We start from the raw sequence: 72,089 nt of genomic DNA, 5'->3' as shown, positions 1-72,089 counted from the left end.
TAAGCTGTTACAAGTTGCTTGTGGTGAAAAGCGTAGCAATATAAGACGTTACAAGTTGCTTCTGCGAAAAAGGGCATTAAGAAAAGTTAAACATGTGAGGGAAAAAACTCATTACCGTATCATCGTGTTTCAGAATTCATTGACATTCCAAGCAAAACAACCATTTCAAGCCATGCAACCATTACAAGTAAACTTTACTGCAATAATATCGTCGAAAAATAGTTTATCGCCAATTAAAATTTTGACCTGTTTTTGGCTAAATAAAATGTTTAAAACCAGAACTAGAGCACTATGCATGATGGCAATGTAAGTTTCAGCCATTCCTTGAACAGAAACTACAAACAGAATTAATGCAGGTGATTCTGCATTAATGAAAAATTTGATATTCCGTACTGATATTCTAATTTTGTTTTGAACAAATCAAAATATCCCTTGCACATTTTTATTGCACTATTGCTCTTAATTTTTGCTATACCAAGGTCTTTAACCTTTATACCAAGAGTTTTTACCTTTTTTAGTCCTGAAGTAACTTTTTTAATGAAATGCCATCCAAGCTCCATTTGTGCATTCTAGTAAATTTATCCAAAAATCAATGATTTATTTCGTTTCCTGTATCTTTCAATTTCTAAATATGAATGTTTATAGAACATTAACAACAAAAAATTAAAATCATATAATAATTTTAATACACATTTTTTTTTTCCTTTTTAATATTTTTTAACACATCGGAAGTGGTACGGGACGAAATGTAGAATTTTGTTACAGTCCAGTTGCTAGTCCTAGCATTTTTAACTAGCGGACAGTTTTTTAAAAATTTAAAATTCTGAACTAATAAAAAAACTATTCGTATTATTAATAAAAAGCATTTCTTTTAAAGTATTTTTCAAATTATAGTAAAAACACAACAGGTTTTTTTTCTTCTAAAATCAGGAAATATTTTTTCTGACCTTAGGAGGCTTATGTCATATTTAAGCATTGTTTATGACGCTTTCAACAAAGCTTTGAGTTTTGAATCAATTATGCAACATAAATCATATGCTTACTAGCAAAAACTAAAATTTATTCATTGCAAAATATTACTGAAATAATTGTAATCATAACGAAGAAATTATTTTAATTGGATAACTTTCAAATATATTCAGCCATAAATTCTTAAAAAAAGTATAGGAAATTAACTTAAACTCGAAAGCAGTTTAAATGCAGTCCCCTTGAAACTTTAAAACAGCGTAAAATGACCATAATATTCCAGGGATGATTGCAACTATCCCGTGAAATAAATATCGTTACACAGCCTAGTTTTTAAGTTTACTGCTTCCAACGAAGCCTTGTAATTTTGAACCCACTCCAGAAGACAATGGAACTCCTGGATCAAATAATGGGAAAATTTTGCCTTCGTGGAGGACTTTTTGATGGAACTAACTCACATTTGAGTTACATGGTGGGGAAAACCACGAAGATTCTCCCATCGATAAGCCTTCGGTTCACCTCATTGGGAGGCTCATCTCTTGAGCCACTACCATTCAATACGAGAAGTTGGAAGAGAAGTTTTGAAGTACATGAGGTGTACTTTCGTCAAAAAAATAAGGAGATTGGGTGGTGATTGGCAAAAAAAAATTTTTTAATCGCTATTTTTTATATTTAGTCACTTTGAGGCCACTGGTGACCGTAAATTGTAGCCCATGAGAAAATTTACCCCTAATGTTTTTTCTTCCACTTGGCGAAAAAGTCTGGTAAAATTACCATCCTGTATAGTAATGATATTTCTGGTAAATAAAAAAAACATAAGTCTTGTTAAAAAAAACTAAAACAAACGGTATTTAAGCTACTCTTTCGGTATTTTTTCCTTTCAGTAACGGTTTACCGGAATTTTGGTTTTTAAAACTCTAGTTCTGACGACCAGCTTGTGTAGGGGTCTGGGAACTGGCCTTGCATCCGAAAGGTTCTGGGCTCGAATCCCAAGCAAAGGCATAGATGTTTTTACATTCTCTGTACTATCTGTCCTTACTGTGAGAGCAACGTTGGTCCACCTAATATGATATCCCTGAAAGAGTTGCCAACAAATCTGCCCTTCAGACGGCTGCATGACGAAGGGTCATTCTCCACGTGGGCATTGGAGAAAAGAAAATTTACTTATTATTGCCCCACATTTAGTAAAAAATACAAAACTGAAAAGCAAATTTAACCAATTAAATGGTCTTTATTCCACGCTCTGAGGGTTCATGATAAAATTATCAAATTTTGCAATATCTAATATATATAATTCTCTTACGTGGCTCCCAAATTTTGGCTGTATTTCTTTTCCGCCGGTGGCAACGTTTGCTTTGTTTTGTTTACATTACTACTTCTCTTAAACGGCGAATCGACCCATGATTGCCGCTAAAAATGTCACATGCCAAATCTAGCTGAGGTGGCTCAACATACAGCGCTTTTAAAAACGGAAACTGAAATAACCAGCGAGCATCAGCTGCGGCAATCTCATACTATTAAGCTAGGCAGAAGTGAGTAGTCTTTGTCGATAGATCTCTATTTTAGTATTTTGTCGAAAGCGCTTTTTTCACGAATTTATGTATTACGAATTTATTTGACGATTTTTGATTTATATCACGAATTTATTTGTTTTATTATTGTTATTAGTTATTCATTGAAAAATGAGTCTCACTCGTGCTGTTACGCTTTAAAATTTCATACTATAGCACATTTCTAATAGGTTTACCGAATTACATGTCATTTATTTGAATTCAAATTTATTTTAATGACTTAGTATTTACTAAAAAGATGTAATTTAAAAAAAAAAAGTTTTTACATGGATTTGAATGATTGTTTTGGATTCTTAGAATTTTGTGCATTTGCAATGTACCTAAGTTAGTAGCGAGCGAAGCGAGCTTGGTTTGCGAAGCAAACCATATAAGATTGCGTAGCAATTTTCGGGGGTTGGCGAGAGTTAGCGAGCAGGGGGCGCAGCCCACAAGTTTACCTAATTTTATCATATATTATACAAGTATATTTTATTGTTCATCACATATTATAAAATCATATTTTATGCATCGATCATTTTGGTGTTCTGATATAGCCAAAATCACTGCAAATTTCACCATAGTCTGGTAATTTTGGCCTTTTTTCTCAACGCAAATTTGACACTTTTCCCAAAACAGTTGGCAGTTTCTGGGTTTTCTCCTCACAGTATCAAGTATGACTCCTTTCTCCACAGAGACTTTTACGCCTGACCAATTAAAAATTAATAATTATCAAGGAACTAATTTAATTTGGATGGTCACTTACCCTCAATGATATCTATGCAATTCGATTTTTCTCTCGTCTTCCATTTATTTAAACAAATACCCGTAAACGAAAAAGATCGCTCAAGCTTGATTTTTCCGCTTCACCTCTTCCCACTACATCAGCTGTTTTCGATTTAATGAAAAATAACAGACTCTCTATTAATCAAAGCGAAAAAAAAAATAATTGTTTTTATAGCAAAAAAAAGAAGATGAAACAAAATGATGCAGTACCTGGTCTCTTAAGGTAAAAAAAGAAGCTACAAAAGATTACACATTTATTGTTCTTGTACCATTTCATTTCGGAAGTTAGTCTCTGCCGGTTTCTTTTTTTAAAGGTAAAGAAAACACTCTTACTACTTTTCTATGAAATTATTATATCTTAATACATGATCTATTAGCTTGCATTTATTATATGTTGGGACTTAACTAATTATTAATTTTAAATTTGATGGACTATTTTGAAGTTCGAAGTATATGATGTATTAATAATAAGGTTTATAATAAGGTGAGATTTAATTTAAAATCATCAAGTTTTAATTTGAGGTACTATTTTGGAGTTCGAAATATATGATGTATTAGCTTGTATTTATTATATGTTGGGATTTAATTTAGTATTATCAATTTTAAATTTGAGGCACTATTTTCCAGCTCGAAATATATTATCTATTAGCTTGCATTTATTATTTGTTGGGATTTCATTTATTATTATCAATTTTAAATTCGAGGCACTATTTTCCAGCTCGAAATGTTTTATTTATTAGCTTGCATTCATTATTTGTTGGGATTTCATTTATTATTATCAATTTTAAATTTGAGGCACTATTTTCCAGTTCGAAATATATTATCTATTAGATTGCATTTATTATTTGCTGGGATTTCATTTATTATTATCAATTTTAAATTTGAGGCACCATTTTCCAGCTCGAAATATATTATCTATTAGCTTGCATTTATTATTTGTTGGGATTTCATTTATTATTATCAATTTTAAATTTGAGGCACTATTTTCCAGCTCGAAATATATTATCTATTAGCTTGCATTTATTAATTGTTGGGATTTCATTTATTATTATCAATTTTAAATTTGAGGCACTATTTTCCAGCTCGAAATATATTATCTATTAGCTTGCATTTATAATTTGTTGGGATTTCATTTATTATTATCAATTTTAAATTTGATGTACTATTTTATTACTATATTTATGATATTTTATTTATAATTTATAATTTTATTTATTTATAGTAATTGATATTATAATCTTATTTATTTTTAATAATTAATATTATAATTTTATTTGCTTGTAATAATTAATATTATAATTTTATTTACTTATAATAATTAATATTAAAATTTTATTTATGAATATTTCAAAGATGAATAATTTTATCAATAGACATAAGATGAAAATTTTACCTCTACAACTCGGAAGCCGTTATTGCGCACATTACCTAACTTAGTGAAAATTTTACCACTATAGCTCGGAAGCTGTTATCATGCATATAATGTAATTACTTTTAGTGACAATTTCAACGTTACAGCTCGGGAGCCGTTATTATGCAAATAATCTAATTGCTTTTAGTGAAAATTTTACCGCCGTAGCTCGGAAGTTGTTATCATGTATATAATGTAATTACTTTTAGTGAAAATTTTACTTCTATAGCTCGGAAGTCGTTATTATGAATATAATATGATTACTTTTAGTGAAAATTTTACTTCTATAGCTCGGAAGTCGTTATTATGAATATAATGTGATTACTTTTAGTGAAAATTTTACTTCTATAGCTCGGAAGTCGTTATTATGAATATAATATGATTACTTTTAGTGAAAATTTTACTTCTATAGCTCGGAAGTCGTTATTATGAATATAATGTGATTACTTTTAGTGAAAATTTTACTTCTATAGCTCGGAAGTCGTTATTATGAATATAATGTGATTACTTTTAGTGAAAATTTCACTGTTATAGCTCGGAAGCTGTTATCGTGCACATAATCTAATTACTTTTAGTGAAAATTTTACCGCCATAGCTCGGAAGCCGTTATTATGCATATAATCTAATTACTTTCAGGGAAAATGTTACTGCTATAGTTCGGAAGTCTTATGCACATTTCCTTTCTAATTACTCAAGTTTTACCGCCATTCTTTGGAAGAAGTTATTCTGCATAAAGAGTTTAAAGTTAAATTTCAAGGGTTTTTTAAATCGTTATCTTTAATAACATTCTTCACTCATTATTGTATTGACTTGATTCCTTAAGATACAGAAAAATAAACAAATGAAGCTAGATTAATTTCTATAATTGTAATAATAGTTTAAACCATTTCATTTTTTGTATTATTTTTTTAAGTGATTGATTCCATCAACTAATATATTGATTGTTTGATTGTAGTAACTTGATTATTTAGCTAGCGAAAAAAAAATATTATATTATATTAATTTTTTCTGTTGCATAATTGTTCAACAAAGATCTTTTTTACACTTTAACGAGTGTCTAGTGGGAAATGCATTGATTACCTAATTAATTTGGCACTTTAACGGATCATCCTAGTTAATCTGCACATTAGTTAAATAGTCTCTAGAATAGCTGATAAATACACTTTACTGGTAACAGATACTTAAAAGTAAAGGGAACTTTTGAACATTTTTCTTTGAAATTTCCGAATATTTTCTTTGAATTCCCAACGATTATATAAGCGAGAAATATGTTATACGTGTCGTAGTCGAATTCAAAAATACATCTCCTTGAAAAGGGCCGCCATCATTTGGCAATACGGCAGACTAATTGAAAATGTCCCCTGTAGTGCCCATGGTATACCAACTATCCGATATACAAACACACACATACTTTAATTCTTTGTTTTTACTATTACAATATGGACAGATTATTTTATCAATTTTAAATTTACCGTACAATTTTTTTATGAAATAGATTAGATATTATTTTATTTTAAAACCGTCGTTGAACAGCCAACCCGATTTTGAATTTACGACCACTAATGTTCAACTCCTTAGCCGCGTAATTTTGAACAAGGTAATTCCTGGATCAGAAGAAAATTGAGAAAATTGGGGGAAATCAGAATGGGGGAAATTTGTCTTTATGGAGGACTTTTTTGTTGGAACTAACCCGCAATAGCGTTACATGGAGAGGAAAACCACGAAAACCTTCCACGGTTAGCCTGATGGCAAGGGGACTCTAACCTATGATCCATCTACCATTAAGGATATTTTACGTCAAACGTCAACAATGTGGTGTGGGCGAACCGGGGATAGAATTATTGACCAGCCTTTTCTGGAATTCGAACCCGATTCACCTCATTGGAAGGTGAGGGCTCTCTATTTCCTGAGCCACCACGTCTCTATTGAACATAATTTAAAATAGATAGAATTACGATTTCTCTATAACAATAAAATGAAGATTTTTTGGACTTTTATCATTCATAACTCTAACTCCGTAACCGCTTGGGCTAAGGTTTTCAAACTTGCCCCTGCTTCTAAAACTCGTTTAAAAGTTTTAATTATTTCGTTCAGGAGTGGCATTTGAAAAAGAAATTGTTCTCTTAGGTTTATCATTAGTCATTGTTATAAAATGAAATTTTGACATTTTTTTCATAAATTAAAAGGAAAACATCAGTGATCTTTGCTAACTCACAGACATATTTATTTTTAAAAAAAATTTTTTTTTAACTATCCATAAAAGTCTAATGATGGTTTCATAGTTTTCCATTATTGCTGGCTAAATTTTTATTGACAGGAAAATCATCAGGTAGGTTCGAGTTTTCTCACACTAGTTTCCTCATTTTTTTGAATATCACCAACGCTTAATTAATAAAAGTCATAAAAGTATTATTTTATTGTAAAATATTTTTGTTTCCCGAATTTAAAATTATTTACCTGTCATATTAATTTTTCTTATCTTATATATTATTATTGATTGTAATTGTTTTCTAAATTAAGAGTTTAAAACTAAAAAGTTGCTTCGTTATTCTAACGTAATTCTGTGACTGTCTTATTACATTGTCAAACTTATTTGAGTCGGTGTCTACACATAAACTGCTGTTTGTAGAAAATGCAACACCATGAAAGAATCATCAGAATCAAATGAAATTTAATGCAGAAACGACTTGTACTGATACAAATAAATGATGAAATTTTCAAAACAAAAGAAACAAATTAAGCGTCCGAAATCAGTATTTGGTGCAGCCACCACGCGCTGCAATAAGTGCTGCTATACGACGTGGCATGGAGTCAAACAGATGTTGAATATCTTCTGGAGGAAGAGAATTCCATATCGCTTGTATGCGCAACCAAAGTTCGTCTTTGGAAACTGCAGGACGCGGATCACGAGTGAGACGCCGACCAACCATATCCCACACGTGCTCAATAGGCGACATATCCGGCGAATAAGCAGGCCAAGGAAGAAGTTGCATGCGTTGTGCTGAACAGAAGTCTCTAACAGTCCGCGCAACATGTGGGCGTGCATTATCCTGCTGAAAGATAGCTCCAGGGATGCCTTGAAGGAAAGGAACGACTTCGGGCTGTAGCACTTCACGGACGTATCTGTTGCTATTGAGATTACCCTCAATTCGTATCAAATTGGATCGTCCATGATACGAAATCGCACCCCAGACCATAACTCCGGGTGTTCGACCACTATGCCGTTCAATAATACACTCAGGAAGGCAGCGTTGACCGGCATAACGTCTAACACGAACACGGCCATCATGGGTCCACAAATTGAAGCGTGATTCATCTGAAAAGACAACTTGGTGCCAATCAGCTCGCCAGTCTCTGTGCTCAAGAGCCCACTGCCGACGCAGCCGTCGATGATCCGTCGTGAGGGGAATCCTGTATAATGGCACTCTTGCACGCAATCCACGGCGCAGCAGACGACGACGAATTGACGAAGTCGACAATTGTACACCTGTAGCAGTAGACCAATGTGCTGCCAGCTGCCTGGAGGAAGCTGTGCGATCATTCACCGCCATGCGGAGCAGGTGTCGATCATCGCGCTCTGACGTCACCTTCTGTCGTCCAGTGCCTGTTTTTCGAGTTGTTCGGTGCTCGTCGGTCCACTGCTTCCAAACTCGCATCACTGTGGAACTGTTCCGCTGCATACGAGCTGCTATTGCGCGATAGGAAAATCCTCCTTCTCGAAGGCCGATTATCCTCCCTCGTTCAAACTCCGTAAGTTGCTTCAATTTCTTATTCTTCCGTCGTGGAGGCATACTCAGGTCTCACTAAACGTTTGCCACTAACAAATAATCATAGACTATTTTCAACGTCCCGCTACAGCACTTTATTTATACGCTTTCAGCATCAATTCAGAGGGCGCTGCGCGCACCACGCACGCGCGATGGCTCTGAAACTTTATTAATTTGCATAATATCCTATAATTGACATTTGCTGCGAATTTCATTTGATTCTGATGATTCCTTCATGGTGTTGCATTTTCTACAAACAGCAGTTTATTAACCGTTTTAGAATAATTTTTTTCCGTGTAAATTACACAAATGTGCGATTATGAATTCGCAATAAAGAGATTCATTGTTATTGTTGACGTATACCTGTTAAGGCAGAGGGGTGCGATTGTTCTTTTCTTCCAATGGCGCCATCTATGGCCAAGAATTCGACTTCTGCCACACCCATACGTCACACCCGTTTATAGGGCGGACCCATTCATACATCCATTCATTCATCCCCAGATCGTAATTTTGATCTGAATCAGAGAACGATCCAATTCCAATTCAGTACCCCCAGAGGTACTGATTTGTCATGGAAACATGGAGAACTTTGCGACTCGACAGATTAAACGTGCATCAGTCACCATTTACTACACAGGGAGCCTTCGGCCGGAGGGGTTTGAACCCACGAACTCTCGGACATGGGCCCAGCGCCTTACCGACCAGGCTATCCCGGTCTAAGAGATTCAATAAATGGTTTAAGAGTTTCCGAGTTATTCATTTGACTTATGAAAATAAGAGGTCGTGGATCTTTTTATTTTGGGTATCGTTCAAATGAAAAATGACAACAACAAAAAAAATGAAAATACACATTTAGAAATTTCTCGGTAAAAATGGTTAAGTAGCAATTCATTTGATTGTATTTCACCATATTGAACCAAAATAACAAAATAACCACACAAAAAATGATATTCAAATGAGAGGAGACGTTTATTGATTGTTTCTTCTTAATACGGTTGAACAATCAGAATTGTAGGATAATCATGAGAGAATATGTAGAATAAATGTAGAATGATGTAGAAAAAATGTAGAATAATAGAATAATTATGAGATTAGCCCTTTCACCTACATACTGTAGGTGAAAGGACTAATCTCATAACCGGCTGAACAGGGAATTCGAATCCTAACGTTGATACTACATTATTTCTTCTATATGAGCGTAGTGGCTCCAAGAATAGAGAATTCGCCTTCCAATTATGTGAACCGGGTTCAAATCCCACCGATGTCTGGTCGATACGAATTCAGTACCCAGTTCGCACCTACCACAGTACTGACATAAAATATCCTCAGTGATAGAAGAACATGAGTTTAAAGTCACTCACCGTCAGACTAACCGTAAGAGGTTTTCGTGGTTTTCACCTCCTTGTAATGCAAATGCTGGTTAGTTCCATCAAAAAGTTCTCCATGAAGGCAAATTTCTCCCAATACTCGATAAAGGAGTTCCTTTGTCTTGGGTTCAAAATTATAAGGTTACGGAGGTCGAACATTAGCAGTCGTAAACCCAAAATTAGGTCGGCTGCTTAACGTCGGCTATAAAATAAAATATTTCTTCTATTATTAAAATACATGAAGAGTTTCTAGTGTATTGCACTCTTCAATCGGTGTCCCTGGACTATTAGAATACGAAACTATCATTCTCGCATAAATCGTGCAGCAACCACACAGCTCTAACGTCCGTTTAAGTTTCATTTTTATGGTTTAAAAACTATGCTAGTAATGAATAGCTGCAAAAGCGTATATTTTTGTATTCACAGTTTTTCCGCCTCAACAGTTGTAACCGGTTTCAAAACTTCAAAAGTAAAAAAATGTGCCTAACTATAATCTTTGTGGTGTATCGAATGGGCAGGCTGTTGTCGGTAATTTTATCGTATTTTTAGAATAAAAATTCTAACAGTGTGAATAAATACTTTTTAAAAACAGTGTAAATACCTTCTAAAAAATACTACGTTAAAAAATTTTAGAAGAGAATTTCTGCAAATTAAAAACACAACGCTAGAAATATATTTGGATTCATAAGTTAATTAAAGAAAATTAAACAATGCTCGTAAGAGTAGCTTGAAAAAGGAAATCAAGCGCTATGTTTATTCTCTAGAAACACTGAAGTTCATTATTCATAACTACGCATTTTGGAGCTTTGTCCTTTTTCTAAAATACGCATTTTGAGCTATGTCTTTTCTTTAAATACTATTGTGAACTATGTCAATTTTCTTAACCTCACATTTTGAGCTTAACCCATTTCCTGAAATACGCATTTTGAGCTATGTCCATTTCTTTAAATACGTATTATAAATTTGCAATTTTCGTAAACGCGCATTTTGAGCTTTGTTCATTTTCTAAAAAAACGCATTATAATTAATGTCCAAATTAAAAGGCTTTTCGACGAGGAAATTTCTTATCTCTAATATCCTAAGGAAAGACGAACACTTTTACTTTGATTCTTCAATTAAATTGATGTTTTATTTCATTAATTTCTCATATTGTTGACTTTGATAATAATTCGTCAAGTTTTTGAAAACAAATGCTTTCCTCTATCTATCTATCTCCTCCTCTCTCTTTATAATTTGCTGCTCTTAATGCAAAAGGTTCATGAGTTCAATTTTAGTGTAGCTGAAACTCAAAATTTTATAAGATGTTTCATATTCCCTGCCATTAATAAATATTTTTAAAATCCCTGACAAAATCAGCTAGTCACCACTTATCGGCGGATTAATTTTCGGGTCACCAGTAAATATTTGAGAGAGAAAAACTATGTCAAAATTTGACGAAAAGCGTAATTATAAAATATCAAAACCCCACTTGATTTCTAGAATTAGTTTGAAGAGGGTTTTAACAATCACCTTCCAACGCACCTCAATTTTCTCAAGCAATTAATCATGTTTTGATATTTAATTTATTCAAATTCGACTTCATTTTCATCGAGATTCAATGTTCGATTTTTTCCTCAACAGAAATTTTAATTCGATTGATTTGATTTGAAATTATATTTTAATTTGATTTTCGCTAAGGATCTAAAGTTATACTTAAATATTAAATCATTACGGAACAACATGTGGTTCAGGTTAAAAAATTCCACTAAGAATTATATTTATAAATATCGATATCACTTTACATTAAATTTCAAGTGGAAATTCCTAGAAAATAAGGTTATTTGAGTTCTAAGAGAAAATGTTAACAAAAGATAAATCAGATAATTTAGCAATCCAAAAAAGTTTTATTCCATTGTAAAAGTTGTTCTAGAATATTTTATATAGTATATGTAATATTGCATTGTCCCAGAAATATTCTTACTGTATATATTTTCAATTCAGAAACATTTGTATTGTTTTAGGTCGAAACAATGTGGCTGTTCAAAACAATGCACATCCTACCGGCAGTTTTATTAATTATAATGACGTCATTGCTGCCCCAAAGTAAAGGAAATTTCCCCCATACTGCCAATCCAGGGGGTGCAGGCCTTGGAGAAATGTTAGTGGCTGGACTCATCGCAAAAATGCTGAGTGAACATCATCAGCATCATGGACACTGTGGTCACCATCATCATCATGGACATCATCATCTTGGATAATTTGTGGAAAGCAAAACATTCCCTTTTGTACATACGAAGAATTCATTGTTTATTTTCTCATTAAAATAAAACACAGCTTTTTTTTACTTTCAGAGTAGTTAATAATTATCAACTAGAAACTTCTTACGTTATTTTAGGATCAATTATTGAATTATCTGAGAATGATAATTTGTAGAAAAAACTATTCACATTTATGCGTCAAAAGAAGCAATTGCTTATTTTTTCATAAAAATTAAGCATAACTTTTTTTACCAGTAGAGTTGTAAATAATTATCAGTCAAAAATCTCAAATGTTATTTTAGGATCAATTATTGAATTATCTGAGAATGATAATTTGTGGAAAAAACTATTCACATTTATGCGTCCAAAGAGGTAATTGCTTATTTTATCATAAAAATTAAGCATAACTTTTTTTTACCAGCAGAGTAGTAAATAATTATCAGTTAAAAATCTCAAATGTTATTTTCGGATCAGTTCTTGAATGCTATGTTTTGAAATTGATAATTTGTGAAAGAAAAAAAAAACATTCCCTTTTATTCGTGCAAGGAAGTAATTTCTTTAGTTTCTCATAAAAATAAAGCACAACTTATTTTTTAAATTTCAGAGTAGTAAATAAATATTAATTAAAAATCCCTAACGTTATTTCATGATCAATTATTGAATGCTACGTTTTGAGATTGATAATTTGTACTTACAAAGAAGTCATAGTTATGTTTTTCTCTTAAAAATAAAGAACAACAATTTTTACTTTCAGAGTAGTGAATAATTATCAATTAAAAAACTTATACGTTATTTTGGGATCAATTATTAAATTCTACGTTTCGAGAGTGTTGAAAATTAAGGATTGTTATGAGTGCTGAAGCTCACGTCAAAACAAAATATTTACCATTCTTTAACAAGAAAGCTGATAATTTTTGTAATATGTATGAATATTTATAAGGTTAACAAAAAGATTCACAATTTTTAATAATTTTATAGAGGTTTGAAACTTTCAAAAATGGTCGCTTTTTTATGTCTGAAAACCATTTCGAGCAAAGCTAAAGGCATAAAAATGGTAATAAATTTTGAAAATACAGACTACAGCTTAAGAAATTATATACTGCTGTGATTAAACTAAACTCATAGATATATTAAGAAAAAATATATTTTTTGCTCTTTCTAAACTAGATTTTTTTTTTTAAATATTATCTTTTTTAAATAAATTATGCTCCATTAGAAATTTCTCGGAAAAAATGGTTAAATAATAATTTACTTAATTGTTATTCATACATACACAAACAAAAAACCAAACAGCCATAAATAAGATGGTATTCAAACTGCTAACTGTTATAAAAACCGGTTATCAACTGTTTTTACCTAATATGGTTAAACAACCAGAATTGTATCGCACCAACTTAGAACATAAAGCAACTTAGTTCCTTACAGATGGGTGCATATTATAGCCGAAAGGGCTAATGTGTCAATCTCAGATCCGACAGAAGGAGATTAGAGTCCCAGCGTTGCCACTACAATATTTTCTCCATACCCTTCGACACATAAAGAGTCTCCCTAATTAATGACCCTGGGCTTTTAGAAAACAATACTCTAAATCATGCATCGATGGCAACACCATAAAGCATATATATATATATATATATATATATATATATATATATATATATATATATATATATATATATATATATATATATATATATATATATATATATATATATATATATATATATATATATATATATATATATATATATAGTTCAGTTTACCAAAGTATTTAGTATACCAAAGTTCTGTACATTTTTCAACTAACTGCAGTTCTAAAGCCTCTCTCTGTCCGTTGATACTGCTAGTTAAGATTGTTTCCTAAATTGTTCAAGCATGCTTTTTCGCCAATCAAATTTCGATCTATTGCTGAGACATTTAGAAATAGAAGACTAACAAAAAATATTAAAAAATGAAAATTAAAAAATTTTTGCAGTACTTTTAAAAACATGCGTCCTTATGGGTATCCATTTATTTTTCATTCTTTCTGTTTTGTGCCAGTTGAAAAATAAAATTTTAAAAGCTAGCCTTTTCTAGCGATAGCAATGTACTAAGCTAATACAAGGATATGCCAATATTAAAAATTGCACTAATATTTTTTTCCAATCTTTTTAATTCAAAATAAGACAATTAATGAATTCCAAAATTCAACAAAAATATGTTTCTGTAATAAAAATTGTCAACGTTGAATAACAGTTTTTTTTTCCCAACAAAAATCAAAATTTCTAATATTTTACTCATTTTATGTTTGTGCATACACTAAAATTAATTTAAGACTACACTCCCCTGGATTTACTGCTTGAACTGTTTGACAAAAAGCCAAATTTTAAGGGGAGTCTGTAAGTCATTTACCAATAATGCTTAAACTGACCTTTTTCGATGCACCGTTTTTCAGCATCTAAACAAGCTTCAGTTTTTTTCACACAATATTTGCAAATGCATGTTTACACTGTGATAGCTGTTAATTAATATCATTGAAAGAAGTTTTTTAGAAAAATTACGAACTGAGAACAATTATGAACTCTAAAATGTTTAAAAAAGTTTAATCAAAAATCTTTCACAACTATATATATCTATATACATATGTCCTACCGACTCCCCTTAAAACTAACATTGTTAAAAAGATACATTTTCTTTTATTCTTTCCATAAATTGTTATCAAAATAATTAATAATCTTTGTTCGTAAATAAAATAATTAGTAGTAAAGTTTATTTGTAAAGTCGGAGTTTCCGACTTAAAACATTTAAACTGAAAAGACTGGATTTATTTATAATAAAACTCTTTAATTTACAATACGTACAGGAAATAAAAAGACATTCAAGTACAATATATTTTATGAGAAATTTACAAAAGGTGTTAATGATTTACAAATAATGTTCAGAAGCAAAACGATAAAAGCCATGGAAGGAAGTAAAATACGTTATACAAATAACGCACACAGAAAATCATGCAATATACAGAAATATTGTAGTAATATACAAATATTACTTACAATATGTTAACAAACAATGTGCAGAAAATGAAATGCATACAATATTTTTTTTAAAAACATATGTAAAGCATATTAAATAAATAATACCTAGGAGCTGAAGCGGTTATTCTATATTTAATTGAAAACTACATTCGCTTCAAAAATATGCAAAATGAAAATAACAATCAACATATTTCAAGCGCCCAAAAATAGGTACCTATTTTCAAGACTTGTCATACGTGAATGCGAAGAAATAAAAGTGATTTAAATATAAACGTAAAGTAAAAAATAGAGAAATAAAGATGAGAAACAAAACTAGAAAAACCACATTAGTTGAAAGAAAGAAAAAAAAGAGGAAAAGCAGAACAAAAAAAAAATACAGTGCCGAGAGGGACAAATCAGACTAAAATGCATTTCCATGCGCTATTGAGAGGTGGAGAAGAACTAATGTCGTTAGCAAGGAAATTAGCAGTCATATAAATAAAACAAGATCAAGATGAGCAGATGTGACTGGGGTGGAAATGCTTTTGGCAATTTCGAAACTGAATTTGTGCAATGTGGAGCAAGTGATGAATTCTCGTATTCCTGATAACCGAGATATCTATCGTGCTCCTTAAGCCCTTTAAAATTCAGACTTAAGGAACACTATATATGTGTCAGTTATCAAGAATACGAAAAATCATGATCTGCTGCACATTGTTGGAATCTTGAACATAAATTCAATTATGGCAATAATGCCAAAAATATTTCCATCAAAGTCACATCAGCTCATCTTGATGTCCAGGAATCTTGTTTTATTCATATGACTGTTGATTCCTTTGTTAACGGCCTTAGCTCCCTGCAACCTGTCCATAGCGCGTGGAAATGAATTTTGCCCTTCGGCCACTGCGGATTTTCCTTTTCTACTTTTTTTATCTTTTTTCTATCTCGACTACCGTGGTTTTTCTAGTTTTGTTCCCCGCTCTATTTTTCCATTTTTCGTTGGCAACTTTACATTTTATATTTCAAACCACCGTTCTTTCTTCTCATTCACGTAGGACAAGTCTTGAAAATGGGAGCATAATTTTGAGCGCTTGAAACATGTCAACTGTTATTTCCATTTTGTATATTTTTGAAACGAAGTTTTAAGTCAAATAAGTAATAAATGTTTGAACTATGAATCCAAGAATTTTTTTACAATTTCCACAAAAATATCCATCTTTTCCAACATTAGCAAATGTGTCGTATCATCAATTGTTTCTAGTTTAGCGTTTGGATTCTGCTTCAATATGCCAACGAACTTCTCATCACTGTAAAAGAAACAACACACTTAAATTAACCCTAATTGACAAGCAATAGCCAAATCAAAATATCTTTATCTAGTTTGTAAACTGTAAAAAGTATGGTGGTATATTTCTCTGGATAAAGAGTTCAGGATCCCCAAAATTTGCGAAAATGAATATTTTTTTAAGATAACACCAAATCGAGCGTTCTTATATAATTTAACCCTTTATAGGGCCAATTTTTTCTAGTAATATCAAATTAAAATATGTATTTCGGGGATTGAGATTCATTTATAATAAGAAATTTATCTAGCTAAATATCTAAAATTAATTTTATTTTAAAATTAATTTTAGGTACTAGCTTTTCGTAGCAGTTTAGTCAATTCATTGCTGTGTGGTGTATGTAGTTTCTGTATGCAAATAGTGTAGAATTTAAGTATTATTTTTGACTGTGTGAAATACATCTGAATTTCATTAAGAAAAAGGTATATATATCGCAAAAAAATAAATAAAATCGTTTAGAAGAAATTGATTTATTATGTAAATCTTATTATATAGACATTGCCACATTCCAAAATAATAAAAGAAAGAAAAGAAAGTTCCTTAAAGAGATCAAGAGAATCATTCTCGTTCTCTTATCAACCAGAATTTCTGTACAGATATCAATTCAACGGTTGGAACTGAGAGGCCGAAACATCCCAGGCCGTTAGCCAAAAATTCTAAATTGAAAGTGAATGAATTGTTACCAACGGACAGTTAGGAGCATGGGAAAAGATCTCTGGCTGGCAATTTATTGGAAGATAACATAGTAAAAAGTAAAGCAAAACCCCTCGTAATCAATATTAAATTTGAAAATAATTTGGCGAAAGCGAATTGTCAAAAAGACTGTGAAAATTCGTATAACCATGTAACTGAAACATTTTTGCAATAAGGAATAAAGAACAAAGAGTTATAAATAGATTTTTTTTTCGATTTAGTCGCGACAGTGAATGAATGAGTTTTACATTTGTATTGACATAAAAAGTTAACCGTTGCATTGACTGTTAAGAAAATAATAAAATAGTTATATTAGCTTTGAATAAAATGAAATAAAAAATTAAATAATTGGTTTAGTTTAATTAAAATTCGATTAAGAGTGATTAAAAAAATAAATTTAAGAAATTAAAGAAATTTTAAAGCTAGGAAATATGTTGCATCACATAGCTCGAGTGTGAAAAATATTTTTCCTTCATGGGATGGTTGATGGGATTTTCAAAATTTTACCTACTGTATGGAATCAGTCCTTTACTTGAACTTCTGTGCTGATAAATAACTGAATTTAAAAATTCTGTGTTGCTAACCTTAAATGAACCCGATGAAAAAATGATCAAATATGCATAACGAGTAGGAGAAAAATTGCCCCCCAGTGTAGACTTTAACTGTTACTCATATTCATGCGAATAAAACTCTTCATTGGTGTTTTGCTTTTTTCAGTATTTTTTTTTATAAGTGACTGAAATAAGTGGATTATAAATAAGTGGTTTTCCTTATAAACTGGTCTTAAAAATCACTCAAATTTTTTACAATGTACAGTAAAGAAAATCATTGTATCTCAGCAATAAAAATGTGGGCAACTACTTTACAAAGTAAAAGTCATTCACTATCTTCCAATTAGAACTATAAAGAAAAAATTGCACTGCCTCTCACTCTTTCTGGTACTCCATCTCATTTCTTCTCCGTTGCACTGACCTAAATTCCAATCCATTCAAAATATATGCTCTCTGGTCAATTTCTGATAAGTCATAAAAATTATAAAACAATTATTCTTTCTTAAGTGTTTTACATGCATGCTTACACTTTCAAGCAATATCATTTGGTTTTCATGAATGGGATGTCCCTGAAGATGCTTTCCAGGCCTTTTCAGCTCACCAATATCTCTCTTTTTTTCTTGAAACTCCATATTCTCAGTTACTTTTACAGGTGTGAGCCTGCCATTATAGCGAGAAAAAGCACTGAAAATGACCATTGTGCAGTTCCATTGCGACGTCAATATATGTACTGTACCGTACCATTTATAGTTTCTCTTTTTTTTTCGTTGAAACGAATGAAACTAAGCAGGATTCAGTGAGGTTAATATTTTAAAAAATATGATAGTGTAGAGTTCACTAGATCAGACCTGCGGATTGGAATACCGAACCTGCGACCTCTCATCCTGATATTCTTTCTGCTGTCAGAAATTAACTGCAACTGACTGCAGGATACTGATGTCGTAATTATTCATCGCACATTTTCTCCAGTATATATGTGCATCTGTTAAACCACAAAACCACTACTACTCTGTTATACTCTATTTTGAATTTTAATTTGTTTTTAAGTTAGTCACGCAGCTTTTGTGACTCTATCATTTTCCAGGAAAATAAAAGTGTTTATTTTTATCTTGTGATTATTTTGATGTTGTCTTTGGTTCCGTAAAAATGTAGGAACGCTATTTCTCGTTCCCACAATAGCTTTGTTTTTGGACTTAATAAATACCATGACCCTAAATACCAATACTATGACCTTAATAATTTGACCATGTCTCTTACAAATTTATATACTAATGCACTTCATACTAATAAACCAATTTTATACACAAAACCCTTGTAACTTCGAAACTCTTAACCCAATCGATATGAATTCAGCCTGATTCGGAGCAGCCTTAAAAATTTCAGCGGAAACAATACCTCATTTGTTCAGATAGTAACGATATAGAAATGATACAAAATATGAAAAAGTATTAAACAAAAATAGTACTTTACATCAAAAGACTCTTGTTCATTTTCATTGTATACAGCGTAAAAAAATGCCATGAAATACTTCACTCGTAAAAAATATAGTGCAACATGAGATTATAGTTAGAAGCGAACTGGTCTATTATTTTGAATAATTATAATTCCTAAAATTTAATTATTTGGAATAATTATAACTCCTAAAATTTAAGTCTTGTTGTCTCGAATTTAGCTTCATTCTATTCACCATAAACAAAATAAAAGAAAATAATATGAAGAAAAAAATCGGAAACAATACCAAAATTTATGAAGAGAGCTGTAAGTAAATTTGTCCCTGTTTTATTCTCTCCCACCAAAAGTTCAAGGTTAGAAGGATACTGTACTTCTCTTGCCAGTTGTCTAGAGAACTGTCGGTGACGAGGTTGAATAGTTTGTAGTAAGAGTGTCGGGTAAACATTTAGTCAGACCATATTTTGAGTTGTGTCGGTGAGAGAAATATAAAAAGTTCTCTTCTTTGGAATGTGATTTTCTTGTCTCCGTAGCAGCGGACGATCTGGAGGGTCTACTGGAAAGACTTCGGTGAGCAGAGCTTTTTGTTATTTCAGATTTAAACCCTATTTTTACTGTACTATTAACTAATTAATCAAGAGTGGCATATTATATACGACAAATAAACAAGGATTAAGAAGCACCTAGATCAGAGGTCACCAAAGTGGTCTATATAGACCCCCAGGGGTCTATTTAACATAAGCGGGGGTCGATCTGAGCCAGGGAGTCGATCCGAACCGGAAGGGTCGATTGGTCGAAGGATTATCAGTATTTTTCAGATATGTGACAATTAGAAATAAAAGATGAAGATTTGGAAATATATAAGGTAATCTTCAAAAATTGAGCGACGATTTTAAACTGCGTTTTGTTGATTTGGAAAACATTGACATCCCTGATTGGATTATTGTGCCATTTTCTGCTCAAATTGAAAGCGTGGACATCAACCTGCAAGATGAGCTTGCTGAATTATTATGGGGATTTGAAGCAAACACGCTTTTTAAAAATTTAACAATAAGCAAATTTTGGACAAATATAAATATAATGCAAAAATATGTAAGACTTTACGAAATAGCTCAGCCATTTATGATAGCATTTCCAAGTTCCTATATGGTTGAAGCCGGCTTCAGTCACGTAAATTCAATCTTAACTAAGAACAGAAATAAATTAAATGCGGAGTTTCGAGGGGATTTAAGATTAAAATTGACCAATTTTGAACCCAATATAACGAACCCTGCAGAAAAAAAAACACCAGGCACACCCATGTCATTGATCAAGAAGCTATAAATCCGTAGTTACTTTGCTTATTAATTCTACTTACTTATAATTACTTATTATTTCATAAATATTAAGGTATTTATATTTCAACATTAATATATTTTTCATAAAACTATTGTTACACTATGTACTATTACTTTAATAAATGTTCAAAATCATAAAATAAATGTACAAACACAGTATCTAATAGAGTTTTATTTTAATTAACAGAAAATTTCTTTTATGGGAGTCGATGGAGATTTCGAAAAATTATGTAGGGGTCGATGATCAAAAAAGTTTGGCAACCCCTGACCTAGATAATGCAATGATTATTTCCTGATTAATACAGCAAGTTTATCAAAAACTAAACTTACCTAACTCGAACAGAATTTGAACATCTAACAATAAGAATTTCATGTTCGCAACGTCCTTTAGGCTTTACGACAAATGCCATGTCGGTGTATTTTTCCATCACAAAGTCTATGTCTGTTTTCCATTTGAACTTTTGGCCTTCTTTAAGGAGGTCATAAGCAACTTTCTTCAGAAACAATTCTTGCTACAAAAAAAATATTATGAGCTGATTTTTTCGTCGTTAAAAAACGTAGCATAAATTATAAAAAATATAAATAATGCACTGGAATATTATTTTTTATTCGGCAATTAGTTTTTTTAATGTAATTTGTAAATATGTAGTGAGAAAATTTAATAAGCTCCCTTTTAACAAAAATTCATCTTTTTTTGCCAGACTAATTGCGAAATTCTCTTAGCTTTTCCTAAATAGTCTTTCTTAGCTCATTTCAGGGAATCCACGTACTTTTTGGCTAATTATAAAATATATCATTCATTGTTCAGCTACGCTTATTTATTTCGGAATAAGCCAAGAAAGGAGTAGACTAACTGTCATTAGGATTCTTCAAGATTTATTCTAATAAGCATAAGCAAACTCAGTTTGATTGAGTCATTCTTCGCATATTTTCAAATTCATCTAAAGGTACGTAGGCTCATTTTAATAACCCTGAAAAACATAAACAGAAAATTCTGAAAACCTTTCCAACTGTCGATTCCATAGCATCTCAAACATTCTATATGGAATTAAGTTCTGGAGATCTGGCTGGCTCAACAATTGACCTCATACTTTTACTTTGAAAAAATTGTCGGCCTGGGACGACAATGCGCTATGAAACCATGCATTGTCGTCCGTTTCAAAGAAATCTGGGAAACATTTACAATGAAAAAAATGGAGCTCCCATGCCTATACCTTAAACCATATTAAGTGATTTTCTCAAAAACCTGTTGGGGCGGGTAGTCATTAAACTACCCGGACAATCAAATCTCCGCTATCATAATGATCAATTTCTAGATATTGGAGGAGAGAATTCCTGTTTCTCTCCGAAAGGAAGCGTGAATCATTTAAACCGGAAATGGAACCATTTCAGCAAGAAACTCGCTATCTGCACTGTAGTATCAGATTTAAAAAACATCTATATAAACATAGAAACTTAAATTATGAAAATAAAAAGCCAAGAAAAAAAAAATACAAAACATTAATGTAAAATTAGTGCCAATTTATTTAACACTTAGGGCGCCCCATGTTCGCGACAATTCTACATCTCCCCGATCACTTTAATAATTGTTTTTCTTGACGATATACAGATTTATAAATAAGTAAAAAATATTTAACATAAAGATCGCAAAATGTTTCAGTCTAAGGATAGATAATTGTATAAAGATAAGCATATAAAGCGCCATGGATTAAAATTCATCGTAAGAGTTCCGGGTTACTGCTTCCTATTCATTTTTTCGCTTAAGTTTTAAAAAGTGGCCCCTAATATTATTATACGTGTAGTATTTACAATAAAACACTTTCTTTCCATTTAAATGTTTGCTTAATCCATTTAATTTTAGCTGAAAATGAATTTAGACAGCTTCACAAGCATGCTATGATGCTACCCAAAAAACTTTACGCTTTATTTACACCGTGATATTATTTTAATTAAATTTATGTAAGGCTCACGGATTTCTTAGTATTTATAAATCCCTAAAAAATCTTATTAATGGTAAATTTACGCTTAAATTTAAGCATAAGTCATAAGAATAAAACCTTCTGGAATACCAAGACAGTTCAAACATTGCCTCATTGACATAACATAAGCGGAAGGATACACCGGAAGTTTTAAAAGTTTCTTTAAAAGTTTAGAATATTATTATTGTTTAAATTGAGTTCCCCATCCAATAACGCAGACTTGATTCAACAGAGAGTTAAAAATTAGAATTAAATAACTGCAAGTGACGTCATTGTAGGTAAATCGTGGCATTTAGCGAATCAGAAGACAATCACGTTCGATACACGTGGATGACGTTGCTTATAATTAAATTTGATTTAAATCACATGGTTAGACATAATCACTTCACTTCTCGAGTTGCGAGTACTCGATTAACAATTAGGCTGGTATTAAAAAAAAAGACTTGGAAGTAATTTCAAAATGTGCATACGTAATTAAAATAGAAAGGAATAAAATATACTGTTAAATGAGTGATAGATAAATTAAAATCTTAAAGAATAATAAAAAACAATTCTTGATTTTTACTAACTTAGGGAGCATTTCTACTAAAGATAATTTGATCGTTCCAGCTTAAATACACCAATCAAATTCCCAATCTCTAAATGAACATTTTAAATGAGCTTTTATTTTGATGATAAAGTGGCAGAAAATATTATCGTTGCAGGGTAGGAAAATATTTTGTATTAAAATGAAAAATTTGCTTTCAAAACATTTGAATTTTACACAAAATCCTTTATTTATAACAAAAATAGAAAGAAAGATTGTTTCCACTCTTCTCTTAAGAAGAAAACCTATTGTAGTTAGTTTTCGAACGGCATCATCAAAGCAATTAGCAGCAGACTTCATAAGCTCCGTTTGGAACTGATTCAATAACTATTCTTAACTCGATATAAATCTTTAAAGTTTTATTGATTTCAAGTTAAATACTTTACCGCTTTTGTGGCTGATGGCATGGCGGCTATGCTTAGAATTTTCTTTTTAGCATCCGCCAAGGTAAGTTTTGGATCAAGGGACCTCAGAAATCTATTCTGTGCATTATACTGCGACAAGACATTTTCCAGGCGATTTTTTTCACTCAACTCAACGTAAGGTCCGTGGTCTATCATAACCATTTTTTCTACCAATTGTGGCTGTAAATAAAAATGTAACATTCAATAATAAAGTATAGAACAAAAATAAAAAATAAAGGAGGATTTTTTTTAATATACAAAAGGCAATTTCCTCCATTTTTAAATCCAATTAAACTGCTATCACTTTTAACGTCACAAAATTATGGTGAGTGTTAGGTAATGATTATTCTTAATTTAAATCATTAAAATCCTAATCAAAGATGCTGTTAAATATTGGTTTAGTTATTATTTAATAGTTTAAGCTTCTATCATCACATGAGGATTGAAACATAAATTTTCAAAAAATAATTATAAATTTTCTTATGTAATATTTATTTTTTAATTTATATTTGATGAAACCAAAGAGTGCATTAAAGCATTTTCAAGATTTAGAATCAATTCAGTACATCCATCACCTTTAAAAATAGAAAGCTTTAACACGAGATCATAAAAGTAGATGCAACTGAATTTTGCTTTGAGATTATTCAGCATGAGGAATAAATTTTCATAAAAGTAACTATATCACTTTATAGAATAGGAAAGCCCTTCATTTCGCGTCATAACAGTAATCCACTGAGACTAATAAATTGTTCCTTGAGCTTATTTTTGATGTAGATAAAATATTTTACGGCAATAATTTTTTAAAGCCGGAAGCCTTCATACGATGCTATAAAAGTGGTCCTCTCAGACTACTGAATTATTCAACGAGTTTATTTTTTATGAAGAATTTGACAGCCATCATCTCTTAGAGCTGGAAGCCTTCATACGATATGCCATAAAAGTAGTCTTCCTAGTCTACACAATTGTACCATGAGCTTATTTTTGATGTAGATAAAAATATTTTACATCCATCACCTTCTAGAGCTAGAAATCATCCTACGACGGCATAAAAGTAGTTCGCTAAGATCATTAAATTGTACCTCCATCTTAGTTATACGATTAGGTAAATTTTTTAACCCATTTAAGTCTAGGGTCCTTTAAAAGGACAGTTTCATTCTTCGAAGAAGAAAAAAGTGATAGGACAGGAATGGAATTCTTAAGATAGGTAGAGGTAGTTCAAGTTTGGGGTAACAAGGTTGTTTCGTCTACCAACATTTTTCGGAATATAAATACTTATATTTGGGTCTTCAATCAATGCGCTGTGCCTCTGTTAAAAAAGCTAAAGTTTAAAGCTTTTAAAGTTTCAGCTTTTTGTGAACGCAAGAAAATGAAATAAGCTAAAGTGAACGCAAGAAAATGAAATATCCATTTGGCATAGACAAATATGTACTACCACTTTTGTTTTTGATAAATAGACCTTTTTTGTGTCTCGACATTAAGGGGTTAATAGCAACAGCTTCCTAAAACTTGAAACCACGGCATTATAAAAGTCGTCTGAGCATGTAACTAAATTGTGCTTTAAAAGAGTACCGAACCGAGAGAAAAGCTTCTCATCGTGAATTCTGTTTCAGCTCCATAAATAATTTAAAGTGTAGAAAAGTGAGTTCAGGCAAAAGTAGAGTCAGCCATGAAGTTTATATTGCTGGAAAAAAAATCAAAATATCAAAATGTGAGAGATTTATTGGAAGAGAACTTCCCAATTTCGTGATTCTAAATTATCCATCTCATAATTTATTTTTCTTTTCATTTTGATGCTTTGAAAATTTATTTTCAGTATTTGAAATTTATGATTCACTCTAATTTTTCCTAATCTGATTTATTCTATAATTTAAATTACTTTTTGAGGTGAAAGAGTTATGATGAAAAGTTTCCTCCGTGGTATAGTGTTCTCATAGGCTTATTCAAGATAAAAATTAAATTCTGCATAGCCATCACCTTCGAAAAATAAGAGCCTTTATCCTTTGCCATAAAAGTGTTTTGTGCTCAAACTACTCAAAGAAGGAATCATTTTGAATCTAAGCCTACTTTCATAAAAAAATTCGTGAAAGAAACTTACATAATCTCAATATTTATGTATTTAAGCTCAAATTAGCCTGTGATAGTAAGCAAGAGCTGGAGTTTACCCTTTACCAAGCCTTATCCTAATATAGGGGAGAGTGGGGTCAATTGTAACAGGGTACGATTGTAACATAGCAAAAATTTCGAATGTCGGGTTCTAGATTTGGTTCCTAGGTGGCGCACAAGGTGTATTTAATAAATCTACATGTACACTCCTGCTGGCAACCATTTTCATGTACTTTTGAAAGAGTTACAACACAAAAGATATTTTCACGCTACGTAAGTACTTTTTTTGGTATTAGAATATTATATTGTATCAAAGTAATTTTGTTCAAACAAATAAAAATTATTAACCGAATATGTAAGTGGACACCTTAATTAACATTTCTAGAAAAAAACTATTGGTTTTGTTAATTAACTAGCATTGTTTTTAACAAATGAAGCTGAAATGGCGTCTTGGGGACGATTGTAACAATAAGTAAAGGGACGATTGTAACAGCTGAAAATAAATAATCTTATGTTTACAAACCATTACTTAACTCTTTAAGAAACACCAATATTTTCCTATGTCATTTATAGTATGCTGCATGTGCATTATTTCATTTGTCACCTTTCACAGCATAAACTGAAATTTTTAACCCCATAAAGTTAAAAGTTTAACCCTTTGGATCTCTGCTCATTATTATTTTTACTCCTAAATTGTCACTACTGTTTTGATCAAAAAAAAATATATCACAACTATGATAATATGTATAATTAACTATGTTTTAGTTGAATTTATGAACTGTTACAATTGATCCCGTAAGTGGGGACAATTGTAACAAGTGCACGACTGTCAAAAATTGTTAATAACTAATATAATAACATTTAAAATAAGGTATTTAGTTTTTTTTTCTAGTAGAGGATAGTCTACTTTACTCGTCTGTCAATTAATACTAATAATATATTGGATTTTTTGTTAGTTAAAAATAGTTAAGTAAAAAATGTTACAATTGACCCCACTCTCCCCTACCTATAGACTGAACCTAATATGCCTAAGCCTAGTATAGTAAGTCTAATATACTAAGCCTAACATACTAAGCCTAATAAACAAGATGTTCTGTAGTATCCATTCTTTATGCTTATTTTAGAATTCTTGTAAGAGAATTAAGACTGAAAAGTATACATCTTGAGAATCACAGATTAATATTTAAGTGAAGGAAAAACGAAAATGTATTCGAAATTTGAAAAAAACATAAAAAATTAAAATTGGCGGATGAAACTTGGGTGTGTTTGGAACTTGTCTTCTTCTACTTTTTTTTTACTTATTTTCTACAACAAAATAATTTTTTTTAACCATTCCACAGTAGGAATTTGTCAGAATTCGAGAGCTTTTTCTTTCTTTGCTTGAAACTTTATTTGCGACCCCATAAACATATATTGCTTTACACAGATTATACTTATATGTACGTACTTGCTCGAGAGCTATTAGGTATGCAATGGGAGATGAAAAACTATGGCAAATAAATGTAGCTGTTTTAATGTTGTGATCTCTGAAGAATTTCTTTATGTCTTCTGTCATTAAAACCATATCACACTTTTTACAGGAAGGACTTTCATTGTGATTCCTCAGATCTAGTGTGTATACCTAAAGAAATAAAAACAATGAAAATACAAAAAAAAATATCATGTTTTCGATTTTTCTGAAGTAGAATATTTAACGAAAATCGACTTAAGTCATGAAATAATCAGTCAATAATTAACATAATTCATAAAATAATCAGTCTATAATTAACATGATACAGTCCATAAATTTCTGAACGTTATATTACGAATTAGCAGGTCGTCTGTTAGCTTTTCATTGTGGACATAGCTGAAATTAATCAAAAAGATACACGTAGTTCAAAATTGCGCACTTCCAAAAAAGGACGACGTAGTTCAAATAAACGTATTTAATAAAATAAGCGGTGGTAGCCCATTAGTTAGAGAATCAGACTTCGCTCCGGAAGGGCCAGGGTCCGATCATCAACTCTGTTAAAATCTATCGAGCACAAGCGATATACGTGCTCGTAAAATCAGTAGAATCAAAAGTCCTGTACTCGGTCGCTGAGCAGTACTATGGTTACAGGGATTTGGAGAAAATTTCATTCTCCTTCCGGTCCATGACTAAATTGAGGAATTGGCTTCACGAATTGGTGGCGTTGCTATCTATCCGGGGGAGTTCTAAGCTAAGGCGGTCTTTCACTTTTGCGGTGATCTCTTGTCAAACGAAAGGCTCACCTTCCTAACTTGATTCATAAAAAGCCAACGGCTTGCGAGCTTGGTTTGTCCATACGTTGTTAGAAACTGCAACATTTAATAAAATGTATAGAGCTCAAAATGCTTATTTAAAAAAGTGGGAGTAACTTAAAATGTGTGCTTAAGGAAGATATGTCAAAATATGAATATTGGAAGTCAAAAATGAACACAAATTTTAACGAAGTCTTTTATACGGTTTTCAAGCTATGTCCATATTCTTCAACACCCTTTTTGACCTATGACCTAAATTAAAAGCTCACTGTCGAAGTGTATTTATGACAGATAATTTCTTTAAAAGGCAGCCATGACTAGGCGAAGTTCCGCAACGGTTTTCATACGAGACCAGTCAAAAATATTTGAAATATTTTTACCATCAAGATTTCTGAACATTTCTATTTGAAAAGTCTATTAACAGGTTATTTTTAATCTAATTTCGTGATTGACTTGGAAAAGAAAATCATTATCAGAGTTTTTATTAGCCAGCAAGTTTATTAACCTCTAAACCAGTGGTTCCCAATTTATTTTTTTTTTTTTTTTGGTCATTAAACCCAAAATACTCTACCTTCTTTTGGCATTTCCCCGAAGATTGAACACATTAACCAAACTAACTATTTTGAGAAGATTTAATGCGAATAATATACGAGGGTTGTCCATAAAATAAGGTTCCCAACGAATTTTCACAATGAAAAACATGTTTATTGGCATTGAATAATGCATGTTTGGAAATCTTAGACTTCCCTCTTTTTTTCGGCATAATCGCCGTTTAGATCAATGCATTTTTACATGCGGTGTAGTACCATCTTCTTAATGCCTGAGTCGTAGAACTCTGCCGCGGCTCCGCGAGGACAGCTTAAAACAGACAGAATTTGCTTAAACTTCTTAGGCTTTGGCGAGCCTGGATGCTTCCACTAACGGGATTGTTCTTTTGTTTCCGGTGTCATGCAGTGGACCCAGGTCTCATCCTCAGTGACAACAGAATCCAAAAATTCCGTGCCATTGGTTTCGTAGGCATGAAGAAATTCGCAGGCGGCTTCCACACGTTGCCGTTTGTTGTCATAGTCATCCGTCCGCATTTTCGGGACCCACCTTGCCCAAACCTTGGCATATCCTAAGCTGTCTCTCAAAATGTTGTGAACGCAGGACTTATTGACAACAGGGATCATCTCGCTGAGGTCCCGAACCGTCACCCTTCGATCTTTCAGCATTGCTTCTTCCACTTTCGCAATCGCTTAGTCCGAAAACGATGGCCGGCCAGAACGTTGTTCGTCATGGACGTCTGTCTTTGAATTCTCTGCACCATTTGCACACTCATACACTCTTCCCCGTACGCCTCACAGAGTTGGGAATGAATGTCCACCGGAGGAACGTTTTTTGCACTCAAAAACAAATCACAGAGAGTAATTCGCACCTGGCGTGAGAAAAAAATGGAAGCTCCATCTTTCACGGCTACCAAGACAAGAATTAACGTTGTAGATACCTCGTCGGGGCGGGAACTGGGGAAAAGGGAGCCAAGTTACACGCCAGTCTCAACAAATCCCGCTTAACAGCGTTCCTAGCGTTCGCAGCTCCTTGGGAACCTTATTTTATGGACAACCCTCGTATATTTTTCCATCTTCTTTGTCACTAACAATTTCGAAATTAGGTAATACATCGGCAATTGAATTATCTGGTCTGAAGCGATATTTTTAGTCTTGTTCCGAGGTTTTTCCTCGGACTATGCAAAAGCTGAAAACGAATATTATGAAGGAATAAATGAAATGAATGAATTATGGTTGAAATAAAAAACTAACAAATAGTTACAATTGTTGAGGATAGTTATCATTATTTCCTAATTCAATCAATATATTAAAAAAGCTATTTTTAAAATTTATTACTTTATTTTTTCCACTGAAAAAAGAAAGAAAATTAGCAAAAAAATACCGAAATATTAAATAAATGATGTACTATTGATGGCATTGAAATTGGCGGCTTTCCTGTGTAAGCTATTAGAACCATAGAACCTAGATTGCGGCTACGCATGTGGTAACTATGAAGGTCAGAAATTACGTGTTTGATTTGATGTTTCATTTTTGCGTATGATTTTGTAACCTAAAATGTCAACTTCACAAATAAATTTTATTTTGTAACCGTCGTTGAATAGCCGACCCAATTTCGGGCTTACGACAACTAATGTTCAATTCTGCAGCCTAGTCATTTTGAACCCAATCCAGAAGACAAAAGTACTCCTGGATCAAGTATTGAGAGAAATTTACTTTCGTGGAGGACGTTTTGATGGAACTAACCCGCATTTACGTTACATGGTGAAAAAAACCACGAAAACCTCTCACGGTCAGCCCGATGACAAGGGGACTCTAACCCATGATCCGTCTACCACAGAGGATATTTTATGTCAACACTGTGGTTGGTCAGATCCGAGAGCGGAATGCGTATCGACTAGCCATCCTTGGGATTCGAATCCGGTTCGCCTTATTGGAAAGCGAATGCTCTATCCTCTGAGACACCCACTGCTCTAACAAATTAATTATCTTATTAAGGTTAGGTCTATGAGCCATTGAGACCCTGAACGCAAAAATACGATCCGAGTTACTAAAGTATATAATTTAAGAGTTTTTTTTTTTTTTTTTTTTTCTCGAGCACATTTTACTCATAACCAAGTAATCGAAGCCTAATCACTGTTATAAGTACAAGATTGCAAAATATTATTCGTCATAAGTGGATTTTTATTCCTTTTTGAAACACTTTTTTTTTAATTTTTAAGTAAAATTTACCTATGAAAAAATTAAATTATGCTGTTTTGTGAAGTTAAATATGAAAATAACTCCTACCTTTCTTTTTGTCTCCTTGCTTAAAGCTCTTCCCAATTCCTTCATCATGAACTTATTCCAAAAAATGCCATGAATAAGTATGATAGGATTTGCATCTTGCCGAACATCATTTTGTTCGAATAGATCATACGCTAGAGTAACAGCTTCCATACTACAATTCTATGATTTAAAACAAAAAAGAAAATTATTCAAATGTTTTTTTTTCTGGTTGAGAAATTATATCTTTTATTACAGCAATACGAAAAAAAGATTGAATTTTCGGGACGTTAAACTATATTCGCTGTAAACCTAAACTTTAAACATAGTTTGTATGAATTACGATGATATGTAATGTTCCGTCTCTATAAAATAGTTCCCATTAATATTACTTATAATAATATTAAAAGAAGAGCAACAACAAAAAATATATACAAATTACATTGAAAAGAATGGTAGCAAAAGGCAGTTTTTCGAAGATTCCGTGCTTATACGAAACAATGCTTTTCTTTTTTGTTAAAAACTATTTTATTTTAATATTTTTTTTCTTCTCTTCTTATTAATCTTTATTATCTTCCGTGTTTTCTCTATATTTTTAACTTATTTTATGAGTTCTATATACTTGCAGCACTAATACGAAGTAAATAAAATTCATTAATTTTCTTAATTTCCATAGTTTTTTCTCTTTGTCTTTATTGTGCTTTATATATATATATGTTACCGGCAAAGTATGAAAAGCCGGCGTTGTATAGAATGACTAGGCATTGTATAGAATGCCTGACGTTTTTAGGCAAAGTATGAAATGCGAGAAGTATTACATACTTTGCTTAGGCATTGTGTAAAATGCCTAGGCATTCTATACAATGCCGGATGCTATTTTGGCAAAGTATGAAATAAATGTCCTGATGAGGTTATTATGTAAATGATGTTACTGTGAATGAGCGAAATCGGTGGTTGTTGATTTTCCCCTGTGAATGTTGACAATCACATAGTCGCTTTGGTGAATGTCCGAAATATTTATTACATCCGATTTGATATTAATTTATTCGTGGATATAATTACATTTATTCGATATTTTAATACTTAGTAACGATAGATTAGAAAAAACATCAGTGTTTGGAGTATTGGACAAATGTATACCGGGCAGTGACCCTTGACTTTAAAAAACATCAGTGTAGGGTATACCGGGCAATGGCACTTGACCTTAAATAAAACATCAGTGTAAGGTATACCGGACAATGGTGCTTAACTAGACCTAGTATATATTTCGGACATTTACCAAAGGTCCAATCTTACTAGTTCTAGTTAAGTGCTATTGCCCGGTATACATTTGCCCGGTATACCTTACACTGATGTTTTTTTAAGGTTAAGTGCCATTGCCCGGTATTCCCTACACTCATGTTTTTTTAAGGTCAAGTGCCACTGCCCGGTAAACCTCACACTGATGTTTCTTCTAATCTATAGTCAGTAAGTATTAAAATATCGAATAAACGTAAAACTACTGATTTCGGTCATTCACAGTAAGATGCATTTCTCAAAAATAAAAATGTTATTCTGAAAAAATACTGAGAGTGCCATTGAAAAACATTTATTCAAAATGCGGAAAGAAAATCAAAAAGTTATGCAAAACAAAATTTAAACGTTTCTTATTAAGGGAAACAAAATTTTCATATAAAAAATAAGAAATTAACCTACTTGTTGCAACCTGGCAGGCTTGAATGACATTTTGAATTACATTTCATTAAGTTTTTCCATGTAAATTTCATTAAATTCCTCCATTTCCATGTAGCACAGTAAAAAAATAATTTTTGTTATTAGTCAAAGAGTCACGAGCCATGCGTTAAAAGTCACGAGCCTCGCCAAGTGATATTTTAAACGAATCGGAGATGTATTTTATACTTTGCGGCAATCTATAGAATGTCTAGGAGATGTGTGAAATATAAATCATTTCATACTTTGCCGGTAACATATATATATACATATATATATAGCACAAAAATAATTACAGATGAAGCATCCTCATTGCCAATTCCGCAGCTCCCATATTTAAGTACATAACACAGAGGAACTTATAATAATTTTTATTCGAAGTAATGTTATAATCCTTAAATAAATTTTGAAATTAATATACTAAAATAAACCATCTTAAAGCATAGGCGAAGCGTGAAAAAAAAATTTCTTTAATTTATTCATTTCTGTAATGTATTCAAGGCAGATATCAAGTCTACATTTTGATATTTTATTTTCTGAAAATTAAAAACGCTATGTCAAAATTTCTTATAACCACTTGTTGTAAGAGGTTGAGATTGATACACTGTGTGCCAAATCAAACAGACCACCCGGAATAACTTATGATCTAATGATTGGGTCTTCACGGTCTAGGGCTCCTTCTGAAGGGTATTGCTTCAAATGTGCAAATTAATTAGTGCCGACGATTTTTTAGGTTCAAAATGATCAAAATCTCTATTTCTCCTAATCTAGTAAAGCGACCCTTTATTTTATCCACTTTTTTAAAAAGTTTTGTACTATTGAATAATACTACATCTTCAAAAGTTTGGCAAGTTAAAAAATTATCGTGAAAACATAAATTAAAAATTTAGCCTAGAATCCAAGGTGGCTCGTATATTAAAATATTCAAGACTAAAAATTTATTTTTCAAAATTTCTAAATCAGCTTTAAAACGTGTTGAGATGATCGCGTAGTTTAAAAACATAACTCATAAACTCACATCCACGGAATTTATTACAAATACATATTTTTAAACATGCGGAATAGAAAATTAACATCCAGATTATTTTAGATACGCTTTTGCTTAGTTATGCAACCGAGAGTGAAACACTGAAGTGGATACCGAAGTTTGCAGTACACCGAAAAGAAAAATATTAATAAGTATAACTTTGCATAACTGTAAGAACTAAGTTACAATCAGAAACAAACTTAAAGCAAAATTTAATTAATTCAATTAACTATACATACTTTATCAGCAATCATTTAAAGTCTGATTAATCAAATATTTTAAAAAAAGATATCACAAATTCCAAGTAACAAAAGCGTTATTACATGAAACACAATATACTACTTCATTTATGTATAATATTAAAATCACGTGACTGAGCTTTTTGCTCTTGATCATCCTTATTCTTGAAGGGCGTGATCTTGCTCTTAGTAGAGAATCATGCCATTACGTGTAAATTACGTGAATAGTCTTATTTTCCTCAACATTTGTAAGCTATCAAAATAATTTTTTTTTGTTAAATGTGAAGGTCCAATTGTCTATAAAAAAAGGATTTGGAAGCATTCGTTTCTGTAAAAAATTTTCCTTATCTTTCTATTTTAGTTAAGAATCATGTGCTAGAATGTTCGAATGACACCCTAAGCTTCATTAGTGAGTATGGATTGTGTAATTGCAGTTTAAATAGATGAATACAAACTCGTGATTTTGTTTTCGTAATTATTTAAAAATATTGTTAGCTTTCTATTTTTAGTTCAAACTAAAAAATGATCCGTAGATAATATTCGAATCATCCAAATTCAAATTAACGAAAAATTGTTTTCTTTCCTTTTGTTTTAAAGTAAAGAAAAAACCATTAGGAAATATTAATATTATTTTACCACGCTATAAATTTATTCTTTTATTTTATTTTATATCCGTCGTTGAACAGCTACCTAATTTTTTGGGTTTACGACCACTGATGTGCAACTCCGTATCCTTGTAACTTTGAACCAATCTAGAAGACAAGGAAACTCCTGGATCAGTACCCCCAGAGGTATTGATTTGTTATGGGAACTTGGAGAACTTTTGCGACTCGACAGATTTAATGTGCATCCATCACCATTTACTACACGGGGAGTTTTCGGCCGGTGGGGATCAAACCCATGACCTCTAGGACATGGGCCCATTGCTCTACCACCCAGGATATCCCGTTGTTTTTGTTTATTTATTAGAGACGAGATTGAGTTTTTTTTGGAGGTCCGAGTTCGAAATACATGGGATAACTTAAAACCCGAGTACGCCAGATCCCGAGAGATACGTTGGATAATTTCGTTTGTCCTTTGTATGAGGATAATTAATCTTTAAAAAATATACATTAACAAAAGAAATTGCATAATTATAGATGGATAATTTGCAAAATGCATGTGATATTAAGTAAAAGAGGGAAAGACTTATTTTAATGGCCTATTTCCCCTCGGTCTCAGAAATGGCAGAATTACTATACTCTCATATCAGGCAATCTGCCCCAAAATTTCGAAGTCAGGATAATGAAGGGGTGAGTGTGAATAGAAGACCTGACATGAGCAATGGTCGACAGAAGAGGTTTTCTCGGGATTACTCTAAAATTTTGCTTGACTTGTATGCAAAGTATACTAGGTGGTTAAGGAATTAAGGAAGGGAAACTGATTAATTATGCACAGTTACAAGTTTTTCACACATGATATAGTCGGAAAGATCGCTCAGATTTTAAGAAAAAGGACAATAACACTATTTAAAAATAAATATAATTCATTATTAAAAATTATATTAAGGGAAGCTGATATTTGAAAAATAATACATTTTTGCTCTAAATTTTTGACTGTGACGCAATTTGAACTAATCAATAAAATTCTCACGATATAATAAATCAGATAAAGAGCTCAATTCAAACAATTATGACCACTCATTGCTTATAAAAGTATACTATATTTTTATTAATCTGTTATTCAATATAAAAAATATGAGTGATTAGGAAAAAATCCTTGATAGCGATATAAATCCTGTCCTAGTCTATACATAATAATAAAAGCGGCTGTGTGTGTGTGTGTGTTTGTAATCACAATATATCGCCCCAGAAGCCTCGCCCAGGCACGAAACTCGGCACATAATTGCGTTTTGACATAATGAAGAAGTATTTTTTTTCTTTTTCAAAAATTTGGATTAGTTATTTAGTTATCAGTCATTTTGTAAGTCTATGCTTATCGTCTGCTTTTTCGGCTTCAAAGAGCCATATTCAAAAAACTATTAAAAATTGCATATACTTTTCCCCACTCTTATAAATGTATGCTAATGCGAACCTTACAATTGAAATATTAATTTTCGACAACTTAAACCAATAATATACGAAGGAATTAATAATTTAATTGTAAAGTTCGCATTAGTTTACATTTATTAAAGTGGAGAAAAGTTTAACTTTTGTATTAAAAATGTGGCAACATATTCGATACGTAAATAGAACGCTTCGCTTTGATATATTTGTCGCTGTTCATAATTGTTATAATAAGTTTTTCTTCTTCTTTCCACGCTCTATTTTTTTTCTTAAGCGAAGACGATAATTTTTGTAGCGATATTGTAGTACTTTGTACAACTAAAAATTCTTTTCACAACACTTTAAAAATATTTACTTTATTTTCTTTATATATACAGAGAACAGTCGGCAAAGAATTCGATTAGGTTGAAAAACATTTCGCTAAAAAGGAACGAATTCCAAAAGAAAAAGTAAACAACTTAAAGAATAAAAATGCTGATGCCAGCCAATTTTTTGAAAGTTAACTTAGAAATAACAAACCAAACGATTTAAATAACAAACCAAACGATGTTAACAAAATGACGTAGAAAGCGCAACTAGATCAAAATTATACAAGCACAACTAGATCAAATTATAATACCTGAGTGCTTGACGTAACAGATATAGAAATAGAATTTGATACCATAAAAAATTATGTAGAAATAAAAATTGATACCATAAAAAATTTATTCGTTTTCGTGTTCTTTCATGTATTTGGCATTTTAGTTTTTTTTCCTTCTTAAGCGTTGTAGCTATATAATTTCAAACATCCTCAAGAGCTATAACACATCTGCAGCAGAACTGGACATGAAGACAAAATTGCAGGACAGGAACACTTTAATTGTCCACTAATCTTCAGATTTCCTGCTATGTTTTAAAAAACTTTATTTGTGAAAACCTTCAGCGTGGCGGACAGCTGGCCGCCTTAGGCGGCTAGTATTAAATAAAAGAGACTCGTAATTTTTATTTGAGAATTAAAAACGTTTAACACGATTATTTAAATTATGACGCATACATAGAACAATTAAAAACTATTAAGCTGGTGAAAAAAATATTGAAATGATTAAAAATGTTTCGCTCTTATTTATTTATTAATATTTTTCCTTTTAGGTATTTAAGCAAGTTAAGCGCACTAACGTGCTCTCACAAAAAATTAAAAATCCCTTTTAAAATGCTTCAGATACTTTGCTAAATACTTGGTAAAAATATATTTTTTATTACATGATTTTCATTATTATCTCCAACAACTCTTACTAATCAATAAAATTGTAGTATTTTTTTTCATAATTTGGCCAGCTTGATATTTGAATTTCTATATGAAGTTCAATGCCCAAAATTAAAACAAAAAATGGACCACTCTGAATAACTTTTGTATCCCTAATGATTGGATTTTCACGTTCTAGGTTCCTAAAAGTTTGAGAGAATGATTTCAAATATGCTAATTAATTAGTGCAGACGATATTTAAAGTTACAAAAATGTACTTTTTCAGAATAAACATGCCTCTTTTGACGGAATCAAATTTCTGACCCCCAAAATATTAGGGACCCCTTAATGTTAATTTTACTTTTTGCGTACTTCTCTATATCTCAAGAACTTTTTAAGTGAATCGAAAAACTTTGCTTATAATTACAAAATTCATTTATCCAAAGTTAATTCCATGCAGAAAATTTTTTTAGTAAATATTTTTAATACTTAATAATGATCGAAAACATTTTTGAGTTATAAGATATAAATTTTTTTTGCATCATTTTAAGGAATTTAGTTTTACATAGCAAAATCGATTGAAATAGAAATTAAATTAGAGAATTTTAATTTATTTAATAACTTTATACGTTGTTATTTTTGCTCTCAGTACTTAAATTTATAGTTTCTTTTTTTTCAACTCTGATCTGCATCAATGATTTTTTTTGAACAAATAAAGTGATATAAATCGTCAGTTTTAATCGTTTGATTCAAATCATTGACATCCTGTAACATAATTGTAAAAATTGAAAAGATTTTGAATTGTGGGATAAACAAATTTTTATATTTCTTTTAAACAATGCAGTTTTTGATGGCAAAATAGGAGCGGAATCTGCAGAGTAATGCCCAAGAAATAAAAACATATAAAATTCAGTTATATGTTCTATAAAAAATAATTATCCTGGATTTTAATTTAATTTAATTTAAGAGAATTATATTTAATTAAAAAGACTTGTTACTTTACAATTCAATTATATCTATGATTATTAAATTAAGCAAAAAAATATATTAAAATATCTAAAATAGTTGGTTTAGCATAAAAAAATAAGAAATCATCAGTAGCATTATGTTGAAATTATGCTTGAAAATTGTTCAGAATTACAAAACAAACAAAAAAATAAAAAAAAATAAATTTACTTTTTCATTTAATGCTTTTTCCCACACATTCTGAAAATTTCTTTTAACTTTAGATTAATTTTCATTTTAAAATAAAATAAAGATTTACTGGTGCAGTTTTGGTATCGAACTTGCAGCTTCTGTGACTGCTCTAGTTTTCAATTTTTCGGTGAATTTTTGTTCTACCGATTTCCCTTCGCCAGATTCATGGCTGACGAACCCAGCTTGTGCATTTAAAAACATCATTTTTGAATATCACACGTGTAACGCATTCGAACTTTCAATGCTGGGAACATCTTCAATTCTCCTCATTAATTTAAAAATGTCATCTTCAAAAGCCCACCTTTTCTTCTCTTTAAGAGCATAAAACAAAACTTCTTTACTAAGAAATCAAACGACGATTGACAATAATGGATTTATAAATTAATTATGTGCGATATATTAAGACACATAAGAATGTGAAATGCGTTCCTTGTAACTTACAAGCTTCTTTTTTTAAACAAGTTCATATAGACATCGATATCAGTCACTAGAGCGATCTAGTTCTTGTTTCATTTTTCAGTTTCGAATTATGGAGCATGAGCAGTTAATCCTTATGAAAGAGGAAAGCTATGATTTTTCAATCATAATATTGGCGAGATTTTTGATTACATATTATCATGCCAAAGATCAATCTAAGATAACCCCTTTAGTTCTTTTCTATGTAAGGCTACCTGCCCCGGATGTTCCTTTCAAAGTGTTGGGATGGTATTTTTGGTGATATTTGGTGGTATTTTCGGTGAAACGACCCTAGAACCATTACCATTTCATTTATGAAATTAAATTTTTTTAATCGATGAATATTTAGTTGAAGTATGAAGGTATGAAGATGATATTTTATGAAGAATAACCTAAGATTTTCATATAAATTTAATGATGAAATTTCGGAGATTAAATTTTAAATCATCTTTAATATTTATACCCTTTGCACTTGGGAATTTAAGAATATTTTATCGGCAAAAATAAATCGTTTTAAATAGAAGAATTTCTACCAATATTTAATACTATTTTCAAATAAATCTAATTAAAGAGTTAGCTTTAGGTAAAGAGTTAGATATCTGCACGACATTGATAAGGACTAAATTTTAATCAGATAGTCGTGTTTTTTTAATTGAATGGAGGAAAGTAGGTAATAGTTTTGCATAACGTTCATGAAAAACTGGTATTAGTCTTGAATTATGTTGAAGAAAAAGGGTGTTAGTCTTAAATTATGCTGAGGCAAACTTGATATTAATTTTGAATTATGTCAAGGCAACTGGATATTAATCTTTAATTATGTTGAGCCAACATTAGTTTTGAATGATGTTGAAGCAACTGGTCATTAGTCTTTCATTAAAAAAAATGAGTGTTAGTCTCGAGTTAAGTTGAGACAACTTGATATTAGTCTTCAATCATGTTGAGGAAAATGGGTTTATTCTTTAAGTTGAGGCAGCAGGATATTAGTTTTGAATGATGTTGAGGCAACTAAATGCTTGTCTTGAATTATATAGAGGCCACTAAATACAAGTCTTTATTTAAATAAATAGCTGAAACTGATAGTAGTCTCAAATTATTAAAAAACTGAGTATTTTACATGTATAACTTCTGAGATTAAAATAATACATAAAAGTAATTTAATGGAAACGCTGTTAAATTGCGTGCTTAAATATTTCAGTAAAGTCATGAAACTGTCATAGCATTTTGACTTTAATGCACGTCCGAAAGCTTAATTAGTTACAAAAATCTCGTTATTCTAAAATGAATGAAATAATTTTTCAAAGAACTTTCTGTTACATGCCAAAATGAAGTTTTGGACTTACTGAAGTAAATTAAAATAAAAGTATTTCTTTCGCTAAATACCTGATATTGTAATGTGTTAATTAAGTTTTAAAGTCTTAGACCAGTTATTATTAAAACTTGCATATTTCAAAATGAATTAGTTTTTCATTTTATATACATCATTGCGTAGCATCTTATATTATTTTCATAAAATTATATTGCTCAGAAATTGTGCTTTAGGCAAAATTTAAAAAATATTTTGGGTCTGTAATGTCAAATATTAATATAGTAAGATATGTACTAATAACTATTCAAAATACAATTTTATTAACTGCATACTAACTCCTAATTCTATACACAAATACATGTCCTTAACACACATATAAAGAAAAATTTGAACTTGGTATAAACTAGAAATAATATATAAAATACAGTCATTGAATGTAATATCTATGCAATGCAGTACATTTACATAGAATATTTTTTCTCTTAACAACACCCTATAATGCAGTCAGGAAGTTGTATTTGAAATATATAGTTGTCAAAATAGAGAGAAAAAACAAAACTCAGAAATAAGTTTTCACGTCATATCTATAAGAAAACATATATTTAAAATAAATACGAATACTTTAATCCAAAATTCTTTAGGTATAAAAATAAAAAATAATGTTGCTAATTAGACGCAATGCATTATATATATGTAATACAGTACATATATAGAACAAGCAAAAATGTATACAAATTTTTTTTTTCAACATCCTATTTGAGTTGTCAAAAAGTAATTTTTGGGAAAAAAGTACTAAAAAAATAAAAGAAAACTTCAAATAAAATTCCTTTCATGCATATTAAATATATATATATATATATATATATATATATATATATATATATATATATATATATATATATATATATATATATATATATATATATATAAAGAGAGAGAGAGAGTGAGAGACAAAAAGTTAAAAGTTATACAGATAAATGCAAATTTAATTCTATATACATAGAAAAGAAAACTTAAACATGGCATGTAATATAAATTATGTTTGTGAGCGAGATTAAGTATATTATACACAATCTAAAATCGATTTTTTAACTTATTTTTCTTTAACATCCTATGAAAGTCGTTAGGAATTTAGTGTCTTTTTTTCAATAAATAAAAAATCGTGACAACTCATATAGGATGTGCAAGAAAATGCTTTAAAACCAGATATATGATTTTGCATATTTGTTAATTACACTCTCAGAAAATTGGATTCAACGTTGAACCATAATATCTGTACTTTGAGCCATAATAGGGAGCAAATTTGATGCTCCCAAAATAAAGTGTTAGACTCAACTATGTTTCTCAGCAAGTTGAATCATAGTATTGCGTACACGGTTAGAGTTTTCATTCTAAAATTATGGTAAAATAACTGGCAACAGTCTGTCTCTCCAACTAACCTAATTTACGGTAAAGAACATTTTTTACCGTTGAAGTTTTGAAACCGTTTGCAACTAGTTATATGCATGAACCATTTACAATTAGTTAACCGTATGTATGGTTAAAAAACCATACCTACAGTTTTTTAACCATTTGCAACTATCACAAAACCGTGAAAAAGAAATTTAATTGGACATTGGATACAGTTTATTAGCTTTGTGGTGCTGTTACTTACGCGTGAATGAGAGTATCGTATTCTAATGAACCCGGATCATTAATTGGGATAGTTTATTAGTTTCGTGGTGCTGTCACTTACGCGTGAATGAGAGTATCGTATTCTAATGAACCCGGATCATTAATTGCGATAGTTTATTAGTTTCGTGGTGCTGTCACTTACGCGTGAATGAGAGTATCGTATTCTAATGAACCCGGATCATTAATTGCGATAGTTTATTAGTTTCGTGGTGCTGTCACTTACGCGTGAATGAGAGTATCGTATTCTAATGACCCCGGATCATTAATTGGGGTAGTTTATTAGCTTTGTGGTGCCGTCACTTACGCGTGAATGAGAGTATCGTATTCTAATAACCCCGGATCATTAATTGGGAGAAGAAGGACACTGGAGACTCTTCGTGTGTTGAAGGGAATGGGGAAAATATTGTGGCGTCAACACTTGGACTCGAACCCCCGTTTTGTCGGTCATGAAATTGACAGATTAGACTTATATTAGCCGGTTATAATATGGAACTAAGTGGCTTCATTAGGTGGGCTTAGTTGCTGCGATAAAATTCTGGTTGCTTAACCATATTACATGAAAGCAATTGATAAACGATTTTTCTCACTGTTAACAGTTCGGATACCATCTTATTTATGACTATTTGGCTGTTTTATTTGAATATGGTAAAATGACAATTAAATAAATTGTTATTTAGCCATTTTTTCAGAAAAATTTCTAACACTGTATAATAAAGTTCAATTTGATGCAACCCACATAAAGTGTTAAATTTTATTTCGTATCTGTACAAGTTGAACCTTTGTATTGTGTAATTAAGTTTTAGTAATATGATAATATGGTTCAACTTAAAATGATATTAACATTACTGTGAATTTGAACGATATTATGGTTCAATACGCTTACAAAATTTCAATAGTACACTACATTTGAATTTTTCAAAAACAATTTATCAAATATTCAAAAATAAAGATCACATTTCTATCACTGAAAATTAAGTGAATTTTAAAACATTCTAATATAAAATTACTTCGACTGAAACATACGGTTTTATCCATTATGTGAGCAAATAACAAAAATTTCTCAAGAAAATGCATTTTTTACTTATTTAATAATTGTTTAAATCATATTAGAAGCAGAAAAATTCCAGCAAACTACTATCACCTTAAAACTTATTTTCTTGAGGTTTGTTTGAAACAGCAACATTTAATAAAATGTATAGAGCTCAAAATGCTTATTTAAAAAATTGAGAGTAACTTAAAATGTGTGCTTAAGGAAGATGACATATGTCAAAATATGAATATTGATTGAAATTAAATTTGGTATGGATTGCCATATATTACTCGCGTGTTACCTCACAATTTACAAATATATTTTAAAAATGGAATGAGCTATAAACTTTAAGTATGAAATTAATTTAAAACAATTAGTATTATGTGTCTATAAAATTATTATTTTTAAAGTATTCTTAGCCTTTATAAACTTCAATTTTTTAACAATGAACAAAAATTTGAAAATAATATGAGTTAAATTTTAAAAAATCTATTTAATTCTTAAAAATAAATTTAAATTATTATTAGGATTCACCTCTTAACTTATAAAAATCCAAACTGTTGCCAACTAAAGTGATGAAATTTTTGAACCTAATAACTATGAATGTATATATAAAACAGAAATAGATAACAAATCAATTGCTCAACAGATTGTTTCATTAATCAGAGCACAAATTTTAAGGATAAAAGAGAGCATAATAAAAAAATGTTTTTTTTGTCTTAGAACGCATGACATTAAACGTAAATAGTATTTTTGTAATAATAACGTAATTTTTCGTATGTAAAAACAGTCTAAAAATATAACAGAAGACTAAGATCTAGAACATTCTTTTTCTCAACAACTGTTAAACGTAGAATATCGTGCTTAACACAAAAAAAATTATCATTGGAATTCTGAACAATTAGCAAAAGTTCCTTCCCTCAATAGAAATTCTTTACCCTGATAGTGGAATAAATATTTTAAAGCAGCTTGCTTCATCCCCTAGTTTCAACCCCTCAGAATGTTTGTGGGGAATAAGGAAAAATTAACTAAAAAAAGCAGAATAGAAAACAGTTAAAGAATCAAAGGAAGATTCGATAAAAATATGGAACTGAGGAAACTATCGACGCTCCTAATTCTTTCGTTCAATCTGTGTGAATACGGCCTCAAATGATTATTAATGCTAAAGATGATAGCATTTACAACTGATTTATCTGTATAATATTGTGTAAAGATAAGAAATCTTGAAATAAATTTTAATTTATGATTTCTATTTTTGTTTTCTTAAATAAAGCATTTGTTTAAAGTTTCAAAATCATTTTCTGTACTGTATTTTACGCAGACCTATAGTCCCTTAGGCCGTCACCAAAGTTCAAATATTAAAGTTCCAGTAAACGAAAAGTCACTGTAGCAACATCCCGCAATAGGCCAGGAGGATATCGAGGTTAAGGCAGCACAAAACCGTGACCAACTATAATGTGACTTTAAATTCAAATCTTGTTCTATCAGATATTAAAGTATGAACTTCTGCTAATGAGATATTGTGAATATTTTCTATCGGATACACGCATTTACTCAAGTTACATATCAAGCACTGATGCACTCGAAAACAGCTATTGTTTATAAGTGTTACTTATCATCTATAAATGGATACTGAGACAAAACTTCTAAACGTTTTTCGGGAGTATAGTGAACAAGTGATTCAAAGAATTTCAATGTTAAATTATGCTTTTCCTCCGAATTCTTAATGTTAGCAGCAACTTTTTCTTCTCTCGTCTTAGCTTTTTCATTTCTGGCAATGCAGATTTCTTCATAAGTGTTTATGGGATCACCACTCGATGTTTGAGAGCAACCGATTTCTCTCAAGTGTTCTCTACACAACACCAGCTCATAACTGCCCTTGTTGTCTTTTCGAGCAGTCCTTCCTTTGATTTGTGTTTCTTCTTTTTCATCCAAAGAAAAGAATGTTTGAATAACGTGCACACCTCCGTTCTCTTCCACGCTACGGTCGTTCGATTTGTAATCAATTCCTCGACCCATAGCTCTAGTGGCCAAAGTCACTGTTTGAGAAACGCCAGCTTCATTGATTCGCCATTCCATAGCAGACGATTCTTCATTCCCAATCAAAACATACAAGCGATTGATATTACCACGATATTTTTCTTCAAATGCTTTTACTTCAATATCAGTATCAAAAAATACGAGAACAGCGCGATTATGCTTAATGTTTTCCAAGAGATGGTCGAATATTGTCGAATGCCAATTGCTTTCTGAATCTTGTACGATGAAATGCTCAGTTGATTTGAAGACGAGCTTGCGTTCTCCGAAAAACGATGGCATCGCTGACATAGTTTTTATGCCATAGTTTTTCATAGCAGTTTTCTCTGATTCGTCCAAAGTCATTAAGGTACCGCTCACTCCTAAAATAGAATTGTACCTCAACGGTAAGTTTGCGTAAGATAGTGAACCATAACCTAACTTCAAATAACCATAGTTTATGTAATATTTATCGTCAAAATTTTCTTTTTTCAACCTAAAGTAATTGAATATGTTATAATAATTGTTATAAGTAGTCGAGCTATATATACCGAGGCTGTTCCTGCAGCAAATCAGTCCGTAAAAATCTATTTTGTATCGTTCAATAAACCAAACACTCTCATTTTTTTGCTTCGATACACTAATAGCATTTGAAACCATAATTTCTAAATGTTGCTCAAATAAAGAATTGGTATTCGCTATGAATGTTTTGAATTCGGCGTACTTTTCATCTTTCAGTATTTCAGTAATAAAATCTCTTACTTTTTCCTTCACGATGCTCTTTTCGTATAAACCTCCTTCAACTATTTCCCACAATTTGGGTTGAATTTCTCGTAATGCTGGCATACCTATATTGACACATGGGTTATAAGTCATACCATAAAAATTATCCGAAAAGAAAACATCAACTTCGTCAATCAAAAGAACGGGAGTCGAATGGCTTTCAGACACCCTGATGCTTTGCGGATGTAATTTATTTAGAATTAAATCAGTCATGACAGAATTCATACTTTCTTCGGTGTTATCAACTATAAGTTTTAAAGAATCAAAAACTATGTTATCAAATGTCTGGTAATTTATCTCATTCTTTATTTGAAATCTTGAGAATAACTCAAAAAAATTGTCGAATGCCATTTTATCACGCAGTGCCAAATATCTGCTGTAACACACCACATTAGCTTTGTTGCCAGTCAATGCAATTACAGCACCGAGAAGACCGAAAATAACTGATTTTCCTTGGCCAGTCAAGACTTGTGCGAAATGTTTTGGTACACCTTTTTCCAGATTATCCACGCCTAAAAGTCTAAGAATGCACAGAATTTGAACGCAATGTGGCTCGATTTTCTTCTTGATATTTAAAACATCCTTAGATTCTATAATGATCCAAACAGCTGCTACTTCAGCGAGTAAGATTGGTACAACAGTCTGCTTGAAAGATGGCGTCCACTGTTCTAAAGGCAAACATTCCTGTTCCTCAATATCTTTTTCTATTTCACCAAGAATACCCGGTATATCTAATTGTTCTAAAGATCCAAGTTTTTCAGAATATAGATTAAAACAACTTTCTAAAATACTTCTGTTGATGCTAGTGTTAAAACCTTTTTCTTTAGCCTCCATAACTTCCAATTCACATAATTCTAGAGCACGTTTAATTCCAATTTGGTTTTGCTTTCGAGCATAGAGGAAAAAGTTTTCGACATTATCTAACCGTTTCTTAAACTCCTCATAGCTATCGCTGTACATTACCACACTGTGAAAAGGCCAGGTGCAATCTCGCCGAAAATGTTCCAAATCAGTGTAATCAGCTTGATCTTCGAAGTGGGTAAAAGAATGTCCGATAGCAAGAAATAGATCCCCGATTGCATTCAAGCAATCTTCGTCGCTCCAATGTTGTTTTACGAAGATCACGTGCATGATGTTTAACAGTTCCTTAACGGTTTCGATTAGAAAATGTTGAGGGACTATTATGTTTTTCTTTTTCAGAATTTGAACGAAGTTTTCAGGATCCTTTACAATATATGATGTTATGTGGTTTTTAACTACACTTACAACAACTTTACTTAAATATTCAGCATAACAAGCATTTGATATTAGCCATGAAAAATCAATACCTTTAATATGTTTTAAGAACTCATTATAAAATCTAAAAAATCTGATGGCTAATTTTGTCTCAGAGCACTTAGTCAAACCAATTTCAACAAGTTTTAATATCTTCTTTAGAATTGCTTCCATATCATCTTTAAATATACTGCAAGGAATCGGCAGATTTTCCAAAATATTTTCCCGTAATTGCCAATATTCGTTATATATATCCATTAAACTGGAAAAATAATCAGATAAATCAGTTTTTTCGTCGGAATTCAGAATGTTGTTAATAAAGTCCATCTGCTTGTCTAGTATATTATGATCGATATCAGTCAGAATTGAACTGACGTCATTAAAATATGGCGATAACTGCATAATGAATTTTATTATATTAAGAGTAGCGATGCGAAACGATTCATAACGATCTTCTTTTGCTTCTTTAATGAACTTTATAAAGCCTTTGAGGACATATAATGACAGTTCCTTAAATTTATTGCTAGATTCACCACACAATAGAGGAGCAGTACCACAGTCTACAATATATAGCCATACAAGGCGATCCTCTGGTATAGTTTGAAAACTTCCATCTCTCCCGTAGAGAAAGTCTTTTATAGATTGCAAGAGGCTATTATCCCCTTCCAACATCATGAACGAATATTTGAATCTTCTCTTATTTGAATAGGAGCCAGGTTCAAAGTGATCCAAAAGTTTGAAATATAACTTATATTGGTTTTCAAGGGAACTGTTGACGGCAGACTTCGAAGTCCATGGAATGGAGCTTTTTATTTTGAAATGTCCTTTTTCTTCTTTTAGAAGCTTCTGTGGTTGTATGTCTGCTTTAGCAGCTATTTCAGTGATAATATCTCGGAAGTTCTTCAGAAGGAAGGAGTAAACGGGATGGGTCAAAGGTACAACTTCTTTCACTGATTTGTGATTCAGCAATTGGACTTTGGAATAAAATTTTTCCCACAAATATTTTATAAAATCCAGCGGAATAATTCTATTGGAGAAACTGCTCTCTTCGTGGGCGACGGTAACTGCATTTGAAAATAACTCAATGTCTTTTCGGTTTATGAACAGTATTTTGTCATTTGGTAGGTCAGCTACAGAAAGAATGTGACAGAGGAGATATGAATTCTTTGTAGGGCAGCATTTAATTAAATTCTGTTTGTGATTACTAATTCCGAGGTCACAGATAGTGCGTACGGTGTCAAACAAATTCCTTGTGAGTGGGTTTGAATCACTACTAAACTTTGGGAAATATTCATTTCGAAAGTACAGTTTATTTTCTACTTTCTCGAAATACTTTGCGCAATTCTTTATCACAGGTGAAATATATTCGTTTTTAAGTATTTCCTTTAAAAACATTAAAGGTTTACTCAAAGCCAATCTGTAAGATTTCGTTATTAAGAACAGTTGTAGAAAATCCTCAGCGCATTCAACACTATTCGATATTGTTGCACTCCTTTTTTCTAATATTTGTAGGAAACTGCTATAGACCTTATATTTTTTAAGCATTAACTCGTCTTTTAAGACCTCGGTAATAAAAATATTGTTCAGCAACATTCGTTTATTGTTTTCGAAAGATTCGCGACTCAGCTCTATGTCTGCTATTATTTCAATTCTTGCAATAAATCTGTCATTGTTTGACACCAATAAGCATTCATCTCCCAATTTGCCTAAATTTAATTTGTAAGGAGGGTTTGTGTTTTTTAAAAAAAGTTGACCCGTATAGATAAATCCATTGCCATCTTGTACTTTTCTTATGTGTTCATTACCATCAGTGCTCACTGATTCACTAATGTTACTAACATTTGGTTTGTTAGGAACATTAGGTTTGACACGGGCTTTCGGTTTATTAGGTACAGCTGGAGGTGGTTTTTGTTTAGAATTTGAATCAGAGCTGGGCGAATTTATAGCGTTCGGATGTCTATAATCATTTGTCGTATAAATAGAAGACTGAGACGTAGCACCTGCATTTGGAATTTCAGCAACTTCATTTGGTAGTTTTTCTACGGTGCTTTTTAGAATTGGGGTGATTTGGTTTGCATCTGATTTTTTATTTTTTTCTGAACTATTTGCGATTTCTTTGATGGTTTCTTCTGTGCTTTCATCAGAGACAGCAGAAAATGATTCCACTTCCTTTGGTTCTTTAGGTTCAATTTTCATTCGATCTGACTCTTTTGCGGAAAAATTTTCCTCTTTTGCACCAAGTCGGTTAAATTTGTTTAAAATGTCAAAGAATTGAGATGGTTTAGATTTCTTTTTTAAGTCTTGTCCATGCCGCTCGTTTTTAGAAAGTTTTTTATCATCTTGACTAGAGTTGCCCGTAATATTCTCCTCAGATTTCTCATTAGGTGATTCATTAGTTTTGTCTTTTGGATTCTGGCTATCCATAGTTTGATTTGACTGATTGTGAAATCGCAACTACTTCTTTTAATTTTTGTTCGACGTTTGTAAATTATTCATCCTAGATTTTAAAATCTCTTATTTATTGTTAGAAGAAATTTTCTTTCCGTACCGGAAAGCTACTTGGAAGGGATGTTTTCATTTATTACATTTGAGCATCGCCTAAAGATACCATCAGTAAGAAGCAATCAACCACTTCAGATATAAAACACCTAAGGGAAAGAAATAAAATTAATGACAGTGAAAAAAAGAATTTTAAGAAATATTCGAGTTCAATATTTTACACATTAGAAAAAAAATGAGATTTAAATTAAATGCGTTTTTTCAATTTATTTTATACCACATTTTAAAAAAGACAGTTTTAATTTTAGTTTAGTGTTTCTCAGTGTTTAATTTAGTCTAATGTTTCTTTCCACTTATTAAAAAAGACAGCTTTAAATTAATCAATCGTTTTGAAATCTGTTTCTTTCCACATGTTAAGAAAGACACTTTTAAATTAAATATTTAACCATCTATTTCCTTCCAAGACAATTTTAAGTAACCTATGTGTCTTGCAATCTGGTGCCGTGTATTTTGGACATTTACTTTTAATGGTGTGAATAAATATTTGCATCGAAAAAACTCTCTTAATTTTTACTGTTTATATAGACCATTAACAGGTAACGTTTGGGAAAAGTTTTAATAATTAACTTTAAGTACAGGAAATGGAAACGAACATCATTATTAGACTAGACAGCTGTTGTTCTAAGACAGGAGTGGCGAACCTTTATACACCAATGTGCCATTTTTTCAAAAAAAACTGTTTAATGATGTCATAGACGTGCCGTCAAGTAATTTTGACTTCGTGATTATTGGGAAAATAATAATACTAAATACTATCAACTCAAAACCATTTACATTGAAAAAATAATTACATTTTGCAATGTCTCAGTTATAGGCGTAATTCAACTTAAAGTAACATCAGTGTGACTTCTGTTGCTGCAGATTAGATGACAAGTAGCTTATATTAGGTTGTAAGATGTTAGTTTAAGCAAGACTGCTAATTTTTTTTTGCTAGTTACTTATTGTTCACTTGTTTTTTATGGTTATTAATTGTTTTTTTAGCATTAATTGTTAATTTTTTTATTAATAGTTTTTATTATTTTGTTTGTGATTTTTAATTCAATTGTTACATATGCATCATAATGTAATAACATTTGTGTAATAATAATTCATAGTGCAATAACAATTGCGATCGGTGGGGCGCCCAAAATATTGTGTCACGTGCCATAAATGGCACGCGTGCCATTGGTTCGCCATCCTTGTTCTAAGATATTGGTAAATATTGATTTAAAAGAAAAAAATTTGCATTGTTTTTATTCACGATTTTTCTGTGTATTCAAGTACTTATACCTACCGCCATAAAACAAATAATAGTTTTTGTAATTAAAATTCAAGAACAGATTTTCAATCTTCGTCGCCATGGTAACGGGTGACAACCAGCAGTGCTACTCATTTTATTCACACGGCAGTTATAATAATATACAGTTTTGAGTCATAATATCTATAACTCATAACTGTATAATATAATAAATAGACGCTTATGAAAACTGTTGGAGTTCAATATTTCACACATTAGAAAAGAGAGATTTAAATTAGTTTATTTTTCCCAACTGCTTTTTTATACATAATAAAAACATATTAATTAATTTTAATTAAGTGTTTCCAAGTGTTTAATCTAGTTTAATGGTTCCTTCAACTTATTAAGAAAGCCTTAAATTAGACGAACATTTTGCAATCTGTTCCTTTCCACATGTTAAGTAAGACGCTTTTAAATTAAACATTTAACAATCTATTTCTTTCCAAACACGAAAAAAGACACTTTTAAATAAGCAGTGTGTTTTACAGTCTGATGTCGTGTATTTTGGAAATTTACAATTAATGGTGTGTATAAATATGTGGTGTATATGTAAAATAAAAATCTCCCTTCATTATTACTGCTTATAATGACCATCAACAAGCAAAGTTTGAGGAAAGTTGTAATTACTGGCAATACTGGCAATGGAGACGAATCAGGTAGACTGGACAGCTGTACTGAGTTGTCCTAAGATATATGTAAATATTGATTTAGAACAAAAATACTATGCATTGTTTTTATTCACGATTTTTTCTGCAAATTCAAATACTTATACCTATTGCCATAAAACAAATAATACTCCTTTTAATTAAGATTCAAGGTCACATCTTCAATCTTCGCCGCCCTGGTAACAATGTAAAAGTCAACAGCATTACTCTATTTATGCACACAGCAGTTATAATAATATACAGTTATGAGTCATAATATCTATAACTCATAACTGTATAATATAATAATATTATAATAATAACATACTGCTGTAGGAAAAAAGCGTGATTTGTGGATACCATGCTAACGGAGACCAGAAAACATTTAACCTTGATACGCCTTCTCTATTTACTAAGGCTAAAATAGCACAAATCGTTTATCTTACTTATCATGATCATCATAGTTGGCGAGACAGCTCAATGTGAGCCAATGCCTTCCTCTGAAGATTTCTCCATGACGACTTCCGATTTACCTTTGATCTCCAATTCTTTTCATTAATTGCGAGAAAATCAGACTCCACTGAGTCAGCCCATCTTAACCGCGACCTTCCCAGCTTTCTTGTTTCAGTGGGTCAAAAAAACAGTATCTTTTTTATTGTATTGTCATCACTCATTCGAATCAAGTGAGCCTTCCAATTCATTCTGTTTATTTGTACGTATTCAATAATATCAGGTTGTTTATAAACCTTGTACAGTTCAAAGTTAAATCTCCTTCTCCAGTTATTGTTTTCATATACACCACCCAGTATACTCCGCAAAATCTTTCTCTCAAATGTTGCGATACAATATTCCTCCAGTTTTGTCATTGTCCAAGCTTCAGAAGCGTATGTCAAGACTGGCCTAACAAGAGTTTTGTAGATCAAGAACTTTGTTTTTCTAGAAAGAAACCTAGATTTAACAAATCTTCTCACTCCATAGACAGCCCTTTTTGCCAGATAGAGTCTGTTTTTTATTTCAGGAGTAACTCTGTTGTCAATGGTAATAATTGATCATAAGTAAGTAAAACTCCTTACTGTTTCAAGTCTATAAAAATTTATTTCAAGATAGAGTATCTTACTTATAATCTTAATTAATTTTTCTAACCTTACTCTTTTTTCGATTTCTCTGTATAAGTGCAAATAGAATTTGGCGATATTTGAAAAAAAAAATTTTAAAAAATAGCTATATTTTAAATAAAAATTAACTATATTTTCAATTCTTAGGTAACATTTTGCAAATGGACGGCTGTTGCGGATATTAGTTTGCACGTATCTTGAATTAAAAATTCTGAAATGCCAGTGTCATACCATTGTTTTCAAAATACCCTGGTAAAAACAATAATAATGTTAATCATTTTAATGGCTAAATTATTACAAAAAGCTAGTTCTACATTTAGTCTAAATGCAGTGCAAAATCTCTTTATAAATCTTTCAGCATATTTAAAATTAATAATTGACTGCTGAATACCTGTTCTTCGTACGAAGAGTTATGAAATTCGATCATTCGATCAAAAGCTATTCAGGGTGATCAATTTTTTTTTCTACCATACAACAGATACCCCTTCAAAAAAAATTTAACATGAGAATAATCCGTAGAATTTTGTTTTCACATATCTTATAAAGCTCAACAATTAGAAAAAAATATAAAATTACGGAGAATAATAAAAAATAGAGAATGAGAATTGAAAATAAAGAAAAAGATATTCCAAATAAATTACTATCCTTATTTTAATGCAATTCAATTTTTCTTTAAATGAGAACTCAAGCAAAAAATACTTGAAAAGAATTGTGATAGTAATTGAATAATTTATTTGATAACAGGTCCAGTTCTAGAAATAAAAAATATGTTTATATAAGTCATTTCGATTATATTTTAAAGTTACTGCTCTAATAGCTAATTTCTTATAGCAATCAGAATACAACAAAAATCAAATGGAATATGAAGAACTCTTAAGGCCCATTGTCTAAAAAAATTTAAAATGAAAGAAAAAGAGGGAGTTGGAAATTAGAAGTATAGGTCACAAACCTTATATACTAGAACTTTTTTTCTTTTACCGAAACTTAAGATATCGCATCGTGAGTAGTTAGGGAGGAAACAATTATTAAATTATTCAAAATCATCAACGGTTGTTTAATTAAGTCTCCTTAATTTTATTTTCCTCCGTAATTTGATGAACTCTCATTTTTTTCCTCCAATTACCGAAGAACAATTCTTAATCTTTCGATTTCAGAAAAAAAAAACTCTAAATTATTTTACTTGTTCATTTATTTTTACATTGACGTTCTTAAGAATTAATTAAACATAATTTTCTTTTTCTTTAATCAACCCTCCCAGTCGCATTTAGAAAATTGAATTGTAGCACGATTCTATACATGGCTCATTTTGCTTTTATCAATTATTAATTTTGCCTTTATTAATTGTCTTCATCAAGAACAAGTCAGTATTACGAGTGAATTACACTGAAACAATATTTTAGAGAAAAAGTTAAGATAAAATGAAATTTAGTAACATGTTCATTACATTTGCCTTCAATCTGTCAATATTGCGAGTACAATATATTGAAATACTTTTAAGTAAAAAAAAAGTTAAAATAAAATTAATTTTAGTAATATATTCGTTACATTTGCCATCCATTTGACAGTATTATGAGCGAATTATATAGAAACATTTTTTAATAAAAAAAAAGTTAAGATAAGGTTAAATTTAATAATATGTTAATTACATTCAATTCAGTATTCCAAGCGAATTTCACTAAGACATTTTATAATAAAAAAATGGAATTTATCAGATGAAATTTAGTAATATGTTTATTAATCTTTAAGAAGTATGTTCTTTCTCACTAAAATGTTCCGTAATGTATTACCACTCCTCTCCGACTCCACTACACTTCTGCTTATTATTCTATTATTCAATTAAAGCCTTCAATTGTAACCATTAATTACTGACTTGCATAAGTAACTTTTTTTTATCTACGTATAAACTATTTCTTATAGTAAAACATTATTGCCCTTATAAAGTAGTGGTTTAATTTTGATGCATGTTTGGAAGAGGTTTATCTCTTTCTGTCATATATATATATATATATATATATATATATATATATATATATATATATATATATATATATATATATATATATATATATATATAATAAGTTCAAAATGAAGATAAAACAAAGAAAAATTATAGACATATGAAAAAAGGGGGGAAATAATAAGTAAAAAAATAACAAACAGCAGTTTAAATATATATATATATATATATATATATATATATATATATATATATATATATATATATATATATATATATATATATATATATATATATATATATATATATATATATATATATATATATATATATATATATATGTAACATAAAAAGCTTCTATTAATCTTTTTATGTTAGTTTCTTTGCTATAAAACAACTCCTACTTTATTCCTAATTAATTATTCTATTCCAAATTCTTTCTCACACTTTTAAAAGCCACATCCTGTTCTTAAATCTATTTTTGGCTCAACTATGCATTTAATTAAGAGCAGGACATATCTCCCTATGCTCTGTGTGGGAAACGCTAGATTTCTTTCATAAACCAATAGTAATCCTTATCACTTCCCTTTTCCCCTCAAATATAACAAAATAGAGGGAAATTCCTTTGCTATTTTCCCTAAGATAAAAACTTAAGCACACAGTTTTTGAGTGCGAATTTGAGCTCCGCCTTTGCTAGAAAATGTCTTAAATATACTATGTGAAGTTAATAAAATATTTTTTGCCTTCCAACTGCTATCTGCGTGGCCTAACATCACTCACCATGACTGCTACCCTTTCAAGCCTTGCAGGATAAATTTTGCAGTTGGTTTGGCACTTTTTTTTTTCACTGGCTCCGTTAAAAAAAAAAAATGCTTTTTTCAAATAAGTAAAAAATATATAAATATAAAAGGAAAGAATAAAATAATGGAATGAAGTTTTAGGAGATGCCGGCGTTGCTCGTGAAACAGATATCCTGACTAAAAGAATGAGAATTTCGGGACTTTCCTTCATAATGGGTCCAGACGTTGCCTCTACACCGTTGTACCGGAATCGCCGTTAAAGAATTGATGTCTTCGCTGTTTTGGTTTCGTTTTCGCCTACCGTGTGTTACCATCAACAATTAGCTTCTTGCGGATTTACAGCAAGTGCTTGCTGTGTTGCCCTACTTGCTTGCTGCTTGTCGGTCTCATTGAGGATTGGTAAAGGTTCAGCATATGATCGAATTGATTTTGTTTTCTGGCGATTTTCTCGAGTGTTCTGTGTTTCCTTGAACGGAAGATGACCAAAAATGTGATCTCAAGTGGTAGACCTAACAAACCTAACCAAAAATTAACCTAACTTGCACTTCAAATTAAAAATAAGGAAAATAGCTAGGTCAGTCAAATTTTAAAAAACTGATTTACCTAATATCATATTGAATTTGAAAGCTTTGTTTTGGATTTCAATTAATAATGAATTGTGTTAAACGGGTTGTAATGTAAAATCGGAGAAGACTGATCACCTTTTCTGATTGTAAAAGCAATTTGTTCTCACACATTTTCCCCCCCTGAAATCCTGGTTAATGTTTGCAATAAAAAAGCCAAAAAAGAAAGTAGATAGAAAAAAAAAATTTCAAATCTAAGAAAAACAAAAAGAAAGGAAGAAAATAAAAATTTGGGCATAAAAAAAAGAAGAATAGTAAAAAGAAAAATGTTAACAAAGTAAGTTGAAAGAAAAATAAAACAAAAGATAGACTGAAAATAAAGATTTAAATAGCAAAACTGAAAAAATCTTGAATTATCAAGTGCTTTTGAGACTGATTGTGATAATGTGGGGCCGCATTGTCAAAATCATGTTGACGGAATTATGCAAATTCAAGATAATGAAGAAAATTCCCAACTTCAGGAAATTTTAGAAGATTTTTCAGATATTTTTGCTAAAAATAAATAGTATATAGAGACAATAAAAATTGAACCTCAAAGGTTAAAATAACCATCAAGTTTACCAGTGTCAAACTTTTTATTCTCTCATTGAAATAAAAATACTGAAGTCTTAAACTTCAGATTAAAGACCATTGTGTCAAATTTTTTTTACATTTTATATTGAAAATTTTTTTGATAAAAAGTGTCAATTTGTATTTTTATATCTCATATCACTTGCATTTTCATATTTTTGTATCTTTCTTGTTATTGAATATGAATATTTACATCTTTTAGGAAATTTTTATAGATTTTCTTGTCTTAAGTGAAAAGTTTATTTTAATTGTGTTAGTATGAGGAATAACTTTATTTACTGTGATTATAAAGAAGGACTGAAAAAACTTAATCACAAAAAATTTTTGAAAATGGAGATCTAACACTTCATTTCGAAAGTAGCGCTACTTCAAATTTTTTTTTCTTCCTCTAACACTGTATGAAAATTTTTTTTACATAGTGTGCAAATGTGTTTTTTTTTATAATTCATGTTACTTTATATCTTGTTGATATTACAAATATTATTATTAGTATTAATTTTTTTAATTGTGTCATCATAAGGAAAGTTTTGCAAAGGGATAATTTTTAAAATTTATTGATGTTGGATAACATTTTTCGGCGAGGGGGGATGTAACATAAAAAGCTTCTATTAATCTTTTTATGTTAGTTTCTTTGCTATAAAACAACTCCTACTTTATTCCTAATTAATTATTCTATTCCAAATTCTTTCTCACACTTTTAAAAGCCACATCCTGTTCTTAAATCTATTTTTGGCTCAACTATGCATTTAATTAAGAGCAGGACATATCTCCCTATGCTCTGTGTGGGAAACGCTAGATTTCTTTCATAAACCAATAGTAATCCTTATCACTTCCCTTTTCCCCTCAAATATAACAAAATAGAGGGAAATTCCTTTGCTACTTTCCCTAAGATAAAAACTTAAGCACACAGTTTTTGAGTGCGAATTTGAGCTCCGCCTTTGCTAGAAAATGTCTTAAATATACTATGTGAAGTTAATAAAATATTTTTTGCCTTCCAACTGCTATCTGCGTGGCCTAACATCACTCACCATGACTGCTACCCTTTCATATATATATATATATATATATATATATATATATATATATATATATATATATATATATATATATATATATATATATATATATATATATATATATATATATATATATATATATACGAGGCCTGTCTAAAAAGTATCCGACCTTAATTTTTTCTGCACAAAGTAGTGACTCTAAGGCGGCGCCTTAGTGCACAGTGGAAGGAGGAACCTTAATGAAGGAGGAACCTTATATTAATACAATAGTGTGAGGAGCACTCAAAAAATTTTTTTACCAAACTTACAACAAATAAATAGAACACAAAAAGTAAAAATAAGTAAAAATAACATGTAAAAACAGAAAATAAAATAAAAGAAAAAGAAAAACAGCGTAAAGAATAGACTATAAAGCGAGTAGCGAAATCAGACGTACTTACATGGACGGGAAATTTTTCAAGAATGATTTAAAAATGTTTTCGCAGAAAGATTGCCAGATTACAAAAGATGAAAACAAAAGCGCAAATTGAGTGCAACTAGAGGGTTTTAAAGTGCCGTTCTGACTGCACTGCTGAATTGATTTGTTATTCTGTGCATTCATTTGTTAGTTACCAAGGATGAACCCGAAATGGATGTGCGCAAGGTAATATTATAATGGATAATTTTAAAAATTGACCATAAATAGTCTTAGAAAATAGATGTTTATTTAAGAAAATATATAAAATAGAAAAGAGAAACATAAATTGCCTGTTTTTCAAATAATTTTAGCCACGGATTTGCACGAAATGGATTAGCACATTGAAAAATTAACAAACTTATAAACTTATTGTTTTTCTTAACTTTCTTCGTGTTTTCTTGCGTATATATACAAGGAGTGATCAAATGAAAAGGTACGAAACTACGTAAAAATGTAACAGTTAAATATTTTCATATTACGCCATTGGAGAACGTAACGAGACATCTTGGGAAGCGATTGGTGTCTCTGACTGGGATCGGAGCATGCGCGGGCGCCCGCATGCGCAGAAGAGAGCAGAGGCTCTTATCAAAAGCGGCGTCCAAATGATGCAGTAGTCCGCATGAGGAGAGGATGGCGTTCGCGTTACAAAATTCGACGATTGAGGAACAGCGAGGTGTTATCCGATTTCTGACATCGGAACACTCCGACGCCTACGCAGGTCCAAGAAGAACAAAAGACCAGGGCTGCTCACGGAGGGTGTGGTTCTGCTCCATGATAACGCACGTCCATACGTTTCCAGAGTCACACACATGGAACTGGCCAAGTTCAAGTGGGAGACGCTGGACCATCCGCCCTACAGTCCGGGCATGTCGCCCTGCTATGTCCTTGTGTTTGGTCCACTGAAGAAACACCTGAAAGGGAAGTGCTTCAACTCGGGCGACGTACTTAAGGACGCTGTGAAGGACTGGGTCTCGTCAAGGCCACAGGAATTCTGGGAACAAGGAATCCTGCGGCTTGTTCATCAGTGGGATCGTTGTGCTCAGGCCTATGGTGTATATTTTGAATAAAGTCTGAATTTGTACCCACCATGTCGTTTCGTACCTTTTCATTTGATCACCCCTTGTATATATATATATATATATATATATATATATATATATATATATATATATATATATATATATATATATATATATATATATATATATATATATATATATATATATATATATATATATATATATAATAGTTAGGCGAATTGCATCATCCGTCATCATTTAAATCACTTACTTCCTCATTGAAAGGCGCCGCCAGCCAAGCCAGAAGGGAACAGCCCCGGTATCCACGGATCCACAGTGTCTAGACGGGAAAAGCCCCGAAAATTGAACGAACTTAACTCTTTTCTATAGAACAATCTAATTTAGCATTCATTCTTGTTCCTGCAACGCTGCGTATAAGCAGCTCTCACTGTTCATGATATCGCTGCCCCCTTCTTAATTAAATGTTAACTTTCATTATTAAACTATTGTCTTTTTTTTCCTCCCTTGCTCCCAAACCCCTACAGATAATGGGGGCTCGCGTCTGTGTTTTGAAAATACTGATCAATAATTTTTGAACTTTTGAAATCCCGTGTAGGGGTATGGACTAAATTTGTGGACTAAATAACTTTTGAAATCCCGTGCAGGGGATACTGACCGAATTTGTGGAGCTAAATAGATTGCAATTCTACTCTCGTGTAGAAGACGTTGATTTATTTAAACATTCGAGTGAGTGTTGTTCTAAAAAAACTGTTTTAAATTCCATTGTGAATTTGCCGAAAAGAGCAGCAGTGAGATCCTTGGATTAGACGAAAAAGGGAGCTATCTGAATCATCTGGCTTGAGTCAACCCAGAATCATCAGGCCCAAATTCATCAAAACATTGAATTACAGATATTGGAAGTCTCTTCAATAATTTAATACAGGTGGTCAACTTAGTAAGGAGAAATTAAATTGTTTTTAGCAATTTGGTATTTGATTATCGAGATCAACTGAACAGATTTCGCAGTACAATTTTCAACGGTTTGAATGTATTTTATCTTTGTAGGTAGGAACTTTTCATTTTTAAAATGTATAAAAACTCAAAGAAAGAAGAAGACCTAGTAAAGGTATTAGAGGAAATAGGAAGAATTGCAGACAGCAGCGACAATATTATTAAATTTAAAAAAAAATTGAATCAACCGAGATATTTAAAAATGATTCAGAATTTGTTAAAAATTTAATAACTACCACCGTAGAAGAAAGGGTACAGGCAGCGGACGGGGAACTTAAACAAAATGAAATTCAAGTACAGTTGGAAAAACTGTAATTAGAAATACTCGAAAAAGAAATACTTTTAGTATTAGAGGCGAAAAACAAAGCAGCCGAACAAAATCCTCCCAAAACAATAAATGATACACCTGAAACAAACATCGAAAATGTATTACATAGCATTAAAACTCTATCTCTTCCAGTTCCATCAAAACCTGAAAATTTTAATCAATTTTCTTCATCTTTGGAACCAGCTTTTGCTACGAAAAACATGAATGAGGGGCTTAAAGCCGAAATCTTAATCAATATGCTAGGTGAAAAAGCAAATAGTGTCTTGTTATACAGTGAAGATGATGATCTAAAAAACTATGAAAAATTGAAAGCTTTAATATTGTGAGATTTTTTATACAAGTATATTATATATATATATATATATATATATATATATATAATTTTATATAATTTATATATATATATATATATATATATATATATATATATATATATATATATATATATATATATATATATATATATATATATATATATATATATATATATATATATATATATATATATATATATACACGCATTAACAGTGGAGAATTATTATTTCAGCGAGGAACAAAAACAACATCGAGTCGTAAAATGTATCTATTGAGATAGTTGATTCAGAAAACATTAAGACCTCATTAATTCCTGGAAGAAACAGAGAAAAGTTGAAAAGAGATTCTTTTATCCTTTATGATCCCATTAAGTTTATCCGTAATTGTCATACTGGTGGAAATAAATTTTTGTTTGATGAGCCTAAAAAAACTGGATAATGAAGGAAAATTATTTTTAGATGTTAGAATGAAGACATTTTAAAAGCTACAGTTGCTACCGGACCAATAATAACAAACATATTATAAATTAATTGTTATCCATGGTAACAAACATGACATAATTGTCAAAGTTTCCTTTAAAAAAATAAAATTTGCATGTTTCTTAAGTTGTTATTTATTATGATATAGAAAATATTTTTTTATCTAGACTATAGAATGTGTGTAAATGATGGAGGTTACATTTAAAAGCATGACTATTTTCATCGTATGAGGTCAAAAAGTAATGAATTAAAAATATTTTTTTTTAAAAAAAGAGAATTGTAATTGCATTATTGCGAATGTTATCCATTTGTCAATTTTTCCCTTGTTAAACTTTTATAAACACTCTGAAAGTTTCAAGTGACGGGCAGCGAAATCTGCATCTATTGGTGTTAGTCTTTTTGCCGCCCAATGGGTTGGATTAGTTTTCAATTGCAGCCAATATACGCTCTTTTAGAAGTCACACAATGTCTTTCCTAGTATTTCAGTTAAAATCGCCAACAGTAATTATGAATACGTTAATCTTAACAGAATAAAAAATACTTTAACTTCATATTATGTAAAAATATTAAAATTGCAAAGTGCTGAAAATAAAGGGAAAAAAGTTAAATCTGAAAACAACTCCAAGAAGTTCCGAAATAGGGTACCTGCAAGTCACGTAGTGATCGCCTCGATCCTGATTGGTTGTTGAAACGTAGCATTTGTTTGCGTTAGATTGTATTTTTTAAATCTTATTTCGAGTATGCCAAACCCGTCAACCATCAATTCTCATAATTAACACATTCTACATTCTTTCCCAAGGATTTCAATTCTTTCAATATGTATATTTCTTAGTTAACATAAAAGGATGCACGACGCCATGTGAAACATAAAAAAAAAAACTAATTATGCATCGAAGTTGCTAGGTAAAAAAAACAGAAATCTCTCATGGCTATAATAAAAAACATGAAGATAATCTAAATCTAAGTTAAGCAAGAGAATTAGACGAGAAAAAATTATATTTTTAGCAATAAATTTCCAGTGAGAAGCGGCGTTGTATTTAATTCGAACTATAGGGGGCGTTGTTTAATGAGACGAATACCTGCGATTTCTATATGATCAGTAATTCAGTTACACTGGAGACGTCTTTAATGTAGCTTGCAGCATTGTCACGTTCCTTATTTATTGTGGCTTATTAAATTTAAAAAAGAAAAATGTTTGATATTCTTTCTTATGCAAACGAAAACAAAATGGTATCTCTTTTAGAGAAGGAACATTCAAAACACATCGGAAAAATATTTGTAACTAAACAGGACAAAAATATGTAACTCCTTATTAGAGTTAAAACCTAATGCCTGAGAAATAGTTTTATTAAATTTAATGATATGACATGAAAGGCCTATTTAAACTTTACATTCCATAGTCTTAAGAATCATATTGATTCAAACATTAAAATAAGCAAAAAAAAAGTATACATAAGCCTCATAATTTTATATAATTTAATTTCGTAAAAAAAAAATTTTGACAACAATTTTTATCGAAAAATTTTAAGTTTCAATAAAAATCATTATTTATAAACTAAAAATTGTAAAATTAAGAATGCATACGAAACAAAAAGAAAAAAAAATTTAAAAATTCCTCACATTGAAATAAAAAACTTTCATGTTTTTGTTTTTGTTTTTTTATTTATAATCAGACGTAGGAAACCATTCCATAGAAAATTATCATGAAATAAGAAAAACAATACTTGGAAGTAAAATTTTTCATTTTATGAATTAGAACACTTACCTGCTTTATAAGTCCAGAGAATTCCAAAAGGATGTGTTCTTCATTTGAAAACTTTATTCTCAAATAATATATACACAGATTATCCCTTCATTACTTTAAGGTGACATACCACACAATAAATTTTATTATTGCGAGATCTCGATATGAATTTCAATATATAACTTAAAAACAGAATAGCTGAATTCTAGTTGAATTTTTAGTACTTACGTACTAACGCCACCTCAGCAGAAGTTTGCTCTAATGCGCCAATAAAAAGCAATCCTGTTGTTCATACACAGTTATCTTTTGGATTCCTTGTTGCCTTGTTGTTTGCTGATTTTTGGAGCCATTTTTAGTGCTACGAAAATGCGTCTTTGGGATTTGCCAAAGACAAAAGAAGATACAATTTTATTTTTTCAGGAGCGAAATATTTTACCAAAAAAACGAAAATGTACTAGTTCCCATGACATGAAACTTTATCTTGGTAAACGTACGTTTTGGAAGTGTTATTTAATTTGGAATCTTATTTATTAGAGTTCATATGGCAACAGCATGAGGTGAAAGAAAATAGAGATTGTTTTGAATCTATGTTAAACTCTGTATCGGCCCGTTTTCCACCGCGATCCGATTAACTACTGTGATTTTAAAAAAAGTTTTTTGAATTTTGAAAGTCTCTTGGTTTTAAATAAAGTGTTTTATTTTATGATTTGTCGCAAAAATTTTAGGTGTAGATTTCGGCACATAAAAACCGCAAATATGTAGCTGCTGTGGCGATAATACGTAAGTACCGAATTTTTATTCCATAATTTTATGAATCATATTACTTCAAACATTAGAATATGCAGGAAGTATAAATAAACACATAATGTTATACCATTTAATTTTTCAAAAAAATTATTTTGACAACAATTTTTATCAAAAAGTTATAAACTAAAAAGCGTAAAATAAGGAATTCTTAGGATAAAGAAATGATTTTAAAAATTCCTCATATAGAAATAAGAAACTTTCATATTGCTTCTTTTTTTATTCTTAAAGTTCTTAATCAGACGTAAAAAACCATTCTTTAGAGAACTATCATCAAATAAGAAAAAAAATTATTTACAAGCAAATCTTTTAGTATGAAAATTGTAACACTTACCTGCTTCATAAATCCAGTGAATTCCACAATGATATGTTCTTCGTTTGAAAATTTTATTCTCATATAATATATACATAGATTATCTCTTCATTACTTTAAGATGACGTACCACATAGCAAAATTTTATAATTGTAAGATCTCAATATGAATTTTAATATGTAGCTTAAGAACAGAATAGCTGAATTCTAGTTGAAATTATTCTCTCAAAACTAAAAAATACTTACCAAGAAAACGATAAAAAATTTTATTAATAATCATCACAAATGATACTATTTCATGCAATTTGGATGATTCTTTATTGTTGTTTTCCGAATTATATGGATACAGAAATACATACTATTCTACAAAGAAGAAGAATATTCTATAACTATTACAGTTTTGTAAGTTCTGAATTCACATTTATTCATTGAAATGAAGAAAGCAATGTTGACATCACTTTAATTTGTAATGAATTGAAGACAGAAAAAATTTATTTTACCGTAATACACACATCTGTAACAGTATGCTATCTCGAAATCGGAAGTTATCAATTGCAAGTTTGTTGATAATAGAAGTTAAAAATTATTGAGGAATTTTTCTACAAATGTTTGGCGTGTTTCTGAAAGATTTACCAATGTTCTGGGAGTTTTTTCAAGTTCTTCGGCCTTTTCCTTGGGGAAATTTTGCTTCTTATTAGCTGCTTAGAAAATGGCGTCTGACTCTGCCAATGATTCTGATGGAACTAAATGAAAATTTAATATATAAATGCCTGGTATTTTCAGGCTCCCGTTAGAGGGCGTACTCAAGTGTTGCGATCGCGAATTAACTTCACGTTAATAACTTGGAGATAAGAGGAAAAACTTGACCCGAGCATACCATATTTCTTATAAACGATCAAATGCTGCTGAGGTCATAGGTCCCGTGTCTGCGTATCAGTGATCGTCTTCTTCTCGATTTACAAATAAAAAATTATCGTGTGCTTGTTTTTTATTTGAGCTTGTTGTGCTACGTTTCTTAATGCTTATGTTTATCTGATTATTTATAATTCTTACAACTCTTTATTCCTCATTATTATAAGTCATACGCCTATAGCGTCGGATTGTCATAGGAGGGCACGAGCATGCTCAAAAAACTTTCTAAACTTTAGAATTTTTTTAACGTTATTACAATTTTAAAACGAAAAAAAAAACTATTTTTAATTTTAATAAAATTTACTAACTGTAGATAGGTTATCAATAATTTAACAAAATAATTCTATATTTATCACTTATATGAAAGTGGTATCCTAAAAAACCATTTAATAACTTTTTTTTAAAATTATTTCAATTGTTACTTAATGATTTCAACTTTATTTTATAATTGATGTTACAAATTATTTAGTTTAGTTTAAGCACAATACCTTTTTTTTAATTAAAATTATTTTCTATTAACATTGTGTAATATTTTATAAAGAAACAGTTGACTTTCTGTAACTGTCGAAAATTTTTAGTATTGCTTAAACTTATTTCTGCTTTATAGCATTAAGCATTTCACGGTTTGTTTAAAGCTTTTAAATTTATATTCCGATTTTTCTAATTATAAATTTCTAGGTATAATTTGATAGAATACTTATGTTTACTATTCTTATAATTTTAAACCAATAAATTCTATTTTTTATGAAACATCCTATTTTAATTACGGATTAATTTTTAATACAGCGAATGAATTTTCAGCATATTTCAATAGAATTGTTCTAAAATATTTTATTTGATTATCAAATAACTTTCAAAAACCTAGTATCGAACTTGAAAAACCAGAGTTAATCTAAATACATAAAAGTGTTAAATAAAATGCACATCATTGCACTCGGTAAAAATTTTATAATTCTAGATTTTAAGAGAATCTCATATCAAGCAATTTAAATATTAAATGATAAAAAAGTACATTATGAGGGATTTGAATTTCTTATAATCCTCTGAGCAATAGTTAAAAACAAATGAACTCTGAAAATTTTTACGCATTTGGCTCTGTGGGAAAAGTGATCATATCACTAATTACAAACCTGGAGTTAATTTATATGTTCGATTCTATATATATATATATATAATGTACTATTCTATAGTATATTAGATTAGATCACTATTTTTCTATCACAACTATACGTTTCAAAATTAAAATCAAATAATTCCTATAAGAAATATTTCCTAAAATTTACTTAAGAAAAATTATGCTGCTGTATTAATTTTTAAACATTTTACTATTAGTAAAATCTAAAAGTAAAAGGTTTAAAAATTAATACAACAGAATTTTTGTTTTGTTTAAAAATACACTTACGAGAAAAATTGTATTATCATTCCTCAAAATTGGATTGCAGTATACACAAAAAATAAACGGACCACCCTGAGGAAATTTTGATCAAATGGTTGGATCTTCACGCGTTAGAACTTAATTTTGTGATTCGAAGAGGTTACCTCAAATATGTAAGTTAATTAGAGCAGTCGATAATTAACTTACGAAATCGGACACAAGAACTTACTTTCCCTGAATAAACAACATACCTTTTTTGGACGGATTCGGATTTTTGATTTCACAAAATATAGGGAAGAGCAGCAATTTGTGAAATAGAGTTCCAATATTTTGTTTAGGAAAGTTGTCCAAAATTTGTACCCCTAAATGTTAATTTTATTTTTTGTCATATATCGCCATAACTCAAGGACTTTTTAAGCGAATCGAAAAAATTTTGTATACGATTATAAAATTTGTTTACCCTCATATAATTTCAGGCAAAAAATAGCGTTTAGTAAACATTTGTTATTTTTGATTATTTAATTTAATAAATAGTAAGACAAATTGTCATGTTGAATAGGGTAAGCCAACCAGTGAAGGAACACTTCATAGATATTTTTTAAAAATAAGATTTTTAAACGTTTTAATTTAGATTTATTGGTACCAGTAGCTTACTACCTAACGATAGGAAGTCATCTAACAATGGTTACCTGGTCATAGAGTCTTCTCTGGAAACTTTTTTGAAATTGTTAGTATCTGTCCAATGCCTTGTTTCTTTGACAAAATTATAAGGTCAGTGTTTGTAGCTATCCGTTTAAAGTACAATTAATTGCCTATAATAATGCTTTTTTTCCCGTTGTGAAAAAGAGAATTCAAAATATGGTTATTGAAGTTACGTTTTATTTATTTTAATCATCATAACATAAGCAAGTACTGAGATTAGGGGGTGTTTATTAACTGGATTACCAAACGATGAAAAACCAATGAATGAACAAGTGTTCCTTTACTGGGATTTTTTCAAGCAACTGAAAATAAAAGAAAATTTTTAATTTTCTTGTACCTTTAATCATATTATACATGTTTTTCTCATCAAAAAAAATTCTCTGGTCCAGCTTTCTACTAAATCCATGGAAATCTCTCGTTAGATCTCAAAAACAAAAGAATTGTGAAACAGTATGTCGAGAGAATTTTACATCCATTTTTAAATAAGATTTTGAGGCATCAACTGATGAAGTTAAAATGCTTTTATGAAATGTGGTATACTTCGATGTAAAAAATTCTGACTTTAACAAATGCATGCAAGACAGATACAAAGAGTTAAAAAGCAAGACAGCTTATCAACAAGACACATACTTCGAGAGTAACAATGCACTATTTCTTCAGAAGCTTGAGAAGGAAATCTCACAAGTTATGTTGCAAATTTTTAAAGGAACATTGACAGAAGAGTTAAATCTCCCAAATATCCAATAGCCTGTGCTTTTCTCAAGATGGAAGAATTTATTGCAAAAAGAACATTTGGTTAAGTCAAATTTTGGCACTGAATCTGATACAACTAACATTGATAATGAAAGTATCTTGAGAACTGATTTTGAGATAACTCGTCTTGAGGCATTGTTAGTTGCAAAAACAATTGGTTCCATAAACAAATCGTAAGTACTGCTGAAGACTCAATAGATATAAGTCAATAAGAGATGAATTTTACTCAAACTTCGAAACTCCTTTTTCTCATTTATTATCCAGTGAGGAACTGGAAAATTAAAAGAAATTTCGAAGATACATTTACATTGGCCAAAAATTTGGAAAAAAGAGGATGGTCAAATCAAAAGAAAAAAGAAATAAATTACTTTTTTGCATTAACTTCAGAAAAGAAACGAAAATTTAAAGAGACTGAAGGAGCTGGAAAAAAAGTTAGAGCAGAAAGCATGACGGAAAGAAAAAAAAATACTTAAAAAGATTTTTAAAAAAAAAGCTTCAAAAAATATGGGGGACAAGAGTAAACAAAAAAGTGATCTAATTATAATAATAAAAAAACATTATCGGATTACACAATGATAAACATTCATGATTTAGAATCGGACTATTAAACTAAGAGAAAAAAAAAGCAAAAGCAATTTTTCTTAATTCTGTATTCAACCATATTTTACTTTCCATTCCCTGACTGAAAAAAAAGTAAAATTTCCCACGTTAACTATGATTATATGTTGTGATTATATGTTGTAATTCCAAGAAAAATCTTGTTTTCAGACATTTGTGTGGCCTATGGATTCCTAACGAGCATCAAACATTCTCAAAATTAAGTGTTCAGTCATTGGAAAATTTAGTGTTTATTCACTAGTAAGAACTGTTCCTTTCACTTGGTTATCTTACTACTTATTATTTAAACAACCAAAAGCTTAAAACAATTTTATGTAAGTGATCTAATCTTTTTTACATAATTTGCATTTAATAACAAATATGTCGACACTATCATTTAGCTAAAATTACAAATTTTGAAATTTTTAGGATTTTTTTTAAAGGCAAGCTAAGTTTAAGTGTCCCTTCACTGGTTAGTTTACCCTAGTAAGGTACACAATTTTTTACACCATTTTAATGATTGTAGGATTATATGGCAAGAAACAAAATCTGACGAAATCGGTCGAATAGTTTCTGAAAAATCGAAATTTAAAAATAAGATTTTTCTCCAAAATTCAATTTTTCAGAAACTATTCCGCAGATTTTGCTCAAATTTTATATTAAGCAATGAAAAATTGAACTTTTAAATTACGTAAAAAAGTGTATACCTTGCAATTCAAATTTTTTTTGACAATAATTTAATAAAACACAGTAAAAAATAATAAATATTTACACTAAGTTCTTTGAACTCAAAGTAATTTTTAGGAATTAGTTTTGGATAAACGAATTTGATTGCCGTTGGCCATGAAGTTGTGGTGCCTTAACCCCTATGACCCCCTGGGCCTGGCTGTACCTTACTTTGCTTTGTTATCATTGTGTGCAAAAAAAAACTTTCAAGTCGCTAAGAAAGTTCGATATATGTCACTTAATCAAAAAATAAAATGAACTCTAATGGGTTCAAACTTTGGGAATCTTTCGTCACCAAGCTATTGAAACCATATTTCACAGACTGCAGCTACCCCCTAAATTTTAGGAGATAGCCGTACTCCACAGAAATCTGAAATCGTCAAAAAAAGCATGTTCATTCAGAAAAAGTACGTTTTGTGTTAGATTTCGTAACTTAACTTAATTAATTCTTTACTTAATTTTGTGTTATATTTCGTGCCAATTCAAAATTGTTTCGACCATTATTAAATAAATTAATGAAAAATAATAAATGTTCCCTAAAAAAATTTTTTCACGCAATTATCTTTAGAAAAACGAATTTTATAATTGTGTGAAAAAGCTATAGCGAAATTCGCGAAAAGTAAAGATAATGTTAAGGTGTCCAAATTTTGGAGCGCTCTCCTGATCAAACAATGGGACCCTATTTCCCTGATTGCGGCTACCCCCTATATTTTGGGGGTCAAAAATTCGAATTCGTATGTATGTTTATTCAGAGTAAAAAACTATATAGTATGTAGGAAAATGTATGCTTATTCAGAGAAAGTGCGTTTTTGAGTCTTATTTCGCAACTTTCTGGTTACTTACTGCTTTCTTCTGGCAAGTGCCCTTTTCTGGGAGGAAAGCTTCTTCCCCTTTTTTATTTATAGGCAGAATTTTGCAACATGGTCTAAATACATAACAGAATCCGCCATGACTCGTGAAAGTTTTCAATCATTATCAATGTCTTAATCATTATCAATAACTCTTAACTTAAAGACATTTATGAAAAACATCTTCTTAAACTTAAAGACATTTATAAAAGACATCTTCTTAGTCTAAATACATAACAGAATCCGCCATGACTCGTGAAAGTTTTCAATCATTATCAATGTCTTAATCATTATCAATGTCTTAATCATTATCAATAACTCTTAACTTAAAGACATTTATAAAAGCCATCTTCTTAAACTTAAAGACATTTATAAAAGACATCTTCTTAAGCTTAAAGACATTTATAAAATTTTCTCTGCGTATTCCTTAAGGAAATTTAATTTTAATATCTTTATTTTTGTGATACCACGAAAGGCATTATATATTCTTCAACTTTTAAAATTTCTTAAATTTATTTTCTTTTAATCATTCCTAATCGAATCTCGATTAAATTATTCCAATTATTTTATTTTTCTTACATTTCATAAAAAAGCTAATATAAATATTTTATTCTTTTCTTAGCAGTCAATGTAATGGTCAACTTTTTATTTCAACACAAATGTAAAACTCATTCATTCACTGTCGCGACTAAATCGGAAACTAAATATCTATTTATAACTCTTTGTTCTTTATATCTTACCACAAAAATGTTTCAGTTACATGGTTATACTAATTCTCATCAGTCTTTTTGGCGATTAGCTTTCGCCAAATTATTTTCAAATTTAATTTTGATAATGGGGGAAGAGGGGAGGCTTTATTTTTGGCTATTTAATCTTTCGATAAATCGCAAACCCCTTCCCATGCTCCTGACTGCCCGTTGGGAGCAATTCCCTTAATGTAAATTTTCAATTCTTGGCGATCGGCCAACCGTTGAATTTATAATTTAATAGAAATTCTAGATGGTGAAAGAATGATTTTCGTGATCCCTTTAAGGGACTTTCTTTTATAATTTAGGAATGTGGCCATGTCTATATAATAAGATTTACATAATAAATCAATTTTTCCTAAACCATTTTATTTATTTTTTTGCGATGAATATACCTTTTTAGCTACAAAAGTATTTCACACGCTAAGAATTCTACTTAAATTCTAAAAAGAAACTACATCCACTATACAGTGAAGAATTTGGATTATACTGCTATGAAAATTCTAAAAAATAAAACAAAGTAAATAAATAATACGAGTTCCTGTTAAAGAATTTTTTACGTTAGGACTATAATTCAAGTTGATCTAGTTAAAAAGTATGCGAACATGAAAATCCGAGAGCAACAACTATTTTCCCAACGTATAAATATAATGTAGGAAAAGTATTTTATTTGTAAAGAAAAAGTATTTACATTTATTATTGTTAAACATATTCTCATTGAAAAATTTTTTTATTTCAACTTCCAGAGGACAACGAATTTTGAAAATGACCCATACATGATATAAGAAAATGACCACATGATGCATTTTTAAAGAAAAATAGCTATAAATAAATAAAACTTTACTTACTTCACATTTAAGCCGAATGATCATTTTATGTAGGTTTCCATTTTATGTAGAAAAGCCAGACTAAAATTGCAACCAATATAAACGGCGTAAGAACTGAGGAACATTTGTAGCTGATAAAAGATGCAGTGCGCTACGTCATATTGAGATAAGGCGCTTTGACAATTCGAACAAAACAGTTTCACTTTCACATTCTATCATTTCTACGACATAATTCTTCTTCAAAATGAACACGCGGAATCTTTATTAGGTATTTCAACCTCTTAATCGAGCAGTTAAAACCTTTTATCGCACCAACTCTGTCCTGAAGTATAATAATTAACTTTTGATTTGTTAATAATATTAATTAATCTATTAGACTTAAAATTGGAAATAGCAATAGAGGGACTTAATAAAAGCATTCTTATATTTTTGTAACTAAAAGCGAATATGTTAAAATAAAAAAAAAAAAACGTAAAAAATTAGCAGAAACTTTTTATCACTTTAAAAATATTTTTATCTTTCTGATTATTTAATATCTTTCTGACAATTTCGTAACGAATTTATTATTAACGTTTGATTCGTTAATAATAGTAATTAATAATAGTAATAGTAATCTATTCGACTTAAAGTTGGAAATAGCAGTAAAGGTACTTAATAAAATCTTGCCGATATTTTTGTAAGTAAAAACTAATATGTTAAATTAAAAATTTTAAAAAAACGTAAAATATTAGTAGAAATTTTTTATCAATTTAAAAATATTTTTCCTTTTCTGACAATTTTTTAACGAATTTATTAACTTTGGATTTGTTAATAATAGTAATTAATCTATTGGACCTAAAAATGGAAATAGCAACACATATACTTAATAAAAGCTTTCCAATAATTTTGCAAGTAAAAGTTAATGTGTTAAAATTTAAAAAAAACATAAGAAATTAGAAACTTTTTGTTAATTTAAAAAAAAATTTACATTTTCTCATAGTGTTTTAAAGAACTTATTTTTTGG

General features: G+C 30.5%; 2 protein-coding genes across 3 annotated transcripts; both read right to left on the bottom strand.

The window, feature by feature from the left end:
- Window positions 1-14,883: 14,883 nt before the first annotated feature.
- Window positions 14,884-33,724, bottom strand: LOC107454439 (sn-1-specific diacylglycerol lipase ABHD11). Of its 2 annotated transcripts, none has more exons than XM_043052576.3 (6): window positions 33,568-33,724; window positions 30,616-30,774; window positions 26,967-27,140; window positions 23,399-23,596; window positions 20,778-20,959; window positions 14,884-16,381 (listed from the first exon to the last, which is right to left on the bottom strand). In XM_043052576.3, the coding sequence occupies exons 1-6, from the start codon at window positions 33,580-33,582 to the stop codon at window positions 16,246-16,248; spliced, it is 864 nt and encodes a 287-aa protein (XP_042908510.2). In that variant the 5' UTR covers window positions 33,583-33,724; the 3' UTR covers window positions 14,884-16,245. The 2 variants fall into 2 exon arrangements, with proteins under 2 accessions (XP_042908510.2, XP_071033199.2); XM_071177098.2 differs by lacking the exon at window positions 33,568-33,724 and adding an exon at window positions 32,287-32,438.
- A 6,982-nt stretch (window positions 33,725-40,706) lies between these two features.
- LOC122268200 (uncharacterized) lies at window positions 40,707-71,370 on the bottom strand. Its single transcript, XM_043052575.3, has 2 exons — window positions 71,108-71,370; window positions 40,707-49,219 (listed from the first exon to the last, which is right to left on the bottom strand). The coding sequence occupies exon 2, from the start codon at window positions 48,993-48,995 to the stop codon at window positions 44,106-44,108; it is 4,890 nt and encodes a 1,629-aa protein (XP_042908509.2). The 5' UTR covers window positions 48,996-49,219; window positions 71,108-71,370; the 3' UTR covers window positions 40,707-44,105.
- Between the last annotated feature and the right edge of the window lie 719 nt (window positions 71,371-72,089).

This window comes from Parasteatoda tepidariorum, chromosome 2, assembly GCF_982258835.1.
Source record: "Parasteatoda tepidariorum strain Cologne lab strain chromosome 2, Ptep-v5.0, whole genome shotgun sequence".
Lineage (NCBI taxonomy): Eukaryota > Metazoa > Arthropoda > Arachnida > Araneae > Theridiidae > Parasteatoda > Parasteatoda tepidariorum.
This window is presented reverse-complemented; position numbering and strand designations above follow the sequence as displayed.

Coding starts and splice junctions, on each gene's coding strand:
- LOC107454439 (XM_071177098.2), bottom strand. CDS start 32,316: ATGTCATTCAAGCCTGCCAGGTTGCAACAA. Junction 20,960..23,398: donor TGCCATCAGCCACAAAAGCG/GTAAAGTATTTA, acceptor TTTTTTTTGTAG/CAAGAATTGTTTCTGAAGAA. Junction 16,382..20,777: donor TCAAATTCTGTTCGAGTTAG/GTAAGTTTAGTT, acceptor TTTCTTTTACAG/TGATGAGAAGTTCGTTGGCA.
- LOC122268200 (XM_043052575.3), bottom strand. CDS start 48,995: ATGGATAGCCAGAATCCAAAAGACAAAACTAATGAATCACCTAATGAG.